The sequence below is a fragment of the Capra hircus genome, chromosome 1 (assembly GCF_001704415.2).
Source record: "Capra hircus breed San Clemente chromosome 1, ASM170441v1, whole genome shotgun sequence".
In the NCBI taxonomy this organism is placed as follows: Eukaryota; Metazoa; Chordata; class Mammalia; order Artiodactyla; family Bovidae; genus Capra; species Capra hircus.
The window spans coordinates 57294919-57367007 of record NC_030808.1 but is presented as its reverse complement, the minus strand read 5'-3'; the positions used below and the strand labels follow the sequence as shown (position 1 = coordinate 57367007).

Here is a 72089-nt window from a genome sequence, read left to right as displayed (position 1 = left end):
TTATCTATGTGAGTGTTGTGTTGTGTTCTGTTGTCAAAAAAATCTTTCAATCTTATAAAATACTTGACACTGTCAGAAGGATAAAGTGGTCATGACTGCTGACTTATATAGCTTCTTGGGGGTCTGTTCTTGCTTACTGATTCATTCAAAACCATGAGGAGAATAGTTTGGAAAGTCAGTGTGCTTTAATCTTGTTGCTTGCTGTGGTGTCCGCTGGTGGTTTCCTTGTCTCTCCTTATTCCAGTTTCTAAGCTGTTGGAATATTAAATATGAGCAATTCTAATTGGCTAAATGCCATAGTTAGATACTAGCCCAAGTGGGAGCCACCTTAGGGCAATAGAAGTGATTAGGCACTTGTGGCACCAAGTTCATGTGTTGAAACCTGTTCCTTTAAAATGATTGTATTTGGAGGTGGGGGCCTGGGAAGTGATTAGGTCATAAGGATGGAGCCTTCATGGATGGGGTTGTGCCTTTAGAAAAGAGGTCCCAGTAAACTAGCTTGTCCCCTTCACCATGTGAGAACACAATGAAAAGACTGTCCATGAGCCAGAAAGCTGGTCCTCACCAGACACCAAATCTACCAGTGCATCCATTTTGGACTTCTCAGCCTTCAGAATTGTGAAAAAACCTTTTTTTCTGTTATTTAAAAGTCACCCAGTCCGTGTTTTTTTATTTTTATTTTTATTTTATTTTATTTTTTTATAGCAGCCTGAACAGACTAAGAGAGTGAGCATAAACATTCTGACATAATAAGTAATAAATTAAAATTAAATTAAACTTTCCTGATGGTCCAATGGTTAAGAATCAGCCTTCCAACACAGGGGACACGGGTTTGATCCCTGGTCAGGGAACTACAATCCCACATGGTATGGGGCAACTAAGCCTGCATGCCACAACTAGAGAAAGTCCATGTGCCATAACTACTGGCCCACGTGCCCTGGAGCCTGTGCAGCACAGCGAGAAGTCCCCAAGAGAAGCCCGCGTGCCATGATTACAGAAAAGCCTGCATGCTGCCACAGTGACCTAGCTCAGCCAAGGTTTTTTAAAAAAATTAAATTAAATCATAGACAACACATTCCTCATTTACCAATTTTGCTTAATCTCTCTGATGCTTCTACTTACAAATGAGCTCACATTAAATGGCACCCCAACAAAAGGCTCTAATGTCTAAGTTAAAATCAATAGGTACTTCTGTGAGTGCTCTCAGAGACTTATTCATTTGCAGGTTTTAGGATTTCCTGTCATAACTCTAAAGTCTCTGGACTATGTATGATGGCCCATAAACTTCTTCTTTTTAAACTATTTATTTATTTGACTGGGTTATTTATTTATTTGACCAAGTCTTAGTGGGCAGGTGAGATCTATGATCTTCATTACGGCACATGGAATCTTTTTTTAAAAATTTTAGTTACACCATGTGGGATCTCTTTAGTTGCAGCATATGGAATCTTTTAGTTGCTGCATGAAAACTCTTAGTTGCAGCATGGGGGATCTAGTTCCCTGATAAGGGATGGAATCTGTGCCCCCTGCATTGGGAGCATGGGGTCTTACCCACTAAACCACCAGGGAAGTCCTGCCATGAACTTCTGATGCAAAATAACTGCCCCTCACTGTTTGCTTAGCCCATAATCCTGATATACTCCTTGTGCTCTGTAAAGACATAGTTCCCTACACTCTCCCTATACTCTCATGTCTAAAGGGAAATCTATCTGTGTCATTCTAAAAATTAATGGAGAACATTGCTTTCCCCAGGAGACCTCATATAGGTTCACCCCTAGGACCCCTAGGGAGGGAAATCATTCACTCCCCGGTGCCTTCTCCTGCTTCCCATCTCTAGTTTGCCACTACAACCTCCCACCCTACATCTCTGATAATGACCACCACAACTACTTCTTTCACTTGGATACAAATATCACTAATGATTACATATACCTTCCTGAACTACAAGTTCAAACCCTCCAACAATGGACTGCCACCTTGAATCAATGAATATACCAAGATAATATTGTCATAAAAATATAACATACTTTAAATATACTTTACAACTCAACATTACTTTGCCAACAAAAGTATGTCTAGTCAAAGGTATGGTTTTTCCAGTAGTTACATATGGATGTGAGAATTGGACTATAAAGAAAGCTGAGTGCCAAAGAACTGATGCTTTTGAACTGTGGTGTTGGAGAAGACTCTTGAGAGTCCCTTGGACTGCAAGGAGATCCAACCAATCCATCCTAAGGAAATTAGTCCTGAATATTCATTGGAAGGACTGATGCTGAAGCTGAAACTCCAATACTTTGACCACCTGATGCAAAGAGCTGACTCATTTGAAAAGACCCTGATGCTGGGAAAGATTGAAGGTGGGAGGAGAAGGGGATGACAGAGGATGAGATGGTTGGATGGCATCGTCGACTCAATGGACATGAGTTTGAGTGAACTCCGGGAGATGGTGATGGACAGGGAGGCCTGGCGTGCTGCATGCAGTCCATGGGGTCTCAAAGGGTTGGACACGACTGAACGACTGAACTGAATTGAAGATATTGCTATAGGTTCTTAGAATTCTAGATTTGTTTTCTTGGCTAACACTACATAATGGAGAACTTGGTTATGGACCAACCTACAAGAACTTCTTATACTTCTACTTATTTTCATAATAAAATATTTTTAAGCTGTTTAGGAAACTTAGGCATTACTCTTTAGAAGTCTCCTTTACTATTATTTGGGCCACTCAAATACTACCTACAATCAAGCTCAAAACTGATGTGAAGATCAGTGGGTCAGGTTTAATATAGTTTTCAGTTTTTTAAAAATACTGATCAGGGGCTTCCCTGTAGCTCAGTGGTAAAGAATTCACCTGTCAATGCCAGAGACACAGGTTAAATCCCTGATCTGGGAAGATCCCACATGACGCGGAGCAACTAAGCCTGGGCACCCACAACTACTGAGTCTGTGCTTTGGAGCTGGAAGCTGCAACAACTGAAGCCCATGCTCCCTAGAGCCCACGCTTGCTGCAACTAGAGGAAAGTTCATGCAATGATGAAGACCCAGCACAGCCAAAGATAACAAATAAATAAAATAAAAAAAAAAAACTGTCTAAACAAAATTTTGATGCCCTGACTAGAGGGTGATGGTGACAGAATTCAGAGTAGCATTCATTTCTGAGGAAGGATATTGACAAAGACAGAGCATGAAGGAAACTTCTTAAATAAAGGAAATGGCCTTATCTTGGTTTTGGTGTATACACGTATAAAAATTCATCATTCTGTAAATTTAAGATTTGTGCATTTTACCTATGTAATTTATACTTCCAAAAATGCTAACTTTTGAAAGAATTGCTGTGTAATTTATCTCATCGCCTCAGTACCATGAGAAAACCAATGAATAGTAAGCCTTGGTTTTTTTGGCCTTATCACTTGGCAAAATCCACAGACATTTCCTGTCAGTTGTTAACCAGCCAAAAGCATATAGAACCGAGATAAAGGTAAATTAAAATGGCTAGGAAAAATGTTGCATCATACTGTTGAACTGAGAGTAAACAAAAGTGACCGAAAGATAGAGATCTGGATGGACTTTAAGTGGATTTGTATTATAGTAAACACCGACCACCCCAAAAGCAGAAGTTTGGGAGGACTTCAGCTGAGACATAACTGATCTCCTTCATTATCACAATGTCTGGTAAATCTGATTCTATGACATTTTTAGCAAAAATTAAAGCTCTCTTTCAATAGTGATGAGGATGCTCTTGATCCATTTATAAGATGTTTTATGGTTTGCTCTAGTAGCAATGATAGATTTGTGCATTATCTAACAAACCTGCTGATTTTACTTTATTCCGATGTTGCAGTGACTAGCGAAGTCCAGAATAATACTGGGGACCCTTGAATGGAATAAAACTAAACTTCTGTATTTAGACAAATGTAGTATTTTTTCTCCTTTTTTTTGGTTTGTATTTTTATTGAGTCAATTGAATTCTTAGTTTTCGGACATTAATATTTACTGGTGTGTAGCTTTTCCTGCTTTGATATTTCTAGCCCCAAGGCTAAAAAGGAAACCTTAAATTTCTATTTGGGGTTTTGCAGTTTTTAAATAGAGGTAAGAAAATTGTAGGTACAATTTTCAGAAAATGAGGTTCAGGGACTATGAGAACATATAAATGATAAATAATTAATTTTTATTTATCTTTCAACTTCCGACCAGAATTCTTTGTACAAATGGAATCTTACTCATAAGTGCAAACATGCAGAATAAATGAGTGAAGTGATGCTGATTAGAGCATACTTGGGTAGTCAGAAACAAACCTTTGAATCCCATTTTTTTCTTGCAATGATCCCAATGATATTTCACAATATTCTGAGAAACACTGGCTGCCATGCTTCCATATTACATCTAGTCAAGGGAGAAAAGAATCTGTTCTTTGGAGAAAGAAAGAAAGCAATCTAGGGCCAGGGAAAGCAGAAAGAAATTGGGAGTGGGGAGGAACATTTTGGATGAACTCAAAAGCCAGTAGCAGATTCTGACTCATGTAAAGAGATAGAGAAATATTTAGGTGTGGCAGGAAATAAATGGCTAAAAACAAGGTAACTGTGCTGCTGTTCTAAATTGTTTCAGTTGTGTCCAACTCTTAGTGACCCGTTGAACTGTAGCCTGCCAGGCTTCTCTGTCCAAGGGATTCTCCAAGCAAAAATAATGGAGTGGGTTGCCATGCCCTCCTCCAGGGGATCTTGCTGATCCAGGGATTGAACCTGAGTCTCTTATGTTCTCTGCATTGCAGGCAGATTCTTTACCTCTGAGTCACCAGGAGGAGAGTTTAATTAAAACCTGTTAATGTAATTGACTCTATTACCTGTCCAAAGGAAGAAAATCATAACATTGCCTTATGTATTTGATAACATTAAACATTCACTAATTATAAAAAAGTGTGCACATTTTAGGATTTATTTTTTTAAGGGTAGTTTTATGTTAACAGCAATTAAGAGGAAGGTACAGAGATTTCCCAAATATCACCTAACTCTTCACTCGCATAGCCTCTCCCCCAATATCAACATGCCTCACCAGAGCATTATGTTAATTTCAAGTGATGAACTTAGATCGACGCATATCTATCACCTGAAGTCCACAGTCTACATAAAGTTCACTCTTGGGGTGGTACTGTCCATGGATTTGATCAAGTGTATAATGTCATATACTTATCATTATAGTATCATACAAAGATTCAGTGCCCTAAAAATCTTCTGTGTTTTGCCTATTTCTCTCTCTCTTCCCCTCTGAATCCTGCTAATCGCTGATTTATTTAATGTCTCCACAGTTTCACCTTTAAATAAAACCATGTAGTTGAAATTGTACAGTATGTAGCCTTTTCATATTGGCTTATTTCACTTTATATGCATTTAAGTTTCCTCAGTATTTTTTCTTGGCTTGATAACTCATTTCTTTTCAGCAGTGGATAATATTCCATTATGTGGATGTACCAATTCATTTAGCCATCCACCTACTGAAAAGCACCTTGATTGTCTCAAGATGTTGGCATTTATGAATACAGTTGCTATAAACATTTGTGTGTAGGTTTTTGCGTGGACATGAGTTGTTCAGCTCCATTGGGTAAATACCAAGGAGTACTATTGCTGGATTGTATGATAAAAGTATGTTTAGTTTTCTGAGAAACCACCAAACTATCTTCCAAAGTTGCTGTACCATTTTGGATTCTTGTCAGCAGTCATTGAGGGTCCATGTTGTTTTACATTCTGGCCAACATTCAGAATTACTAATATTCTCGACTTTGGCCATTCCTTGTATCAATGTTGTCATTCATTTCACTTATATATAAACAAATAATAATACAATTGCATAACTGAAAACAGTGTTGCTATTATTATTTTGAACACTGTTATCTATTAGATCAATTAAAAGTAAATAAAATTTTATTTTACCTTCACTTATTTATTCTCCAATACAGGTCTGAGTCTCTGACCTGTATTATTTCCTCTCTGAAGAACTTTTGACATTTCCGTATGGCAGAGCTACTGGCAATAACTTTCTCCAATTTTTATTTATATGGGAAAGTCTTTATTTATTCTTTAATTTTGAAGGATAATTTCATAAGGTACAGAACTCTAGGTGGGAGGGGTCTTTCTCTATCAATGTTTAAAATATTTTCACTCCACTCTCTTTTGTTTGCACAGTTTCTGAGGAGAATACAGATGTAACTCTCATCTATGTTTCTCTGTAAGTAAGATGCTTCGTTTCTCTGGCTCTCTTCAGGATGTTTTTCTTCATTTTTTATTTCATTTGAATATGATATGCCTGAATCTGATTGATATGCCCACTAGTAGTTGTTTGTTTGACATTTATCCAGCTTGGTGTTCTCCAAGTCTCCTTGAACTTTGGTTTGGTTTTGACATTAATTTGGGGGAAATTTCCAGTCATTATTGTTTCAAATATTTCTTCTTATCTGTTTTCTTTTCCTTTTTTTTCTTTTTCTTTCCTTCTGTGTTTCCATTAATGCGTTGCAACTTTTGTATTTGTCCCACAGTCCTTAGACACTCTATTTTTTAAAATCTTTTTTCTCTTTGCTCTTCAATTTTTGAAAGTTCTACTGATATGTCCTCTAAATCAGAGATTCTTTCCCCAGTATTAATTATTAATAACTCTTCATAAGCTCATTAAGGGTGTTTCTCATTTCTGTTCCAGTTTTTTTGATCCCTAGTGTTTCTTTATGGTCTTTTCTTAGAGTTTCTATCTATCTGTTTATGTTGCTCATTTGCCATTGTATGTTGTCTGCTTATCCATTAAAGCCCTTAGCATATTAATCATGTTGTTGTTCAGTCTTGTCTGACTCTTTGCCACCCCATGGACTGCAGCACATTAGGCTTCCCTGTTCTTCACCATCTCCTGGAGTTTGCTCAAACTTATGTCCATTGAGTTGGTGATTCCATCCAACCATCTTCTCCTCTGTCATCCCTTTCTCTTGCCTTCAATCTTTCCCAAAATCAGGATCTTTTCCAATGAATCGGCTCTTCACATCAGGTGGCCAAAGTATTGGAGCTTCTGTATCAGTCCTTCCAATGAATATTCAGGGTTGATTTCTTTTAGGATTGACTGGTTGGATCTCCTTGCAGCCCAAGGGACTCTCGAGAGTCTTCTCCAGCACCACAGTTTGAAGGCATCAGTTCTTTGGTGCTCAGCCTTTTTTATTGTTCAGCTCTCACATCTATACATGACTATTGGAAAAGCCATAGCTTTGACTATAGGGACCTTTGTTGACAAAGTAATGTTTCTGCTGTTTAATGCTGCTGTCTAGCTTTGTCATAACTTTTCTTCCAAGGAGTAAGTGTCTTTTAATTTCATGTCTGCAAGCACTGTCCACAGTGATTTTAGAGCCCAAGAAAATAAAGTTTGTCACAGTTTCCATTGTTTCCCCATCTATTTGCCATGAAGTGATGGGACCAGATGCCATGATCTTAGTTTTGTGAATGTTGATTTTTTAAAGCCAGCTTTTTCACTCTCTTCTTTCACCTTCATCAGGATGCTCTTTAATTCCTCTTCACTTTCATTAGGGTGGTGTCATCTGCATATCTGAGGTTATTGATATTTCTCCCTGAAATCTTGATTACAAATTGTGCTTTATCCAGCCCAGCATTACCCATGATGCATGAGTTAAATAAGCAGGGTGACAATATACAGCCTTGACGTACTCCTTTCCCAATTTTGAACCAGTCCGTTGTTTCATGTCTGGTTCTAACTGTTGCTTCTTGACCTGCATACAGGTTTCTCAGGAGGCAGGTAAGATGGTGTGGTATTTCCATCTCTTTAAGAATTTTCCAGTTTGTTGTGATCCACATAGTCAAAGGCTTTAGCATAGTCAATAAAGTAGAAGTAGATGTTTTTCTGGAATTCCCTTGCTTTTCCTAATAATTGTTTGAATTCCAAGTCTGATAATTCCAATGTATCTGCCATGTCTGGTTCTGATAATTGCTCTGTCTCTTCAAACTGTGTTGAAGAGTATGTCATGTAACTTTTTCTTGATACCCAGATGTGATGTACTGGTAAAAAGAACTGCTGTAAATAGACCTTCAGTAATGTGGTGAGAAAATGGAGTAGGAGGAAGCATTTTAGAGGCCTACAATTAGGTGTCTGTTTTTTAGTGAGCCAATGCCTCTGAACTGTGAACTTTACAAATGCTTCTCAGTTTTTGTTCCCACAACTCAGATTGACCAGGATGAATGAAGTAGAATATTTCCTTTCTCAAATAAGTTAGGCTCTGATTAAACCCCAGCAGGGAAGGCTTTGGTTAAATGGTTTCTTTTGAAATCAGACTTTGTTAAGAAGGACAGTGTGCCCTCATGCATTTTAAAATAGTTTCTTTCCCCCTCTCCCAGCCAGCAGCAGGACAGGATTTTCCCCAACATATATTGTGAGAATCTGGTTGATTTCCTGAAGGTAAAACTCACAAAAAATGTGAAGGTCCCTCTATGTGTCCCTGTTGAGTTTTTAACTCAGATTTGCCCAGGTTGAGCCTCCAGAAGCTCAGTTACAGTTCTGGTTTTCCTATTCTGTCATGGGTTCCCTTGAAGTTTCTGAGTTTCTGCTTTGGTAAGTATCTCCCTGTTGGTATCTCCAACTAAGAGAGTAGTTTGCCATGTATTCTTATTTTACTTATGGATATAAACACCATTGTTTATTTTTCATTTTGTTCAGATTTTGGCTTGTCATTAGGATGCAGTGATGGCCTCCAAGCTCCTTACATTGGAAGAAGTTAAAAACGGAATAGTTTTTAAATATTTGCCCATTGATTTGTTGATAAGGTTTCATTCTTTATTTGTGAATTTTCTTCTGTTATATAAACCTCAATTTTATAATTAAAGCCAGTAGAAAATTAGGATCATTTACTATCCTACAATTTACCTTTAAGCTGATTTGATAAAAATATAGATATTTCACAGATATTACATAAAAATATTCTATCAGTCATTATCATAAATGTCAAGATGACTTATTTCTTGAAAAGAAATATTTTTCCAGGTTTCTTGTTTTTGCCCCTTCCTTGAGAGTGATATTTATTAACTAAATGAGGAAAAAAAAAAACAAAACAAAAAACACTGAGATGATGAGAATCAATAGGATCCAGAGCATAAATGAAGGAACTGGATTTTGGTAGTGATGGCAAATTTAAAACCATTTAAATAACTATAACTGAATAACTATACTACAGCCATCTACAGTGGAGCTGGATGGCCACTGTGGATCTGCTTTTGGACACATTGCTGCATCATTGAGAATTTGAACTTTTCTGAACTGGATCAAGCTCAAGGGCACCACCAGCTATTTTCAAAACAATAGCTGCTAGTAACTGCTAGTGGCATCCTTGTTGTTTCAAAGTTTCCCACTCTCTTCACAACCATGTAATCTTTTCGAACACCAACCAATCCTTGTTTAACAAATACACCTTGCTTAACAAATGCCCTTACTTCTGAGGCAGCTTCAATCCTAATTCATGACAAACAATTCATGTAACTTGCATTTATAAGCTTTTCCCATTTTGTAGTCCAGTGGAATACAGTCTAAATGTTTTTGGATCTGTCTGTCCTTTGCAGCAGTCCCGGCAAGCCCCAAATAAGCACCTCTTTATTTCAATCAAGTTTTCATTTCTGAAATTTTGGTTACCATTGCAAAATCTAATCTTCCATTTTAATAAGGAGAAGAAAGATGAGATGGTATAGATGTAAGTCATTCTTGGATTGAGTGGGAAGATTGGGGTGTTCTTTCTCAAAGGGTGTGAAGCAAAGTCATAAGTTGAAAGTTAGTCAAGGAAGAAGGGAGAGCAAGATGAAGAACAAGGATAGTGAAATTACCACTATCTAGACTGGGAGAGTCCAATACTACACAAATATTGCATGACTACACTCTTTACTCCCTGGGGATCACTATTTAAAATAGACTGACAGATATGAAAGAAAGTATTTTTTTTCAAAAGTAGAAATACCAGTGCAAATTTCTCTTTATTTCAGAATGTATAAAATCAAGAGCAAGAGACCAAGATGAGTCACACAATTAACAATAGATTGCCTTCAAAAGAAAACAAAAGTGTGAGAGTCCTTGATACTCATATATTTTTCCCCCTGATCTTTCTAAATTTATTGACACTTGCTTAATTGTCCAGAACATAGTCAACCTTGGTAAATGCATCAAGAGCTCTTGAAGAGAATGTGTATTCTGTACATTGGGTGTACTATTCCATAAATATTTTATATCAAGGTAATTGATACTGTTCATATATTTTGTCTTTAAGATATTTTATTCTAATTGTCCTATTAATTTCTGGGAGAAAGATGTCAAAATCTCCAACTATGACTATGCAATAGTCTATTTCTCCCTTAAATTTTGTCAGTTTTGCTTCATGTATTTTGAAGCTCTGTTATTTGATATATATACATTTTTTCATATGTAACAAATATATATTATATAATTTTGTCTTTCTGATGAACTAATCTACATAATTTTACAAAATTTCCTTTATCTCTGGTAATAGTCTTTATCTTGAAGACTTTATTTTTATTAATATAGGTTCTCCAGCTTTTTTGTCCTGTTTGCATAGTTTATATTTTTCCAACCTTTACTTTCAACTTATCTGTATCTTTATTTTAAAGTCGATTTTTGTAGACCTCATATAATTGGAATTTGCTTTTTTATCCTTTCTGATAATCTCTGCTTTTGTCTAAATATAGAGTATAGTTGTTAATATGATAAAATTTACACCCATCATTTTACTATTTGTTTTTTCTTTGTGAAGTTGCTCAGTCGTGTCCGACTCTTTGTGTCCCCATGGACTGTAGCCTATCAGGCTGCTCTGTCCATGGGATTTTCCAGGCAAGACTACTGGAATGGGTTGCCATTTCTTTCTCCAGGGGATCTTCTCAACCCAGGGATCGAACCCCAGTCTCCCACATTACAGGCAGACGCTTTAACCTCTGCACCACCAGTGGCTTCCCTGGTCAAGCATCTGCCTGCAATGGGGGAGACTGGTGGGTTACAGTCCACAGGTCGCAAAGAGTCGGACACGACTGAGCGACTTCACTTTCACTTTTTCTCTTTGTCCCCTCTGTTTATTGCTCCTTTGTTTCTTCTTTCCTGCCTTCGAGTTAACTAATATTTTTAAGAACACCATTTTAACTAATCTATTGACTTTTTTTTTTGCCTATACTACTTTGCATTAACTGTTTTCAGTATTTGATTTAAGGATAAATTCCCCTTTGATCTCCCTACAACACCTCCTCTAGAAAACTTCAAGTATACTGCTGTTTCATATGTTTGCCTATTTTGGAAACTGTATATGTATGAAATCACATATGTGGTCTTTTGTGATTGGCTCATCAAAACACTTTCAAGGTCCTTCTATGCTATAGTGTGTATCACTACGTCACTTTTTATTGCCTGACAATATTCCATTAAGAGTATACCACATTTTATTTGGACATTTAGATTGTCTCCACTTTTGGGCTATTATGAACAACTCTCCTACAAACGTTTGGGTACAAACTTCTGTGGATGTATATTTTCAATTCTTTTGGAGATAGAGCTTAAAGTAGAATTGCTGGGTCATATGGTAACTCTACATTTTTTGAAGAACTTACAAATTATTTTCTAAAGTGACTGAACAATTTAAATTTTTCACCAAAGATTTGTTAAAGACTCAATTTCTTCATATCCTCACTAATACTTGTTATTTTCTACCTCTCTCACTATAGCTACCTGTGTGGGGATGAAACGACATCTTATTGTGGTTTTTACTTGTATTTCTTTAAAGATTAACAATATTAAGGATCTTTTCATGTGTTAATGTGATGAGGTGATGTTTTTATATCTCCTCTGGAGAACTATCTATTCAAATAGTTTTTTTTTATTTTGCTCAATTTTAAATTGGATTATTTACTTTTTATATGATTTATTCATAAAAGCCCTTTAGGGGCTTCCCTGATGCCTCAATGGTAAAGACTCTGCCTGCAATGCAGGAAATGAAGGAGACTCAAGTTCGATCCACGGGTTGGGAAGATCCCCTGGAGGAGGAATTTTTCCCAATGTTCCATTGGGAAATCCATAGACAGAAGAGCCTGTCAGGCTGCAGTCCATGGAGTCACAACAGTTGGCCACGACTGAGCATGCACGGATTTTTGTATGTCAGATATAAATCACTTATTAAGTACATGGTTTACAAATGCTTTCACCCATTTAGTGGGTTGTCTTTTCACTTTCTCAATAGTGTTCTTTAAGTACAAGACTTCTTTGTTCTGATGTACAATTTATCTACTTTTCCCTTTGCCACTTATGCTTTTCTGCATCATATCTAAGAAAACTTTACCTAACCCAAATATTTACTCCTATTTTCTTCTTCTATGAGTTTATACATTTAACTCTTACATCGAGGTCTGATTAATATTGAGTTAACTTTTTTACTCTTTTGCATGTAGATATCCAATTGCTCCAGCACCATTTGTTAAAAAGACTGTTTTCCCCCATTGAATGATCTTGACCCTTTGTTGAAAATCAGTTGACCAGAGATAATTGGTTTATGTCTAGATTTTAAATTTTATTTCATTGCTTTATATGTCTATCCTTATGTCAGTATCATAGAGTCCTAATAAATATAGCAGATTTTAAAATAAGTAAATGTGAGTCCTCCAACTTTGTCATTTTAAAAGATTATTTTGACTATTCAGGATCTTTTGCATTTTCACATGAGTTGATTCTAAACTCATATGAAATTTGAGTAGTCAGTTTTTGCAAACAAACTCAGTTGAGATTTTGATAGAAATTGTATCTAATTTGTAGATTAGTTTGAGGGGTGTTGGCATCTTAACGATATTGAGTCTTCTGATTCTTGAATATGAATGTCTTTCATTTATTTAAGTCTTATTTAATTCCTTTCAACAGCGTTTTGTATTTTCAGAATGAAAGTTTTACACTTCTCTTCTAAAATTTTTTCCAGTGCATTTTATTCTTTTTGATACTATGGTAAATGGAATTGTTTCTTAAATTTAAACTTTTTATCAAAAGTATATGAAAATATGATTTTTAGGCATTAATCTTATATTCTGCAAACTTTCTGAAATTATTAGTTGAAATGTTTTTTTAATGGATTCCTTAGTATTTTCTATGTACATAATTATGTCATCCTCAAATAGAAATAGTTTTACTTCTTTCTTTGTGTGTGTGTGTTAAGTTGCTTCAGTCATGTCCGACTCTTTGTGACCTCATGGACCGTAGCCCCCTAGGTTCCTCTGTCCTTGGGATTTTCCAGGCAAGAGGACTGGAGTGGATTAGCATGCCCTCCTCCAGAGGATTTTCCTGACCCAGGAGTCAAAACCTTGTCTCATGTCTCCTGCATTGGCAGGCAGGTTCTTTACCACTAGCGCCACGTGGGAAGCCAGCATTTTTCTTTACAATTACTATTATGCTTTTATTTTTTTCTTGTCTAATTGCCTGTATGGAAATTCCAAAATAATATTGAATAGAAGCGGCAAGAGAGGACATTCTTGTCTTGTTCCCTATTTTAAGAAGAAAGCATCTAGCCTTTGATAATTAAGACTGGTTTAGAAATGGTTTTTTTATAATGTCTCATCAGATTGATGTGTTCACTTCTATCCATAGTTTGTTGAGAGTTTTTATTTTGAAAGTGTGTTGTCAAAGACTTTTGCTGCATCAACTGAAATGATTATATGGTGTGGTTTTGTCTTTTATTGTACTGATGTGTTACAATACATTAGTTGATTTTTATATGTTGATCTGTCCTTATATTCCTGAGTAAATCCCACTTGGTTATGGTATATAATACTTTTAATATGCTACTGGATTCTAATATACATGTCTTAATCTTTTTTATATTGACCCACCAGCTGTTGAAGTTCTATTTTTTTAATTTATTTTTTAATTTTTTTAATTTTAAAATCTTTAATTCCTGCATGCGTGAAGTTCTATTTTTTTCAATCTGTTCTTTATGCTATTGGTTGGAGGACTTTCATTTGTCTAACTTTAAGTTGGGTGGTTTTTTTCCCATTTTTATTCTGATGAAATTAATCCATCCACTGAATTTTACTTTCTGATTTGGTATTTTTAAAAATTCCATTTGTTTACAAATAGTGTTTTATATCTGTGATATCTTGATGTCTTATTTAATACTGTCAAATATTTCTTTTGGTACTTCAACGGAATTAAGATGAATGGATGGATGACTGTATAGAGATGTGATACACACACATATTTATACAATGGACTATTTTACTATTGCTATTACTGAGGCATAAAAAATAAAATCTTGCCACTAGCAACAATATAGATGGACCTAGAGGATGTTATGCTAAGTGAAATAAGTCAGAGTAAGAAAAATATATCATTTTAGATATTTTTAATGAAAGTACCATATGTTTTCATTACTTAACATTTGTCTGAAGTGTTTAGTTTTTGTGTTAATGATTGATTCTCTCTCATCAAAACTTAGGCAGAGACAAAGCTTCATTTATTATTTCATTTCTATCCTGAGGAGTGTGAATTATAAGATAAATCTGACAGTCTCTATGACTGAAAGATTAGATTTAGAACACTGTCTTTGTCTTTTAATTCAGATTCTCTTTTCTCATCAGTTTGTTTCCTAGATATCAAATCTTCTGAATTAATTTTCATGACACTTAAAAAATCATCATACATATATGCTTTTTTCCTAATGATACAAGAAGAAGTTGGTTAATCATAGGACGGATTTAATATTACACTTTATATATATTTCATGAATGTTACTTCTTATGTAAGTCTAATATTTCTGGAAAAAGACTACCTGCAAAGTAAATTTCAAGAACAGTTTCATGTAATATGCTGTGAATAAATTTTAAGACATGAAGTATTTATAAAGCTTTTCTCTTATGATTGTGTTTGTGTGTTCATGTATGTATTTCCAGTTAAAACTTCATTATCAGAACTGGTGGATACAAAAGCTGTGCTCACTTGCCCTCCTGTGCAGTGGCCAAGTGTGTTGGTAACATGGGAAACAGTCCTTAGAGACAAGCTTCCCTGCTTCAGAGCCTACAGACGTGATACAAATCAGACCACAGGAGGAAACTGTACTGACAAGAGAATAACCTGGGCCTCTGGACCTGACGGGAATCCTGCCCTTCAGATCGGCCCAGTGGCCATCACTCATGATGGGAATTACACGTGCCAAATAGCAACAAGTGATGGGAATTTCCATCATGAGTATCACCTCCAAGTGTTAGGTAAGGAACATCATATATTGAGGTGTTTCAGATAAACAGATTTTGGACTGAAACAAGTCTCTGGCTAAATTCCATGTCGCATGTGCTAAGACTGAAGCATTTCCCCTACAATTCTGCAGGGGCCCCTGAGGTGTTCCTGGTTCTAATTGAAAAGGGAACTGCAGTGTGCAAGGAAGTTTCAGAGAAGCTTCCTGCACAGACCTCCCAAACCCCAGAGGGAGATTTTGTCACTGAGCAAGAACCTTACTGGGGCAAAGGCACAGCGACCGTTCAGAGTACATGCCCTGGCAGGGCTGCTTCCTGTGTCCTGCTTTGTCTCCCACTTGACTGGCAGCAAGAGTCTGTCCATGGAATTGGATCAAGGCAAGTACCTATTTCTTTATAGTAGTGAACTTGATGCTCAATATTTTCTTTCACAGAAGACTGTGAATAACCAAGCAGAAAATAAGAAAGCTTATGCTCCTAATTTGAAGATACTCTTTAACATGTAATTGGACAATGTATTAGTATGCTAGAGAAATTGTCTTCCTTTATCAGATTGAGTACTGACTTTGTACTAGGCACCATATTAAGTACATATATTAGTTTACTTAACACTGTTGTTGTTTAGTCACTAAAGCATGTCCCACTCTTTGTGACCCCATGGATTGCAGCATGCTCCTCTGTCCTTCACTATCTCCCAGAATTTGCTCAAACTCATGTGCACTGAGTTGGCGGTGCTATCTAACCATCTCATCCTCTGCCACACTTTTCTCCTTTTGCCTTCAGTCTTTCCCAGCATCAGGGTTTTTTCCAATGAGTCAGCTCTTTGCATCAGGTGGCCAAAATATTGAATTTCAGCCTCAGTCCTTCCAATGAATATTCAGGGTTGATTTTGTTTAGAATTGACTGGTTTGACCTCTTAGCTGTCCAAGGGAATCTCAAGAGTCTTCTCCAGCACCATGATTTGAAAGCATCAGTTCTTCAGCACTCAGCTTTCTTTAGGGATCCAGCTTTCACATTCGTACATGACTAATGGGAAAAAAGAAAAAACATAGCATTGATTATACGGACCTCTGTTAGCAAAGTGATGTCTCTGCTCTTTAATATGCTGTCTAGGTTTGTGATAGCTTTCCTTCCAAGAAGCAAGCATCTTTTAATTTCATGGCTGCAGTCAACTTATGCAGTGATTTTGGAGCCTAAGAAAATAAAATATGTCACAGCTTCCATGTTTTCCTTCTACTTGCTATAAAGTGATGGGACTTGATGCCGTGATCTTTTTTTTTTTTTTTTTAATTTTTGTTGAGTTTCAAGCCAGATTTTTCACTTTCCTTTTCACCCTCATCAGGAGGCAGAAGAGATTAAATAGAAGTAACAGGAATACACAGAACTATGCAAAAAAGGTCTTATGATCCAGATGACCAAGATTGTCAGGTCATTCACCTAGAGCCAGACATCCTGGAGTGTGGAGTCAAGCAGGCCATAGGAAGCATCACTACTAACAAAGCTATAGGAGGTGATGGAATTCCAGCTGAGCTCTTTCAAATCCTAAAAGATGATGCTGTTAAAGTGCTGCACTCAGTATGTCAGCAAATTTGGAAAACTCAGTAGTGGTCACAGACTGGAAAATTTCAGTTTTCATTCCAATCCCAAAGAAGATCAATGCCAAAGAACGTTCAGACTACCAGAGTATTGGACTCATTTCGCATGCTAGCAAGGTTATGCTCAAAATCTTTCAGGCTAGGCTTCAGCAGTACATGAGCCAAAAACTTCCACATGTACAAGCTGGTTTCAAAGAGATCAAATTGCCAACATTCATGGGATCATGCAGAAAGCAAGGGAGTTCCGGAAAAAACCATCTACTTATGCTTCACTGACTATGCTAAAGCCTTTGACTGTGTGGATGACAACAAACTGTGGAAAATTCTTTAGAAAGACGTGGGAATACCAGACCCCTTTACCTGCCTGCTGAGAAACATGTATGCAGGTCATGAAGCAGTAGTAGAACCGGACATGAAACAACTGACAGGTTCAAAACTGAGAAAGGAGTATGTCAAGGCTATATATTGTCACCCTGATTATTCAACTTATATGCAGAGTGAAAGTGAAACTATTAGCTACTCAGTTGTGTTGACCTAGCCCACTAGATCCTCTGTCCATGGAATTCTCCAGGCAAGAAGACTGGATTGGGTAGCCATTCTCTTCTTCAGGGGACCTTCCCAACCCAGGGATCGAGCCTGGGTCTCTTGCATTGCAGGCGTATTCTTTACTGTCTGAGCCACCAGGGAAGCCCCTGGATGCAGAGTACATCAAGTGAAATGCTGGGCTGGATGAATCCAAACTTAGAATCATGGTTGCCATGAGAAATATCAACAACCTCAGACAGGCAGATGAAACCACTCTAATTAATACATTAACTCCTTTCTAATACATTCTGTAAATATTTTTTATTCTGGCAGCCATAAAAATATCATTTGCTATTATTTGCTATTTTATTATTGATAAAGTATCACTACTTTTATATAATTTAATAATATTTATTCAGTAGATAGTCAAGGACAAAAGTCCATGCCTTCACATTGTTCTAGGAAATATTATCTGTTGATTAGCAGTAATGTCTTTGGCAACATATGGCTTCTCATTTACCAACTGTGTGACTTTGTACAGTACTTCTCTGTCTCATGATTTTTTTAATTGATGCATAACACTATATTAGCTTCAGGTGTACAATGTATTTGATGCTTGTAAATATTGTGAATTGATCACCAAAATAGATCTAGTTAATGTCTCATCATTTCTTCATCTGTTAAGCAGAATGAAAATACCCACCTCACAGAGTTACTCTGTTAATTAAATAAAATAGTATATGTACTTAGTCATATTGAACAAAGTCAATACTCAGTAAATATTGGCTATTGTATTTATTATATTGACAAGTATTAGTTCTTATATTAATCATACCAGTATATATTAGCTATTATAGTTGTTATTTATCACATTATCAAAATAATCATCTATTAATTATTCATCATAACATCTTTCATATTTGTCTTTTTGCAACAGCTTTAGTGAAATCTTATTTATATACCATACAATTTACCCATTTAAAGTGCATTATTCAATCATATTTGAATATAGCTGTGCAACCATCACCAATCAATTTTAGAACATATTCAACACTCCTAAATGAAACCCTCTACCCTTTCATTATCAATGCCGAATTCTAACATCCCTCTAGTTTTAGTTAATCATTAATCTATTTTCCGTCATGATTTTCCTATTTGGACAATTTCATATAAATGGGGCCATATAATATGTGGCCTTTATGACTAGCTTCTTTTACTTAACATAATTTTTTCAAGAATTACCCATGTTGTAGCATGTAGCAGTAGTGCACTTCTAATCTTTGTTTTCCAGTGTCCATCTTCCACCAACTCTAGGCTCTAATTTTATACTTCCTGTCTCTAGACCCATGCATTTATCTCCAGTCCCACCTGACCTTCTCTTATGTAGACCAAACATCCAACTTATACTCTATTTTCCTCTTTCATGTTTTCAGAAGCTTTGCTTCATTTATTATCCTTTTGTTTAGTTTTTTCTGCTTCACAAATCCTTTCCCTAAGATTGATCATATAAACATGCCTATTTTCCTCCTATTTTTAAAACTAGATGCTATGACTTCCTCAAACTTTAGCTCTTGCCTTTTACTCATAACCAAGATTTGAAAAAGAGGATTCTAACTAGGGATTAATTTCCAAAATGTACAAATAGCTCATACAGCTCAATATGAAAAGAAAAAAAATACAATAAAAAAGTGTGCAGAAAACCTAAATTCTTCTTTGGACCTACTTCTCCAAAGAAGGGGGCTTCCCAGCTGACACTAGTGGTAAAGAACCTTCCTGCCAGTGAAGTAGACATAAGAGGTATTGGTTCAATCCCTGAGTTGGGAAGATCTCCTGGAAAAGAAAATGGCAACCCACTCCAGTATTCTTGCCTGGAGAATTCCATGGACAGAGGAGGTCTATGCGACCTCCATAGGGTCACAAAGAGTCAGACATGACTGAAGCACCTTAGCATGCAAGCACTCCAAAGAAGATGTACAGATGGCCAATAGGCACATGAAAAGGCACTCATCAGTGCTAATCATCAGGAAATGCAAATAAAAACTACAGTGAGGAATCACCTCACAACAGTTAGAATGGCTATCATCAAAAACATATACAAACAATCAATGCTGGAGAGGGTATGAAGAAAAGGTATGAAAGAAAGGGTATGAAAAACCCTCCTACTCTGTTGGTGGGAATGTAAATTGGTATAGCCACTGTCCCAAACAGTATGGAGTTTCCTTGACAAACAAAAAACACACCTGCCATATGGTCTAGCAATCCCACTCTTGGGCATATATGCAGAGAAAAACATAGTTCAAAATGATACATGCACCCCAGCATTCATTGCAGCACTGTTTATAACAGCCAAGATATTGAGGAAACCTAAATGTCCATCAACAGATGAATGGATAAAGAAGATGTGGTATGGGGTCTTCCTTGGCAGTCTAGTGGTTAAGACACAATGCTTCCACATCAGGGGGCATGGATTCAATCCCTGGTTGGGGAACCAAAATCCTGCATGCTGTGCAGCATGGCCAAAAAAAAAAAAAAAAAAAAATTGTTAAACATATATACGGTGGAATACTACCCAGCAATGAAAAAGAATGAAATAATGCTATTTGCTACAATGTGGATGGATCTGGAGATTATCATACTAAGTGAAGCAAATCACACAGAGAAAGACAAATGTCAAATGATATAGCTTATATGCAGAATATAAAAAATGATACAAATGAACTTTTTTAATAAAAAGAACCAGGCTCACAGACTAGAGGATGAATTTATGGTTACCACAGGTGGGGAAGGTCGGGGATGGGGTGGATTGTGAGTTTGGGATTGATATATACACACTGCCAAATTTAAAATAAAATGCCCTTCCAAGAAAAAAAAGAAAATGGTATGCAAGGTTATGAATCCATGTTGTAATTCAGCCACTCACAGTGTAAAGTTTGATTTTTCAGAATCTTAGTCCTGCTGCTATAGAAGATAAGACTTTTTTATTTTCAGAGCAGATATAGGAACTTTCTGGTCAGAACTTGAGCTAGTAATTTGAAGCCCTAGACTAGAGATCTCTTCAAGAAAATTAGAGATACTAAGGGAACATTTTATGAAAAGATGGGATCAAACAAGGACAGAAATAGAAGGGACCTAACAGAAGCAGAAGATATTAAGAAGAGGTGACAAGAATATACAAAAGAACTGTACAAAAAAGATCTTCACGACCCAGATAATCATGATGGTGTGATCACTCACCTAGAGCCAGACATCCCGGAATGTGAAGTCAGGTGGGCCTTAGGAAGAATCACTACGAACAAAGCTAGTGAAGGCGATGGAATTCCAGTTGAGCTGTTTCAAATCCTAAAAGATGATGCCATGGAAGTGCTGCACTCAATATTCAAGCAAATTTGGAAAACTCAGCAGTGGCCACAGGACTGGAAAAGGTCAGTTTTCATTCCAATCCAAAAAAAAGGCAATGCCAAAGAATGCTCAAACTACCACACTGTTGCACTCATCTCACATCCTAGTAAAGTAATGCTGAAAATTCTCCAAGCCAGGCTTCAGCAATACATGAACCGTGAACTTCTAGATGTTCAAGCTGGTTTTAGAAAAGGCAGAGGAACCAGAGATCAAATTGCCAACATCCACTGGATCATCAAAAAAGCAGGAGAGTTCCAGAAAAACATCTATTTCTGCTTTGTTGACTATGCCAAAGCCTTTGACTGTGTGGATCACAATAAACAGTGGAAAATTCTTAAAGAGATGAGAATACCCAAACACCTGACCTGCCTCTTGAGAAATCTGTATGCAGGTTAGGAAGCAACAGTTAGAACTGGACCTGGAACAACAGACTGGTTCCAAATAGGAAAAGGAATATGTCAAAGCTGTATATTATCATCCTGCTTATTTAACTTAAATGGAGAGTACATCATGACAAATGCTGGGCTGGAGGATGCACAAGCTGGAATCAAGATTGCCAGGAGAAATATCAATAACCTCAGATATGCAGATGACACCACCTTTATGGCAGAAAGTGAAGAAGAACTAAAAAGCCTCTTGATGAAAGTGAAAGAGGAGAGTGAAAAAGTTGGCTTAAAGCTCAACATTCAGAAAACGAAGATCATGGCATCCGGTCCCATCACTTCATGGCAACTAGATGGGGAAACAGTGGAAACAGTGGCTGACTTTATTTTTCTGGGCTCCAAAATCACTGCAGATGGTGATTGCAGCCATGAAATTAAAAGACGCTTTACTCCTTGGAAAGAAAGTTATGATTAACCTAGACAGCATATTGAAAAGCAGAGACATTACTTTGCCAATAAAGGTCTGTCTAGTCAAGGATATGGTTTTTCCAGTGGTCATGTATGAATGTGAGAGTTGGAGTATAAAGAAATCTGAGCGCCAAAGAATTGATGCTTTTGAATCGTGCACTGACATTGGAGAAGACTCTTAAGAGTCCCAGTCAGTCCATCCTAAAGGAGACCAGTCCTGGGTGTTCATTGGAAGGACTGATGTTGAAGCTCAAATGCCAATACTTTGGCCACCTGATGCGAAGAGCTGACTCATTTGAAAAGACCCTGATGCTGGGCAAGATTGAGGGCAGGAGGAGGAAGGGACGACAGAGGATGAGATGGTTGGATGGCATTGCTGACTGTATGAATATGAGTTAGGGTGAGCTCAGGGAGCTGTTGAGGGACAGGAAGGCCTGGCGTGCTGTGGTTCATGGGGTCGCAAAGAGACCGACATGACTGAGTGAATGAACTGAACTGAACTCATACTTTTCCCCTTTACTTTCCAGGGCAGTGAGGAGAAACCAGCCAATCTTGCTAGGCTAAAATGTTCTAAAGTGTAAATACGTGGTCTCTCAGAACCTTTTAAAAGAATTTAATGAGAAGTATCCAATGGTGATACTTTGCATATCTCTATTACTAAAGGTTGTGGATTATTAGTACCGTCTTCATCACTAGAAATAGTCATTACAGTCTTTAAATGTAACCAGATTAGAGAGCCAATTTCAGATATCTGATATGAACAATGTAAAGCCTAATGTCTCTAAACTTAAAAGAAAATCTGGTTCCATCTGAAAAATTAAGAAAGAAGTCTCAGGACCTTTGATCATTTGTTGTAATACTTCAGTGCATGCAAAGTTTCAACCAAGACTGTAAGAAGGATGCTTTCTTCTATCAGGGAAGACATGATACTTGATATGAAATTGACATTCTATACAAACTTGCTGCCAATGGAGGTAATGAAATGGAATTACTCATATTAGCAATTAAGTTTTAAAATGAATCCACTATTATAAAAATAATCACAGGAATATATGTGAAACAAGGACAATTTTTTTTCTCTTCTACAAACAACCATTTTAGTACACTTAAGGGGTGCATTCCAAGTTGCGGGTTTTATCTCTGGCATGAGAAGTTGCAGAGATAATTTACTGATTTTCCTTCTCAGCGTATTCTTTGGAAGGTGGTATTTTGTTTACTTGTAGGAGAATTTTGTGTCTGGTTTTAAAGGCAGGATTCTCCATGGGCCTCCATTCTCTAAAATACCTTTATTAACCATAAAATCTCTTCCATTCTCCAGCAAGTAAGAGATCACTGAAATTCAATATACTTGAAGACTTACTTCAGTCAATTTTGAAGACACCACTAATGCATGACAAAGCTATTACAACAGAATCCTCTAGTATCAAGGCACCAATTTAGTTATATCTGATAAAAACAAGCATGCCAAATTGTCAATACTCTCAAACAAAATGGCTAAAATGAGTATCTACTGAAATGGCAGCAACTTAACTGATAGCTCAGTTGATAATGAATCCACTTGCAATGCAGGAGACCCCAGTTCGATCCCTGGGTTGGGAAGATCCCCTGGAGAAGGGAAAGGCTACCCACTCCAGTGTTCTGACTTGGAGAATTCTATGGACTGGATATTCCATGGGGTTGCAAAGACTCAGACACGACTGAGTGACTTTCACTTTCACTTAACAGTTCATGAATGAAAATCATGTGTTTTATCACTAAAATTAACACTGTCTATGGGGTATTTGAAATAGAATCTAGAGGATAGAAGAAAAGCCTTTGACTATCCTTTGAAAGGCATTAATCAAGGCTGGGTTCTCTGAATTTTCCACGGACAACAACCTATATCTTTAAAATAGGGAGCACAATGGGTGACGAATATGTGAAGAATTGACACTGAAGAAGAATCCTGTTTTGCAAGGACCACAGGATACCATATTTGTGAAACACTTTCTTCCAGAAGCATTGGGTCTCAAGGTGCACAGACCAAAATACCTACAAGAGAAAGCCTTCATAAGCTCCAGTAATCTTACACTATCATGGCCGTTGTCTTCTGACCACCAGACAGCTCCCCTTTAGCTGGGAATGGGCAGGCTCACTGTAGTTTTATTATTCACTGGGATCCCATCAGATGCCCTCAATACTTGTCACACTTAGGCTAAGAAAAGAGGGAAGGAAGGAAAAGAAGGAGGGATGGAGAAAAAGAGGAAGAAAGGGAAGGAAGGAAGAAGGAAAGAAATTATATGTCAAAAACAAAACAGGAAGTTAATTTGAGGAAGAACTTGGGGTTGTCACTGGAGATTTAGTTTACTTTTAAAAGGCAAAGAAAGCAGAAGAAAATAGAACAGGCAGTAGATGTTCATTGCTTATTTTTAATTGTGATAAATGCAAGAAATGGCATTAGGGCAAGTGAAATACTATACTTTAAATCGAGGCAGCAAATTGTGGCCCGTGGATAAAATCTAGTCATATTTTTACAAATAAATTTTTTTTTGGACAAAGCCATGCACATTTGTCCCCTTGTTATATGTGGCTTCTTTCTTGCTGCAAGAGCAGAGTTGAGTACTTGCAACAGTGACCATATAGAATACAAAGGCTCAAAAGTTCACTCATTAGCCAGCCCTTTGGTAAAGCTACAAAGTAATCCCTCTGAGGTCAGCTCTCATCTCTTATCTGTTTCTGGAATAGATATTTGAGCCTAATATGAACTAAATTCAATAGTTAGAATCTCATCCTTTGTCTTACTTCCAGCCCCAAACAGTAATATTTAGCTGTCTAGAAAAGTCAAATTATTTCAGAGACTTGTTTACTGCTTATTTTTAAGAACTTTATTGAATCTATTTATCTATTTTTCTTATGTCAACATATTTTTAAAAATTATTTTTATTCAAGTATAGTTGATACATAATATTATTTAAGTTACATGTGTGCAAAATAGTTATTCAGAATTTTTAAATGTTATGCTCAAAATATTGGCTATATTCCCTATTTTACAATGTATCCTTGTAGCTTATTCTATAGATAATACTTTGCACCTCTTACTCCCCTACTCCTGTATTGCCCCTCCCCACGTTCCCTCTACCCACTAGTAACCAGCAGTTTCTTCTCTGTATCTGTGACAGGCTCTTTGTTTATTTTTTTAATGTGGTGAAAATGGATATAAAATTAGAGTGGGGAGTAAAATGTGTATTTTTGTAAGCTTAGGATTCACGAATGTTTATTTTCTATAATTTTATTTATTTATTAGCTGTGCTGGGTCTTCGCTGCTTGCTGCCTTTTCTCTAGTTTCTGAGAGCAGGGGCTGCTTTCTAGGAGGGTGAGCTTCTCGTTGTGGTGGCCTCTTTTGTGGCTGAGCACAGGCTCCAGGCACACAGGCGTCAGCAGTTGCGGCATGTAGGCTCAGGAGCTGTGGTTCCTGGGCTCTAGGGCACAGGAGCAATAGTTGTGGAGCACGGGCTTAGTTGCTCCGCAGCCTGTGGGGCCAGCAATTGAACCCATGTCCCCTGCATTGGCAGGTGGATTCTTTGCCAGTGAGCCACCAGGGAAGCCCCCAAATGCTTATTGAATTGTGGTCATATATAAGAAGTACTTTTTAAATCATTGTTGTTCAGAAAAATACTATAAAAATATTTAAAATACTAAATACTAAAAATACTATAAAACAGAGGGTTTTCAAAAACCAAATTTGAAGTAGATTAAGACTATTTTGACTCTCAGACACTGCAAAATTCAAGAGAAGGAATGCATATAGGTCTCAAAAACTATGAAACTGAGAACTTGAACAAAGTAAAGACTGTTACCTCTCTCTCTGTACCTCCCTCTGTACCTCTGTCTACTGGATGTATGTCCAACACACATATACACATCCTGTTCTGTTTCCCTGAGGAACCCTGACAAATAGACCTATTTTAGGAAGAATGAAGCAAAAGCAAGGTGGGGGTGTAGAGGGGAGATTAATTTACTTTAAGAAATTCTTTCACATGATTGCAGAGACTTGGCAAGTTCAAAATATGCAGAGTAGGCCATAACGCTGGAAATCCTGGGTAAGAGTTGCACTTGGCGTCTGAAGGCAGACTGCTGGCAGAGCTCCCTTGCCTACAAGCTCAGTCTTTTTCTATTAAGCCTTCAACTGATTGGATGAGGCCCACCCACATTTTGGAGGGTAATTTACTTTATTCAAAGTCTACTGACTTGAAGGGATTCTTCGGTGGCTCAGATGGTAAAGAGTCTGCCTGCAATGCGGTAGACCCAGGTTTGATCCCTGGGTCAGGAAGATCCCCTGCAGAAGGAAATGGCAACCCACTCCAGTATTCCTGCCTGGAAAATCCCATGGATGGAGGAGTCTGGCAGGCTATAGTCCATGGGGTTGCAAAGATTCATACGCCACTGAATGACTTCACTTTCTTTCACTGACTTAAAAGTTAATTTCATCTAAAAATATTTTCACAGAAATATCTAGAATAGTGTTTGACCAAATTTTGGGAGAACATGGCTAGCCAAGCTGACATGTAAAATTAACCATCACAGTAGGAAAAGGAAGGAAGGAAGGGATGAACTACTCTTCTTAATTCTGGTTTCAAAATTCTTTTAGAAAATACTGTTGTGTGCAGTGCCCACCACTGGGCCAAATAATTTTAAGCAGGGGTTGGTATGTGGTAAGAGGATTATAATCAGTCCAGCTCACATGAAGTGCCCATGATGAACCAATACATTATGGCTTGGGAGGAGGTGGGGTTACTTTGTACAAAATAGTTGTCAGGTACAAAACAAGGTGTCTCATAAATGGGAAAATCATTCATTAGTACCTTATAAAGGTACTTTTCATATGTCAGCATGTTTTTCCAAGGAAAAACCTTGAATTTCTGTCTTTTAAGGATTTTCTTATGATTTAACTATGGCTAATTGATTTTCTATCATATTGTACACAAGCTCTTATGGAGAAATAATGGTTTTCACTCCATTTATGTATCTAAAATTGATTTCATCTACTTTTCTCTGCATATTTTCTAGCTTCAACAATTACTCATCTATGGACATAAAGCAGAGCACTGTTAACACTTTATCCAGAAGGCAGTATGCTTTTTTATTTTTTGAGGCCACTACTGAAGCATGAAATGTTGAGCTTACTTAGAAACAGAGTCAATGGTCTGGACTGAGTGCCAGCCTCATGCCCAGTTGAAGAATATGGTGATCTGAACGCTGTGGGATAAGGAACCTGAATGACCCCACCTGTCCTCCCCTAAAGCAGTTCAATTCCACTGGAAGACTATGGAGTGTTCTCTATCAGGCACTGTGCTGGGCTTTGTGGGGAACATAAGATTAACAAGACTATCAAAGAGCCCCAAGGGAGCCCAGTTTTGTGGGGGAATCCAGCCATCAGGAGCTCAGCTATCAGACAGACAGAGGAGGTAAGCACTCATAGCAAGTGTATCAAGGGAGAAAGGGAGTGGTTAAGCACCAATGCTTAGGAAAGGGTTCACAGAGCATACAGCAGTAAACTGGGTCTTAAAGAAAGCTATTTAAATAGAAAAAAAGCAGTATACTGACCACCTCGGAGAGTGAAAACAATGTGAGAAATGACATAGAAATAGAATCGTACTTGGTGTTTTTTCTGGAGTATGGAGGCAATGTAGCCAAATGTAAAGTGAGTCAATGTGAAAAAGAGGGCTTTCAAAGCCAATATGAAGACGTTTAAATTTGTCCTTTAGGCCATGAGAGATGTTTGGAGGGTTTTAGAGTTGAGGGAATGACATCTGTGTTGCAGAATGATATACTGGCGGCAGTGTAAGGTATGAACGGAAGGGAGAAGAGTTTTGAGACAGCGACAGAAGTTAGGAGGCTTTTGCAGCAATCTAGGTGCACGGTGACAGGGACTTAACCTAGGGTATGGTAGTGAGAAGACAAAGGGAATGCCCCGAAGCCAACTGGAATTTGTCTGTGTGCATATTTATAGACAAGGGATGCAGAAAAGATGAGATATGACCGCTGATTTGGAAACAAAGATGAGACTCTATCCTCTATCTTCTCTGGGAAGTAGGAGGTAAAAATCACTGTAGCTGATCACAGGAATGTACAAAGAATATATTTGTAGAAGCCAAATCCATTGACTGTGGGGCTGGCTCTGGCCATTGTGTAAATTATCACAACAGGTGTGAAAATGAAAGAAGAGAACGAAGAAAGAGTGAAATACTAGCAATACCATAAGAACTATCATTATACGCGAAGGGTGATCGAAGTTCAGAGAATGGAAGAGGAAAGGACGTAAAATATCTGCCATGCTTGGAATCTTCACTGTTGAGTTACTTCTTTGGATATTGTGCCCCTGTGCAAGTGTGCTTATTTGACTAGCAAGTACGTTCCCTTAAAAAAACAGTCAGAACTTGAGGATAAATACTAGCAAAAACATTAAACTTATACTGTTTACAAGGTAAAGTTCAAACTCCTGAGAACACAAAGGACATTAACACCTTGCTATCTCATCAGTCTCTTTATCTCTCTGGTGTTATCTTCATCATCTTTCCCTTGTGTACAGATCTGTTTACTCATACCCACTCTAGTTGTTTCCCACAAAGTTTTAATACTTTATATATTTCATGTGATTTCTTATGTAATTAGAAAGTTCTTGCTTGTATCTACATCTTTGACAAGAGGTTCCCTCTGGAAAGGAATATTGCTTGGAGTAATGGGAAGAATATGACTTAACAGCCTTCACTCTGCTTTTAAAACCCTCCATCTTCCTTCATTAGTTATGTGATTTTTATTTGGCTGTAAAATGCAAGGACTTGAGTACATCTCTGAAGAGGCAGGTGACACCAGAAGATGAAAGGGAGATATTAAATGCAGAGTTTAGTACAGACAAGCTTCATCCATATAAACTTCTTGTCCACTATAGCTGATTCTATTTATGAAGAAATAGCTGACATGCACTTCTGTTAGAGGTGAGTTGTAACAGACGCACCTAATTAGAGTATCTCACCAAATGCCTACCACGCACAGAAACATTATGTGAATTTATGGGAGAGAGCGACCTTTTAAATTGGAAAATATCTGTAGCTTTGCAGGGCTGAATTTTTACTTTAAAAGATGGACAAAAGGAAACAATTTTTTAAATTTAATTCTCATAATTACATTTAATGTCCAGAAATAAAATCTGCAAGCAAAGTTCACAGTTGAACGGTCTGGCAGTATAACTGAATAGGAAAAAAGGACGGAAGGAAAGAAGGAAGAACAAGAGGGACGGAGTGAGGGAAGGAGGAAGGAAGGAAGATCTGTTGATGTTACTGACTTTGGGATTCTCCAAATGAAAAATAAACTTGAAAAGTCTCCAGCTTGTTTAAAAACTTCCCAGCTTGCTTAACCTGAATGCCACTCTACTTAAGGCTTGTCTGAAGTGCTGCTCTTAGGAATAGGCATTTAGTTCTGAGGTTGCTGATTTATTCTCTCATCAAAACTTAGGAAGAGACAAAACATCACTTATTATTCCCTTTTCTATCCTGTGGAGTATGAATTACAAGATAAATCTGCTAGTCTCTATCACCAAAAGATTAGATTTAGAACACTGTCTTATAGATTCTATTTTCTTATCTGTTTGTTTTAAAGACATCAAATCTTCTGAACTAATAACACTTGAAAAATTTTGTTGCATATATAATTCATGTTGCTTTCTTAATGATCCATAATACAGGATGAAGTTGGTTAATCTCTGGATAAGTTTAATATTTTATATATTCTCCAGGCAAGGATACTGTAGTGAGTTACAATTTCCTTCTCCAGGGTTATATATATTTAATGAAATTTCTTGTGTAAGTCTAATATTTCTGGAATATGACCACCAGCAAAGTTCAAGTACAACTTCATGTAATATACTGTGAATTAATTTTAACACATGAAGTTCTGTAAAGAGCTTTTCTCTTATTATTTTCATGTTTGTGCCTGTGTGTGTGTCCAGTTAAAACTTCACTATCAGAACTAGTGGATACAAAAGCTGTGCTCACTTGCCGTCCTGTGCTGTGGCTAAGTGTGTTGGTAACATGGGAAATAGTCCTCAGAGACAAGCCGCCCTGCTTCAGAGCCTACAGACGTGATACAAATCAGACCATAGGAGGAAACTGTACTGACAAAAGAATAACCTGGGCCTCCAGACCTGACGAGAATCCTGCCCTTCAGATCGATCCAGTGGCCATCACTCATGATGGGAATTACACGTGTCAAATGGCAACAAGTGATGGGAATTTCCATCATGAGTATCACCTCCAAGTGTTAGGTAAGGCACATCATATATTTTGGTATTTCCAATTACTAGATTTGGGACTGAAACAAATCTCTGAATTCTATGTCCCAGGTTTTAAGACTGAAGCATTTCCCCTACATTTCTGCAGTGCCCCCTGAAGTGACCCTTGTTCAAACTGAGAAGGGAACTGCAGTGTGCAAGGCTGCTGTAGGGAAGCCGGCTGCACAGATCTTCTGGACCCCAGAGGGGGATTGTGCCACTGAGCAAGAGCCTTACTGGGGCAATGGCACAGTGACCGTCCAGAGTACTTGCCGCTGGGAGGACCGCCATGTGCTGAACGTGTCCTGCTCTGTCTCCCACTTGACTGGCAACAAGAGTCTGTCCATAGAGCTGAATAAAGGTAAGTGTCTATTTCTATAGTGAACTTGATGCTCAGTCTTTTTCTCTATAGAAAAAGCGAATAACCAAGCAGAAGGTAAGACAACTTATGCTTCTAATTCGGAGATAGTCTCTAAAACTTAACTGAGTAATGCATTAGTATACTAGAGAAATTGTGTTCCTTTATTAGATAGAAGGAATTAATTCAGTAACTCCTTACTAATATATTCTCCTAATATCTTTTATTCTGACACTGTAAAAGTACTTTGAGATTAATTATTTGTTGTTGCTGTTCAGCCACTCAGTTATGTCTGACTCTTTGCAACTCCATGGACTGCAGAACTCCAGGCTTCCCTGTCCTTCACCATCTCCCTGAGTTTATGCAAACTCATGTCCATTGAGTCAGTGATGCCATCCAACCATCTCATCCTCTTCTCCTCCTGCCCTCAATCTTTCCCAGCATCAGGGTCTTTTCCAATGAGTCGGCTCTTTGCATCAGCTGATCAAAATATTGGAGCTTCAGATTCAGCATCAGTCCTTCCAATGAAGATTCAGTGTTGATTTACTTTAGGATTGACTGGTTTGATCTCCTTGCTGTTCAAGGGACTCTCAAGAGTCTTCTCCAGCACCACAGTTTCACTCAGCTTTCTTTATGGTCCAACTCTCACATCCATACATGACTACTGGAAAAACCATAGCTTTGATTATATGGAACTTTGTGGGCAAAGTGATGTCTCAGCTTTTTTATACGCTGTCTAGGTTCATCATAACTTTTCTTCCAAGGAGCAAGCGTCTTTTAATTTCATGGCTGCAGTCACCATCTGTGGTGATTTTGGAACCCAAGAAAATAAACTTTGTCACTGTTTCCATTTTTTCCCTATCTATTTGCCACGAAGTGATGGGACCAGATGCCATGATCTTCATTTTTTGAATGTTGAGTTTTAAGCCAAACTTTTCACTATCCTCTTTCACCTTCAACAAGAGGCTCTTTAGTTCCTCTTTGCTTTCTGCCATTAGGGTGTTGTCATCTGCATATCTGAGGTTATTGCTATTTCTCCCAGCAATCTTGATTTCAACTTGAGCTTCATCCAGCCCAGCATTTCACATAATGTACCCTGCATAGAAGTTAAATAAGCAGGGTGACAAAATACAGCCTTGACATACTCCTTTTGCAATTTTGAACCAGTTTGTTGTTTCATATCTGATTCTAATTGTTGCTTTTTGACCTGCTACAAGTTTCTCAGGAGTCAGGTAAGGTAGTCTGGTATTCCCATCTCTTTAAGAATTTTTCAGTTTGTTGTGATCCACACAGTCAAATGCTTTAGTGTAGTCAATGAAGCAGAAGTAGATGTTTTTTTGAAATTCTCTTGCTTTTTCTATGATCTAACTGGCATTGGCAATTTAATCTCTGGTTCAGCCACCTTTTCTAAATGCAGCTAGTAGATCTGGAAGTTCTCAGTTCACCTATTGTTGAAGCCTATCTGGAAGGATTTTGAGCATTACCTTGCTAGCATGTGAAATGAGTGCAACTCTATGGCAGTTTGAATATTCTTTGGCATTGCCTTTTTTTTGGGATTGGAATGAAAACTGACCTTTTCCAGTCCTGTGGCCACTGCTGAGGTCTCCAAATTTGCTGGAATATTGAGTGCAGCACTTTAACAGCATCATCTTTTAGGGTTTGAAATAGCTCAACTGGAATTCCATCACCTCCACTAGCTTTCTTCATAGTGATGTTTCCTAAGGCCCACTTGACTTCACAATCCAGAATGTCTGGCTCTAGGTGAGTGAGCACACCATCGTGGTTATCTGGGTCATGAAGATCTTTTTGTATAGCTCTTCAGTGTGTTCTTGCCACCTCTTCTTTATCTCCTGCTTCTGTTAGGTCCATACCTTTTATTGGTTCAAAATATCAATACTTATATATCATTTAACAATACTTATTCAGTAGATAGTCAAGAACAATAATAACTTCTTTCCTGATATTTCATTTTTTATATTACTCACCCCTTTATTGCTACTCTGAGTAACAGAGCTTTCTTTCTCCCTTGCTGTCTGAAACCAATTCATTGATCAAACATTTTTTCAGTGTTATTATGTATTTAAAGCTGGTGATACAGAGATGAAAAGACAAAATCCATTTCTTATTGTTCCAGGGAACATAATCTATTCATTAGGAGCAATGTCTTTGGTAACACATGGCTCTCATTTACCAAATGTGTAACTTTGAACAGTATTTAAATTCTCTGTCTCAACATTTTGTTTTTAACTGATATATAACATTATATTAGCTTCAGATGTACAACATAATATTTAATGCTGCTTTTGTGACATGATCATCAAAATAGATCTAGTTAATGTCTCATGGTTTCTTCATCTGTTAAATAAGATAAAAGTACCCACCTCACAGAGTTATTATAATAGTATATGTGTTTAACAAGGTGCCTAGGACAAAGTCAGTACACAATAAATATTAGCTGCTGTACTTATTATATGAAAATTATTAGCTATTATATTAATTATATCAATACATTAGATATTATACTCTTTATGACATTATTAAAAATAATATCTATTAATTATTCATCATAACATCTCTCATATTGATCTGTGTTTCTGCAACAGCTTTATATAGCATACAATTCACCCATTTAAGGTGCATTATTCAATGGTCTTTGAACATAGTTGCACAACCATCACTACAATCAATTTTAGAACATATTCATCACTTCAAAACAAAACCCTTTACCTTTTAGTTATCACTCCTTAATTCCAACATTCCTCTAGTTTTAGGCAATCACTTAATCTACTTTCTGTCACAATAGATTTTCCTATTTTGGACATTTCATATCAATGGAACTATACAGTATGTGGCCTTTGTGACTGGTTTCTTATACTTAGCATATTTTTTCAAGAATTACCCATGCTGGGATTTCCCTGGTGGTAAAGTGGTTAAGAATCCACCTGCTAATGCAGGGGACACCGGTTGGACCCATGGTCCAGGAACTAAGATCCCATATGCCTCAGGGAAACTAAGCCTGTATACTACAACTACTGAGCCCCATGCATTGTAGCTACTGAAGCCTTCACACCCTAGAGACTCTGCCTCACAAGAAAAGAAACCAATTCAATGAGAAGCCTGTGCACCACAACTAGAGAGTAGCCCCCACCTGCAGCAACTAGAGAAAGCCTCCATGCAGCAACAACAACAAAAAGAATCACCCATGTTGTAGCATGTATCAGTACATTCACTTCTTTTTTATATATATTTACATTATTTATTTTAAATTAAGCTTTTGAAATGACACAAATATATGCTTTTCTCATCATAGAACAAATTAAATACAGATAAGAAAACAGCCTGCATTTACCCTTCTGGATTTTAACATACAAATAGTCCATTATTCAGTGTAGAAAAATTAGGAAATATAGACAAGAAACAAACAAACAAACAAACATAATCCCAGCCCAAAATAACCATGGTTAACATTTTGGTGCATATCCTTTCACAAGTATATTTATACACACACACACACACACACACACACACACACATATATATATATATGTCCACATATAGATAAATATGGGCTTCCCTGGTAGCTCAGACAGTAAAGAATCTGCCTGCATTGCGGGAGACCCAGGTTCAATCCCTGGGTTGGGAAGATCCCTGGAGGAGGGCATGGCAACCCCCTCCAGTATTCTTGCCTGGAGAATTCCATGGACAGAGGAGCCTGGCAGGCTACAGTCATGGGGTCACAAAAAAGTTGGATATGACTTGGTGACCAAACAACAACAACAAATACATCCATATATTTATCTATTTCCCTCCAACCCCAGCAATTAACTTTGTGTGGGGACAGAGATTACAGGTTCTAATGGACAATACTGCTCCATGAGTTGATCTGTTGGACTAATTCCTACTAGCTCAGGCATTATTAATACAGCTTTTAATTAATTGTTCCATTAATGTTTTACAACTTCTACTCATTCTAGTAGTGCAATAAAATATATAGAAAATATTTATATGAGTACATGCACTTCTAATCTTTATTTTCCAGTATCCATCTCCTAGTGATGGACAGAGAAGCCTGGAGCGCTGCAGTTCATGGTGTGGCAAAGAGTTCGACACAACTTAGTGACTGAATGGCACCAGCAACAATCCATCTCCTACCAACTCTAGGCTCTTATTTTATACTTATTGATTCCAGACTGAATCATTTATTCCCAGGCCCACCTTACCTTCTCTTCTGTAGACCAAACACTCAGCCTGTACTCTAGTTTCCTCTTCCATGTCCTCAGAAGCTTGGCTTCATTAATCATCCTTGCTCTCCTTTGTTCAGTCTTTTCTGCTTCACAAATCCTTTCCCTAAGCCTGATTATATAAACATGCCTCTTTTCCTTTCATACTTAAAACAAGATGCTATGAATTCCTCAACCTCTTAGCTCTTGCCTTTTACTCATATCCAATATTTGAAAAAGAGGATTCTAACTAGGTATTGATTTCTGAAATATACAAATGGCTCATACAGCTCAATATCAAAATAGCAAACAACCCAATTGAAAAGTTAGCAGAAGACCTAAATAGACATTTCTCCAAAGGAGACGTACAGATGACCAGTAGGCACATGAAAAGACACTCAACATTGCTAATTATTAGAGAAATGCAAATTAAAACTACAATGAGTTATTACCTCACACCAGTCAGAATGGCCATTATAAAAAAATCTGCAAATAATAAACACTGGAGAGGGTATGGAGAAAAGGGAACCCTCCTACACTGCTGGTGGTAATGTAACTTGGTACAGCCACTAAGAACAGTGTAGAGATTCTGGTGGTAATGTAACTTGGTACAGCCACTAAGAACAGTGTGGAGATTCATTAAAATTCACAATCCCACTCCTAGGCATATATCTGGAAACAATGGAAACTCTATCTTTGAAAAGATACATGTACTCCAATATTTATAGCACTATTTACAATAGCCAACATGGAAGCAATTTAACTACATATATACAATGGATTATTATTCAACCACAAAAAAGAATGAAATAATGCTATCTGCAGCAACGTGGGTGGACTTAAGAGATTATCATACTAAGTGAAGTAAGTTGGGCAGAGAAAGACAAATATATGGTATCACTTATGTGTAGAATCTTTAAAAAATGATATAAATGAACTTATTTACAAAATAGGAATAGACTCATAGACATAGAAAACAAATTTATGGTTCAGTCAGTTCAGTCGCTCAGTCATATCCGACTCTTTACGACCCCATGAACTGTAGCACGCCAGGCCTCCCTGTCCATCACCAACTCCCCAAGTTCACCCAAACTCATTTCCATTGAGTCTGTGATGCCATCCAGCCATCTCATCCTCTGTCGTCCCCTTCTCCTCCTGCCCTCAATCTTTCACAGCATCAGGGTCTTTTCAAATGAGTCAGCTCTCCGCATCAGGTGGCCAAAGTATTGGAGTTTCAGCTTTAACATCAGTCCCTCCAGTGAACACCCAGGACTGATCTCCTTTAGGATGGACTAGTTGGATCTCCTTGTAGTCCAAGGGACTCTCAAGAGTCTTCTCCAACACCACAGTTCAAAAGCATCAATTCTTCGGCACTCAGCTTTCTTTATAGTCCAACTCTCACATCCATACATGACTACTGGAAAAACCATAGCCTTGACTAGACAGACCTTTGTTGTCAAAGTAATGTCTCTGCCTTTTAATATGCTGTCTAGATTGGTCATAACTTTCCTTCCAAGGAGTAAGCATCTTTTAATTTTATGGCTGCAGTCACCATCTGCAGTGATTTTGGAGCCCCAAAAAACAAAGTCAGCCACTCTTTACACTGTTTCCCCATCTATTTGCCATGAAGTGATAGGACCAGATTTCATGATCTTAGTTTTCTGAACGTTGAGCATTAAGCCAACTTTTTCACTCTCCTCTTTCACTTTCATCAAGAAGCTCTTTAGTTCTTCTTCACTTTCTGCCATAAGGGTGGTGTCATCTGCATATCTGTGGTTATTGATATTTCTCCCGGCAATCTTGATTCCAGCTTGTGCTTCCTCTAGCCCAGCATTTCTCATGATGTACTCTGCATATAAGTTAAATAAGCAGGGTGACAATATACAGCTCTGACGCACTCCTTTTCCTATTTGGAACCAGTGTGTTGTTCCATGTCCAGTTCTAACTGTTGCTTCCTGACCTGTTTACAGGTTTCTCAAGAGGCAAGTCAGGTGGTCTGGCAATTAAGTTAATTTATGGTTACCAAATGGGAAAGCATGGGGAAGGGATAAGTTAGGAGTTTGAGATTAAGAGATACAGACTACTATATATAAAACAGGGAAACAAGAAGGAACCACTGTATATAATAGGGAACTATGTTCAGTATCTTGTAATAATGTATAGTGGAAAAGAGTCTCAAGAAGTATATACATAAATCTGAATCACTTTGCTGTATACCTGAAACTAAAATGACATTGTAAATCAACTACATTTCAATTTAAAAAATCTAAAAAAGGAGAATTTTATATTCACTGTCTTTTCTATGCCACCTCACATCTGCTCCTTAAATCACATACATCTCTTTGCACACAAAATGTTCTAACAGAAGGTACTAAAGTTCTCTCAGACGCCAAATAAAACAGAAAATTTTTATTCCTTTTTATTAATTAGCTTCTTTATGATATTTGATGTGGTCTCACCTCCCTTTTCATCTGTTTTCCTTCCATATTCACTTTGTTCTCTTATTAACTTATAGCCAACTTATTAGTCTTCTTTAATAGATACATTTTCAACTACTCATTCCAAGAAGGAAGGTATTTCAATGCATTCCATCACTAATTCTCTTCTGTCTTCATTTTTACATCTTTTCCTTGAGGGATCTCATCGGGACCCATGACTTCAGCCACATCTAATTCTTGACTCTTAAATCTGTATTTTGAGCCCAGATTTCTTTCCTTGGCTCATTGTTGTCATTTTCGTCACTAAGTTGTGTCTGATTCTTTTGCAGCTCCATGGACTGTAGACTGCCAGGCTCCTCTATCCATGGGATTTCCCAGGCAAGAATACTTGAGTGGGTTCTCATTTCCTTCTCCAGGGGATCTTCCTGACTGAGGGATCGAGCCCAGGACTCCTATATTGCCAGTGGATTCTTTACCATTGAGCCACCAGGGAAGCCCCTCTCCTTAGCTACCCATGATCAAAATCAATTTCTAATTGACCAGCTTCACCCAAATGCATCAGAGGCACCTCAACGTGTATATATTCTGAACCATTCCTCTACTCTAGTTCAGATGGTAAAGAATCTGCCGGCAATGCTGGAGACCCAGGTTCAATCCCTGGTTTGAGAAGATCCCCTGGAGACAGGAATGGCACCACCCACTGCAGCATTCTTGCCTGGAGAATTCCATGGACAGAGGAGCCTGGTACAGTCCATGGTGTCACAAAGTCAGACAGGACTGAGGGACTAACACCCCTTCTGAAGCTCCACACCTATATTTTATGTCTTGATAAATGAATCAAGCCAGAAAATTAAAGACATCATCCTACAATAGCACTCTTATTTCTTATAATGAAAATCAGTTCCTATCTTTCACAGATTCTGCTTTAAATTTTTTCTTAAATCCAGACCTTTCTCTTTCTTCTGACTGCACTAATTGAGCACATGATCATCTCTTTCCAGGGTTATTTCATTGCCCTTGTAACAGGTCTTCTGGCCCTAACTTACCTTCCTCCATTCTCCTACACTGTGGCCAGTGACTTCCAAGATGAAAAACAGGCTGCTCCCCTACTTAAATGTGCCCAGGGCCTTCTCTTTGCCACTTGGAAAGTTAAACCCCTTCGGCCTGGTGCTCTGCTTTCTTCATATCTTGTTAGTCTCCAGCATGTACCCTAAGCATGTGGGCCTCTTTGGGCTCCTCAAAAGTGTTATCCTCTTTTAGTCCTCTCCTCTTTACAAGCAATTTCTACCTCTTCACAGTGTACTTCTTTCCCCAACTCTCTTTCTATTCCATTCAATCAATTCCTATTGAAGTTTTAAGACAATTTGATATAATTCTTCTGCAATAACTTCTTTTGCCCTGCAGTTTGATTAACTGTTCCTTCTCTGTGCTCACATAATGCCTCATGCATTCAGAAAATATTTATTAAAAAGATACATGTACAAAAGCAAAGATACCATTGCTAAATTCAGTCCTGAAAGAATGATACACTAGCAGAATTCAAATTGTAGTGTTATGCCCAGAGTCCGAGTCCCCAAAACTGAGAGAATAAGACATCCACAGCAATGCAAAAGCATAAAGGGGTTTATTACTAGCTTGAGCCAGGGCCCAGGTTTCATCCAGCACAGTGGAATCCGACAAGGGCCCCCAGTTCTGAATCACATATACTTTTATACAGATGGTTCTTTGTTTCTGTAACAGCATAGCTGATTGGTTAAACCTTACGTGCGTGTGAGACTTTTAAACCTCGCATCCCTATCTGGATTGGCTCGGGTCTGGTGCGGGCGGGGGGCTACGGGGATTTTTCTGATTGGTCTAGCTACACTGCCTGCGGGCCTGCCCCTTAGAGCCTGTCCTGGCTTCAGTTTAGTCCTAACATTCCCCCCTGTCTTCAGCTACATAGAGGAATCTTCCTCTTTATTTTGGGGCAGGGCCTGATACTGTTGCCTCAGTACCATCAGTTGGACGGTATTGACGCAGTCTTTTATAAAGGCAACAAGCTTAGTTATTATGCATGGACCAAAAGTAAGTATTAATAGTAGCACTATTAGAGGGCCCACCAGGGTAGAAATTAGCATTGTTAACCACAGGGACTGTTGGAACCAGAACTCAAATTAAGTTTGAGACATTTTTTTTCTTTTATTGATTTAGCTCTTTTTTTTATCTTGGCCAGGGACTCCCTGATTATCCCTGAGTGATTTACCTAAAAACAACATTTTCCCCTTAACACAGCACATAGGCCCCCTGAGAGACTTCATACTCAAGATACTTTTTGGGAATTGGGGCGGCGGTCTCTTTCTTCTGTAATTTCTTCCTGCTGTGCATGGGCATAGGCCTGCCTAGCAGAGCAGAAGTCTCTCTACCTGATCTAAGTTGGGGTTTTTCACATCTGAAACCAGCTTTTATCCTTGTAGTTGCAGCAATTTAGTTGGTCCCTCTCAGAGATGAAATAGACAAGGGCCAAACAAGAGACCTAACAGGATGGTCATCTCTGGTCCCTGGAAACAGAAGGCAACATTTGGGGTGAGGGTTACAGGGTTTGTGACCCTTTCTGATTGGTTGGTGGTGAGGCAACAGAGCTGTGCTCCAGGAATCTTGTGTTCAGTCTTAAGTCTTTTACCTGGGTGGGGGCTCAAAGACATTGTTATGCATATTTCTTTGAGTAGGAACCAGGACTCTGTCTGGAGGCTGTACCAACCTTTGATGGTTTCTGTTTTTGTATCCCCTCCCTTCCCTGATTAGCAATTGTTTGAATCTATGCTTTGGAATTCAGGGAAGGCCAAGGAGGCTGAACAAAGTCTATATCCTACAGATAAGAAATGGAGAACACAGAGCAGATCTGTACTCCAGAGCCCCACAGAGTCCCGCTCAGTTTTAATTTTAGGGAACTAGGCAACAATGACTATGATAACTTTCTGTCAAAATGGGGCACAGGACTGCCCCAGCTTGGAGTATAGACACTGAATTGGAAGCATTTCTGAGTTACAAGTTCTAGATCTGAGTCTTGTATGATTAAAATCCTAATCTCATTTCTTTTTAGAAGAATAGGTCTGAAACCCAGTCTGGACCTGGCACTTCAGGGAGACTTGTAGCCGTGTAGCCAGTTGCCTAGTTTTATAAAAAGTAAGGTTAGTAGCTTCCAGCAGACATTGTTTTGAAAATGGTGGCATCCAAGCCTGACACGACTCAGAAAACTCAAGCGTTTAGCAATACAAGGTCTAATCTGAAAGTACACCCATAGCATCACCTAGTTATTTCCCAGGATATCTGAACCATAGCTACTCCATTTTGACTTTTAATTGTAAACTATTTTTTAATAGCCAAAGCAGATTTTACCGTTAATGACAGTGTTTTTCTAGATATGAGAAGATGCAAGAATTGAGACTCATAAAATCTTTTCCTGAAAAGATCTAACTATCTGATGGCCTGTTTTGCCAGTTTTTCTCAGAGCACAGAGTGCCTCATTTCTGATTTTTACCCTGAACTCCTTTCAGGGATGTTGAAAGTCAGCAGTTGCAGCGGCCATGATTTAATCTTTGTAGATGCAGATGGCGAGTGTCAGTCTTCAGTTGGCAGAGCCCCTTTTTGCTCATAAACTTGACCATGATTATGAGGGGGGCACATCATGACCATTTTATCCCAGGGTGCTGAGAGTGTCCATTCTCAGGTAAACAGGCCACTCAATGTGCTGTTACTGGACTAGGCCATGAAACAGTATCTATAATTCTCTGGACCACCTGTCTTACTAGCTTTTTGGTCCAGGAGAATATTTCCTCTTGTTGCTTCTTGCCATATCTAGAGTTACACTGTTACCATTATTGATCTCATACGGGACTATATATTATTCTATTAGAGGCCTCACACACATACAGTGTAAGAAACAGCAATTTTGTAAAACAGGTGAAATACAAATAACATAGCCAGCAGTATTAGTAAAGCCACAAGTAAGACTTATGTTAAGAACTTCCATTAGATGTAGCCCAGTATATCTTCAGGTCATCTGCCTTAGTCTGCCCTGTAGAATCTTTATCTTCCAGGGAAATTATATATTGGCACCATCTATAAGGCACATAGCCCAGTTTTCTAGTGTCACTAGACTGATTATCTTTGGTATGATTTAATTTTTTAAGTAAATTTTCTCAGGGCCAACCAGTTAGAGTCTGGTAATAGAGAAATTTACCAAGATAACCCAGAACTAGACACAGGTTATTGGCCACAAACCCAACAATTGGATTGATTTTGAAACTAGCACAGGGTCAGGCCTATGACAGAAAAGCATTTGACTTATATGCAAAGGTCTAAGAAGTCAAGAAAACATAAGTGATCATACGAATCAGGTCCAGCATCTCGGGGAAGCTGTCTACCTTGATGTCGTCGTCTTCTCATCCTGGTGTAGTGTAGTTTCTCCCGATACAAAAGTCCTTCCATCCAGGTTGGAGACAGTCCCTTAAATTATGTCTTTTTTCAGTCCTGGTTGCAGGTCATGAGGCATCTGATCTTCATCCAAAGATAGATTACTGAGATAAGCTTCAGAAACAAACTTAGGGTGTTCTTCAAGAATTCAATTCAATTTTATATTAACATCTCATAACAGCAAAGAACTATCTAAGAGATGAGTCTTACTAGATGCAGACCTCCATTAACAAACTGGTATTTAACACTTTGAAATATCTTTTTTCTCCTTAAAGTTACTCTTATTTTTATTAAATATAACCAAATTAAGGCTAGTTTGTTTGCAAAATAGGTCTGTTCTCACTGATTTTGGTCTGATGATTTCTATAACCATAATTGATTATAGGCTTTTTGTTGAAACATTTATAGAGTCTCAGACTGAACTTTTAAAATAAAACAGGGCTGGGAATCTCACACCAAGGGCTTATCACAGATATTGCCTAACAAATCTAGGTGAATTTTTCTCTTTTTAAGGTTTTAAAAAATTTCTTGAGATTTTTGTATCCGTGAGATAACCTTCCTACCTCATTTGTTAAACTCACTGGGAACCTAAGAACTTCCAATTTTTGGAGGCGTCAGATAGAAAATATAATTGTTTTGTTTATAACGTTTAATTTTACCAAAGTATTGTCATAATTAGTTTGAGAGGAAGATCTCCCCTACTCCCTGAAAACATAAGATTCAACCCCATAATTTTTCAGATAAAAACCATAAAAGTTATAAGCATATTCACTGGTTCATTCAGTCCTTTTGTTAACTTTTGTGAAGTCATCAGGTTTTTCGCTAAAATACCAGGACATATCAGAATGTTAAAAACTCCATATAATTTTTAGGATATCTATATTAGTAATTTTACCCTACATTATAATATGAGCAGATGTATTACTCATTTGATAATCTTTTTTATGTAATTTAACCAACCGAATAAACACAGTTTAATATCTCTCTTTGGGATGCTTCAGGGGCCCTCTGAAGCACCCCAAAGTTAGCTAGAAGCCAAAAGTGCTTCATAGAATAATTTAGGAAGTTTTGTCAACAAATATCAGAAAGGTTTTGAGCACTCAGTCAGATGGGACTATAGGTCACTGTGAAACAATAGCTATTCACTCAGCCAAAGTAACAATATGGGATTTCAGAGGCGAATACAGAACAGACCATTTAAGAAGTAAATGAACTTATAACAAATGCAATTCAACATCTGAAGAAAGTGTGTCCTTTTAACAGAGAGAAAAGCCAAATTCAAGGTTTTGTGCCAGCTTATTTTTAGTCATTAACAGTCCCAAATTTTTTTAGCTTCTTTGCAAGAGGAAACTAATGTTCAGTAATAAATGTTATAAAATTTTACTCTATTTAGAAATGAGCTAGCTAATCAGTGAACTTCCATCACTTAGTTTAGCACAACCCAATTTAAGTTACCCCAATTTGGACAGACTATTTCAGACAGACATTCCTAAAGCATAATTATTCTTAATAAAGTCTATCTAAAAGCTCATATCTCATTTACATTTTTTTTGAAGTTTTTTACTTGAGGTAATTAATTTTTTTTGTTGACAAACTTGTAACAGATATAATATTTAACATATTAAACCTAGGTACAATGAAAATATTTTTTTAACGTTAAGTACTCTAAGACATGTCTATATTATTAAACAGGTCAACAAACAAACATTAATATCAGGTATTTAACACTGAATATTTCCCAGTTCACATAAACCTGGAATTTATTGTTTAATTTAGAATTACTTGATTTGTAAGCGCTTATCTTTTTTAAGCCAAATAAATAGATCTCATATATAAATTAACGTTAAAAATATTACCCAGAGACAGAGACATACCAAGACATATTTAGACAGACACAGTGCGAGATCTAGCTTCAAGTCTTTTTTTTTTTTTTTTCCTTTTCAGTGTCAGGAGTTAGAGATAGTCTAGATAAGTGTTTTTAAGAGCCCTGGTCTCAAGGCACAGGTAAAGAAAATCGAGTTCTAACAAATGGCGGCAGGTCTAAACCACATGGTGGCCAGACAAAGCAAAATGGCCATCAAAAATCACTACACAGATCACAGAGTTAAAACACACACATATAAACCTGGCAGTCCTCATCAAAGTGAAGGTGAAGTCGTTCAGTCGTATCAGACTGTTTGCGACCTGTGGACCGTAGCCCACCAAGCCTTTCCGTAACATCAAAGATTTTAAGGGAGGAAAGGAAGCCAGGTTGAAAGAAGAAGGGGGAGGAGGCGGGAGAGGGGGCAAAAGGGGTGGCCTTACAGACGTCTCCTGCCACCTACAGATACCCAGGCCTTACGGGACTTTTCCCTGGGCTTCCAGAGAAGGGAGGACTGGAACTCGGCCCTACCAGAAATCAGACCAGCATTTGAGTTTTCTGCCAAGAGGAGGTGATCAGTCTCCAATCCTCAGCTCAGGCTGAGGGCCCTTCAACCAGATTTCTGCATCTAGGACCAGGGGACTAGAAAAACAGGGAAGGATAGGAAGGGTTAAGGAGAGGAGACAGAGAGGGAAGGGGAGAGAGATTTGTTGTCCGCGTCAGGAGGAGACCAGGGACAAAAGGGTCCCAGTTGCGGCCGCTGGGTCTGGTCCATTGGCAGGCAAGCTGGCCCCTGAGTACCCAGAGTGGTCAGGATGTCAGTCTCGGCGAAGAAGAGTCCTCGCCAGAGTCGCCATTTGTTGCAGGAAGAGGGACCCCTTCCAGGGCCCGAAACTGGGCTCTTGCCTAACACTCGGAAATGAATTGTCCGAGGAGACTTATGTGCTGACAAAGCTAGAGATTTTGTTGGGAAAGGGCACCCGGGTGGAGAGCAGCAGGGTAAGGAAACCCAGGAGAACTGCTCTGCCGCGTGGCTCACAATGTACAGGCGGTGTCTTCTTTAAACCTTTCCCGAACTCTTCCGGTTGGTGGAGGCTTATTAGTTCTGTATTCTTTATCAGGATCTCCTGTCATAAAACAACTCATGCAAATGGTCACTATGGTGCCTGGCCAGGGTGGGGCGGTTTCAATCAGTGTGCTTCCCTGCCGGAAGCCAGTGTGAGGAATCCCGCCCATGACAAGGTCATGAGGAAGGAAGCTGACATACGCAAGGCGTGCTCAGACTTCAGGGACCCCTCTGGAAATTCCTAAGCATGTACCCCAACAAAAATCTGCCGGCTTTTGTGCTCTGCTTTTCCACTCTTCTGACATTTTCTGGAAAAAGTCAATTCAGGGCTTTAGTCTTCTGCATTTGAAAGAGTGTTTCAATCCAAAAACCCTCTGATGGCTTTCTAGCCTGCCTGCAGGACTCGTACAGCTGCGCTTGTGATTGTTTGAGGCCTCCTGACCGCAGGAGGCACAGGAAGCTTAAAACATCCTAGGAATGTAGGGGCTTCCGAGGAGTCAAAATCTTTAGAATAGGACTGATTAAACGTTTCATTTGTTGAGTCAATGCTTGCTGCCAAATTTTCGATATCCTTTATTTTTAGATATAGTTGGTATATAGAAAAACAAGTAGTAGACCTGGTATTAGCAACATTAGATCTTTGAGTTAAGTACCTTCTTTGTTATATCCCACTGCACCTTTGTTTTATAGAGATGTAACTTTAATGCTTTAAGGAGATGCAGATTAAAGAAAAACACTTCAGGGGAAACAAAATTAACATTCATTAAGGAAGAGAGCCAAAAAGTGTTAACAAGCCTCTTGGCCAAAAGATAATGTAAATCACCTGAGACCTTTTGTATACAAAATGATAGACGGAAAGAATCTGGGTTGCGAACGCTACATAATTTTGTGTTATCCATTGATCTCCATGTTTTATCAAAAGTAGAAAAGGCCTTCTGAACAATAAAGGATCGGACCAGTTTCTCGAACTAGTCTCTCGGCCTGGTTTCTTGGGACTCTGGCTCCCCCCGTGTCTTTCTCTCTCTTTCTTCTTCTCTCCCTTTCCCTCTCTCTGCTCTGTACTTTAACTTCAGGCTGAATCTCCACCTGGGGCGCGGAGGCTCGCCAGGTCTACTTACTTGCCCTGGCTGTTAAGACCCGCACGAAAGGGAGCTTAAGGCGAGGCACCCTTAGATATTCAAGCGGGCGCCGGTGGCCCAATGTAGATGGTGCAAATTCCTTGTCTGGAATTTTATTGGCCTTCCGCGTAAACCAAGCTATTCAGCCCTCTTCCTCCACTTAATCTTCTTACTACACTATAGTTTCCTAATCTAATCTTATATTAATAAATAAACAAGTCTTTCCACGCCAATGCCGTCCACCCTTCGAATTCCCTGGATCCACCGGGGCTGGACCCCGGCAAGTGGCGCCTGGAACAGGCTATTCGAAGGTAGGTTCCTCGGAGCAAAAGCTCCCCCCGGAGCACTCTCTGTTGCTCCCCCTGGAGCACTCTCCGTTGCTCCCCCCAGAGCACTCTGTTGGTCCCCCCGGAGTGACTTAATCACTCCCCCCGGAGTACTTTCGGGTACTCCCCCAGTGTTGAGTGTTCGGGACGGCTAGGACCCCACTCAGGGTGCCGCGGACCCCCCTGTAGGATAGACAGGGTGAGGAGGAGTGGGAAGTGTTCAAGGGTTTAAGACAAACCTGGTGCTCTAGAGGTTGAAAAGAAACCTGCTATCTTAGGGTTTAAAACAAAACCCCCCTTGGCTAAGGTAAAACCTTTTTGTCAAGGCAGACTTTTCTATAACTCTTAATTTTCTGACACGGGTAACAATGACTCAAAACAATGACACCTCTTTATACAAGTAATTTTGTAACTGTTAAACAAAAGAGACAAATTAAAGATTAAAAGGCTACTGTTACGAGAGCAATGTCCTTGGTTTCCAGAAAAGGGATTTAGATACTTGGGTGAAGCTAACAAAACAGCTAAAAACTTACTATACTTTGCATGGGCCTGTAAATGCTTTTGCTCTGTAAAATATGATTACAAATGTTCTGGACCCCTGTCATGAGGCTGTTAGATAGCCTATGGGAGAGGCTATAGCGATAAATGGTAGTGGGTCTCCACCTTCTATGCAGATCGTATTTTCTGCCATTGGCAAACAAAAGGAGAGAGACTACTCTTCCTCCCGAGGAAGGAGGGTGCTTACAGGACGCAGCGGCCGAGCGCCCTGGAGAGCCCCCTCCCCCTCTACACAAACCAAACCTTTAAAAAAGTTATCTTATTTAAGGCGACCACTGCAACCTCTGCTTGCGCCTCCCCAGGGCTTAAGAACTCCCCACTTTATATCCAAAGCCTCCCAGAACATTGCTTAAGTTTGAAAACGATAGTGACAATATTTTTGAGCAAAAGAGCTTTTAAAACAGAGCTTGCTCCTTGCATAAAATCCCCTCAGGAGGGGCCTCACCCAACAAAAAAAAAAAAAAGAAAAAGGAAGAAAAACAGAAAAAAAAAAAAAGAAAAATATTCGTAATAAAAAGGACTTTACAAATGCAAAATGTTTCTCTTGAGGCCAAATAGAACATTTTTTGCCAAAATGTCCTGCTAAACAGAGATAACAAGCCATACCAAACAACCCCAGGTAGCTCAGGCCTGGACCTCAGTTCCACCACCTCAATAATAATAACTCCTGACTCAGATTCCAGTGGCTAGTCCCCTGCCTGACTTGTGCTGGGGCATAGCTTGCTTTCTCTTCAAAAAATTTCGGTAGTGTCTTGTGTAGTAAATTCTGATTATACTGAAAAAATTGAAGTTTTGATCTCGCCACCTGCTAAAACTGTGCAATTAATAATAATAAAAAAAAATAGCACAGCTTTTGCTTTTACCTTATTACCAAACAGAAAAACCAGACAAAAAAAGCCCCAGAGGATCTAGATCTAGCTTTTTGGGTGCAAAAAATTGCAGCTTCTAGGCCTTTAAAAGATTTTTTAATTCAAAGATATAAAATGTCATGGCTGTTAGACAATAGACAAGATGTTTCTTACATTGCTGAGAGACTAGCGCAGCTCCTGGCCAACATATACTACTGAAAAGGAGTTGGTGGGATTAGAAAAAGTGGTATGCAGGATAAAAATGCTATAGAGTAAGAGGTGAGAGAGAGTTTAAAACCTTGGTGAATAGTGAGCTCCCCGTTGCTGGAAGTATTCAAGCTAAGATTAAATGGTTACTTGTCATCTAAAAGGCTATAGACCAGATTTGGGTTATAAAAAGATCATTAGAAAAGCTTATAAAGATATTGTGTAACACCTCTTTTCTTGCTTCTTATATTTAGGTCTGCCAAAAGTTTTAAAACTGATAATGTTCTTTTAAGGCTGCTGAGAGATTGTTTACTAACTTTAAATGATTTCCAAAAATTATTAGGTGATATTAATTGGATATGCCCACATTTAAAACTGACTTCTGTAGATTTAAAGCCTTTTGTTTGATTGCTTAAAAAAAAAAAAATCCTAATCCCAGTTCTAAAGAAAAGGTTGACTAGTGAGACAGAGTTGGCTTTTGTTAAAGTGAATGAGGCTTTAAATGATCAGTAATTAAGATTAATATTGCCAAAAGAGGAGATTAAATTATTCTTGCCACAAAATGTATACCTACAGGATGCTTGTGACAAGAAGGCCCATTGGTTCCATCTACCAATGACCCCAAGAAAAATAGTTTTATCTTATCCCAACTTGGTGGAACAATTAATTTTAAAAAAAAGAAAAAGAAGTGTAGAACTTTTTCGAAAATAAGTAACAATTATAGTAATTCCATTCAATAAAGATCAACTGCAATTCTTTTACAAAAATAGTGATGATTTGGCAAGTTGCTCTGATAGATTTCAGGAGTCAAATTTTGTTTTATTTGCCGTCAAGCCCCCACAGTAGTTAAAAGTGCAAAAATTTTAGATTGGCAATTTGAGGATACCTGTGGAACTTTCTAACCTTATGTCATTCCTTCGCTCCCCCTTACCCTGTGGGGGAGGGACATGCTATCTCAAATGGGAGTGTTACTTTTTAGCCCTGATGATAAAGTGACCTCTCAGATGCTGCAGATCGGCTATGATCCATCAAAAGGATTGGGTAAACAACAGACAAGAATAATTGAGCCAATTTGCCCAACTCCTCGCAAGCTATGTACTGGATTGGGATATCCAAATTTATAATGGAGGCCATTGTTTTTGCTGCCTACCCCATTACATGAAAATCTCAAGATCCGGTGTGGGTGGAACAGTGGCCTCTGCCTAAGGAAAAATTACTGACATATTAATTAAAAAGATTAATTCAAGTATACTGATTTATTAAATTATTTAATAAAGAGCCATCAAAAATTGTAATTCCATATAACAGAGAACAACTTGATGCTTTTCAAATGTTTGATGATTGGCAGATTGCTATAGGAAATTCTTGTGATCAGATCTTGCATCATTTACCCTCACATGCTTTGTTAATTCAAAAATTAAAAAAGGAGAAATTAAGTATAGTTTTCCCCCATCAGATTTTACAACATGTTCTCTTTGTAATAAGTTGAATGCTGATTCGTTTGAAACAGTAAAATAAAAAGCCATTAGTAAAGCAAAAAGATCTCCTTCAGATAACAAAAAGATCCCGACCCAAAATTTACTGCAGGTCGAGGATGTATTTATATTTTTTCCACAGGGTGCAGATTCGTCAATTTAGATCCCGGACAGACTGATTCGCCACAAAAGAAAAAGGGAACTTCTCTGCCGCCACCGCCGCGGGAAACAGCCGCACACCAAAAGCTGTGGGCGGGGCCAGCCTGACTGACGGAACCCAGTGCACCGCACTCGCAGCCCCGTAACAGCGCCAGTGTCAGAGGGCGGGGTGAAGGCCGCTGCTCCCACCTGCAGAAGAGGCAAAAGAAACATCAAGATCCCGGCGGGACTAACAGCTGCTGCAGCGCAAACTCCAACCAGAAAATGACTCTATTTACTCTATTTTGGCTTGTCTATCCTCTCCTTATGTTCTTCTTTTCACCAATGATTCCAGAAAACTTAACGTACCTAATGTAGCGACTTGTGAACCATGGATGCTTTCATCTTGTTTAACTCCTCAAAATAATGTCTGCTCTTTTGTGGTTTCAAAGATGTCCTGTAACTGTAACAACTTATTGATATGATAATTATGTTCTTGCTGCGTTACAACAACTGTATGGCAGCAATCATTGACTCAACAAGTGTAAATGCCCAATATGTGAAAAAATCAAGTTTTAGGTGTTTTGGAACAACTTAGGTATTAGTTTAGACTTAGGGAAACTGCATAACCAGATTCAGACCTTGGAACACTCCTGATTAGATTTTACCACCGCAGGAGAAGCCAATGACTTTTTCCACACTTTCTCTAACTTCATTTCTGGAAAGACTATTCTGTCTACTGTTTATAATCTTGCTCCTCGTAATCATACTTCACTGTATTGTCTAGATTCTTCGGCAGAACATTCGGAATCTCGCGACCTAACTGCACCTGATTTTAAACATAAATAATTAATTATTTAAAATTAAAAAGGGTGAGATGCTGGAAGCCAGTGTGAGGAATCCCGCCCGTGACAAGGTCATGAGGAAGGAAGCTGACATACGCAAGGCGTGCTCAGACTTCAGGGACCCCTCTGGAAATTCCTAAGCATGTACCCCAACAAAAATCTGCCGGCTTTTGTGCTCTGCTTTTCCACTCTTCTGACATTTTCTGGAAAAAGTCAATTCAGGGCTTTAGTCTTCTGCATTTGAAAGAGTGTTTCAATCCAAAAACCCTCTGATGGCTTTCTAGCCTGCCTGCAGGACTCGTACAGCTGTGCTTGTGATTGTTTGAGGCCTCCTGACCGCAGGAGGCACAGGAAGCTTAAAACATCCTAGGAATGTAGGGGCTTCCGAGGAGTCAAAATCTTTAGAATAGGACTGATTAAACGTTTCATTTGTTGAGTCAATGCTTGCTGCCAAATTTTCATATCCTTTATTTTTAGATATAGTTGGTATATAGAAAAACAAGTAGTAGACCTGGTATTAGCAACATTAGATCTTTGAGTTAAGTACCTTCTTTGTTATATCCCACTGCACCTTTGTTTTATAGAGATGTAACTTTAATGCTTTAAGGAGATGCAGATTAAAGAAAAACACTTCAGGGGAAACAAAATTAACATTCATTAAGGAAGAGAGCCAAAAAGTGTTAACAAGCCTCTTGGCCAAAAGATAATGTAAATCACCTGAGACCTTTTGATAGACGGAAAATGATAGACGGAAAGAATCTGGGTTGCGAACGCTACATAATTTTGTGTTATCCATTGATCTCCATGTTTTATCAAAAGTAGAAAAGGCCTTCTGAACAATAAAGGAGGGGGCCAGGGGCCAGGGGCCGGGGGCCAGTTTCGAAGGACCAGCTTCTAGTCAACTAGTCTCTCGGCCTGGTTTCTTAGGACTCTGGCTCCCCCTGTGTCTTTCTCTCTCTTTCTTCTTCTCTCCCTTTCCCTCTCTCTGCTCTTTACTTTAACTTCAGGCTGAATCTCCACCTGGGGCGCGGAGGCTCGCCAGGTCTACTTACTTGCCCTGGCTGTTAAGACCCGCACGAAAGGGAGCTTAAGGCGAGGCACCCTTAGATATTCAAGCGGGCGCCGGTGGCCCAATGTAGATGGTGCAAATTCCTTGTCTGGAATTTTATTGGCCTTCCGCGTAAACTAAGCTATTCAGCCCTCTTCCTCCACTTAATCTTCTTACTACACTATAGTTTCCTAATCTAATCTTATATTAATAAATAAACAAGTCTTTCCATGCCAATGTCGTCCACCCTTCGAATTCCCTGGATCCACCGGGGCTGGACCCTGGCACTTCCCCTAACAATTCCTCCTGCAAGATGGGGTATATAGTGGTGCCGTTGGTTCAGGCTCCTTGAGATTCTTTGGGTTCTTTCTTACATGTGTCGCCAACACCTGAGGGGTAGAAAATCCCTGTTGAGGCAAAAAAGGTTTTACCCAAGGAGGGTGGGGGGGCTTGGTCAGGGTGTCCGACCCGCAGTCAGAAGATGATATCTCGGACTTGGTGTACAGTTCCCAAGTCAAAGGTGCCTTCTGAGGGCCAGCCTACATGGAAGGTCGGCCATTCTGCGCTGCAAAAGGTTATTAATTTGTTCTTCTTCACCAGCACCAATAGATTCTGTGCTCTAGACTTAAAATCAGAAAAATGGTCAGTCCTAAGGGACAACGGAGTGGAAGTCTCTTGCCCCATGATTACAGGATAGAACACAGGAGACAAGACGAACACACAGAGAGCAGTGACAATGCCGGCACACACAAAGATGCGACGAACAGAGGAGACAAACCTCGGCCGAGAACACAGTACTAGGTCTTCCTGGGCCCCCTGAACCCTCCTATCCCTCTAGGTTATCTTACCAACAAGGTGTTCACAGAGCCAGCGCCTTCCCAGCACGATGCTGGGCCTCGGCCTTACGCTGGCTAAGACGACTAATTCGCCCCTGGTTAAGCCTGACAAGAGCTCTCTTCTCACCAGAACCAGCTGCCTTCTAGCGCGTAAGCTGGGCCTCAGTCTTACACTGGCTAACCAAACTTAACACCGGTGTTCAGATAGCTTTCCTCCAAGTGAGGAAACCCCTTCTACCGGGAGAGTGTTATTCTTCCCAGTTAAAGGGATCCTGGACGAGCCCCCAAATATTATGCCCAGAGTCCGAGTCCCCAAAACTGAGAGAATAAGACATCCACAGCAATGCAAAAGCATAAAGGGGTTTATTACTAGATTGAGCCAGGGCCCAGGTTTCATCCAGCACAGTGGAATCCGACAAGGGCCCCCAGTTCTGAATCACATATACTTTTATACAGACGGTTCTTTGTAACAGCATAGCTGATTGGTTAAACTGTACACATGCGCGGGACTTTTAAACCTCGCATCCCTATCTGGATTTGCTTGGGTCTGGTGCGGGCGGGGGGCTACGGGATTTTTCTGATTGGTCTAGCTACACTGCTTGTGGGCCTGTCCCTTAGAGCCTGTCCTGGCTTCAGTTTGGTCCTAACAGTAGTTTAGGTGTTTTGATTCTGATGATCTGTGAACTTTCAAGAATTATTTTAAAACGTTCTTTTAAACTATAGACTCTGATTTGTTTATTAGAAGGATTTTTGAAATGGCTCTTCACCTCTGCCTGTGTTATCTATGTTTAAAGGTGTCAGAACCCTGGGATTTCCAGGATCAGACTTACTGATCATTCTCTGTGTGAAATCCTCTCTTTTGTTGGTTATCCTGGTCTTCGTGGGATTCATCCACTTCCAGAGAACAAATGATTGCAGGTAGGAAATGAAAAGTGAAAATTGTAGCTCCATTAGAAAGAAAACATTATCATAAGACTTTGAGTTTACAAAGTCCTGGGAAAAGCCTGACCCATTTCTTTTTCGGCAGGGGGGAGGGGGATGGGGTGGGGGTGGGGGACATTGTTTGTACCCTGACTCATTCTTTGATGTAAAAGCCTTGTTAACAGTTGAGAGCCCAGGCAGAAGTGCCCGCAGCACTGGGGCAAGACAATGAAAAACTACTACTTCATTGTAGTTTTTTCCTGAGAGAGATTTGCCTAGTCCATGCTTTGAGAACTCTGTGGGGGAAATGAAGTTTAACTGGGGCTTCTTCAGTGTTTGCTTCCCAGTTTCTATACTTCTGAAGGCTTGTATTCATTTCTGCTTAATTATATACTTAATGTTTTTTCCTAGATCAAGAAAATGAAAAAAATCTGTATGTCAATTTAGACTTGATGAGTTATCACAGAAAAGCAGCCAGCTGAGATCAACCTTCATTTCAACATCTAGCTCAACTGCTCTTTTACTACTGGAAATCTTTGTGTTTAGAATCTGTGTGATAGGTGTCAGGCTGGTTTCAAATTCTTAGTCTACATATATATACACATGCAAAAGCTTGTCACTTGCCGTTATAATTGCCTAGGATGATTCATCTATTTTCCCCTTTGCCCTAGTGAGTTCTTATTTGCAAATGAGAAACCACCCTGCTTCTCAGCCTAGAGAGAAAGATGGCTCAGTAAAAGGCAAATAACAATGCTGTGCAGTTTTTCTATACCTGTTGGATTACTGGGTGGTGCTTTCATCCTGTCTATTAATAGTTGTTTCCTCTACCCACTTGAGATGCTAATTAACACTGCAATAGCAGGACCCACCACAAACACTGCCTTCAAGTCAGCCTATCGCTAACCTTACATTGTTGCTTGCTCGCTAGTAATTACTGAGACATTTGTATTGAATGTTTGACCTGATCATTAAATAAATGTCCAGGAGCTGTTTTTTAGTAGTACCTGTATTTTTGAAGAAACTATTAGTTGATTCCACATAGGAAACTGCTAGTCAATGGAGAGAGAGCTAAATGTCGCCGCACCTTTTAGAGCTGCAGTGTCTGGATTTCTTGTCTGCACTACACAATGTGTTAATTGTGGTAAGAGTAAGAGTACTTGGTGGAATTCTAACAACTTCTAGGGCCACTGTAAACTGGAACCTTATCTTCATTGATATTTATGGTAAACTTGTATTAAAAAAGTATCCTTTTATATAAAGGAAAAATTTATTGTGTAAAGTGGCAGGTGATTTGGGCTATTACTTTTATTTTAAGCAAAACTCTAAGGGTGAAGATGAATGCTTACTACCTGGAGAATACTAATATAAGTAGAATAGTCTAGTGGTTGGAACAAACAACTCCCAAATCTCAGTGTATTCATGCACAAAAGTTTAATTTTTGCTCACTTCACATACCAAGGCAGGCTAGTGGGGCTAGGGCAGGTGGTAGGAGGAATTTTATCCTATGCTTCTGCCTTTCTCAGAGTATTTTCTGTTCAGCAAGTGAATAGGAGAAATATGGAGAGATACAGAGATAGAGGACAGAGAGAGACAGAGATAGATACAGGATTTTAGTGGAAATCGCTTTTGCTCACATTCCGTTGACTAGTGCTTGTCACGTAGCCACACTAACTGCTATGGAAGCTCAAGAATGTAGTGTAGCTGCCTTGGAATAAATAAAATCAGGTTTGGGGTACATATACCCAATCTCTGCCTACAGTGAATAATAAGACAAATGCAAATTTAATACCCTGTTAGTAACCAAACATGAGTCAAGAATTAGTCAACAATGTCATGTATAACTTATATTGGTTCTTTTCTCTCTCTTTTTAAATCATAATTCCCTCACTTTTAAGATAGGGCATAAAATGGAAGAAAGTCTAATACTACAATTCAATTACAGCCTCAAAACTACTGTTGCACATATTGCTAGCTGCCTGGTGCAATGTTCATTTCCCCTTTCATCTCATAGTAGATGATTGTATTCATGATTCCAAATTTTCTCCCCTCCCTCTATCCATGTCATTTGTCAATAACCTTAGACTTCTTTCCATAAAATGTCTTTATGGAAAATTCTTTCCATAAAGAATTTTATTTGCATTAGCCAATAAAATGAGGCAGAAGTGGCAGTGTACCATTTCTGAGCCTAGATCTAAGAAGTCCTGAAAATTTCTATTGCTACTCCATTGGTACATGACTGAGCTAGTATTCTGCAGGATGAGAAAGATGTAGAAAGCTGAGACACCCCAGGATCATCCCCCACTTTCTGTCAAGGCCATCCTACACAATTCAATAGCTGTCAGTCATCTCCCCCAGAAGTGTGAAGAAGTTCAGTCAAGGTCAGAAGAGCTGCCCACCTGACCTTCAGTTGATCTCAGACATTTGAGCAATTGCCACAGAGGTTTTTGTGGTTGTTTGATACCCAGCATTGTCACATTAGGTTTCTGACACATGCCTAGTAATGAAACTCCACTTTTATTTAGTGTGGAGACATACTTAGCTAAAAGACATTTCTCAGTTTCTCTTGCAACTCAGTATGACCACCCATAAAAGTTTTCACAAGTGTAAACACACATCTTGTGTGATATTTTTGGAATCGTTCTTTAATTAAAGAGAAAAAAGAAGCCTTTTTTTGCTTTTTATTCTTAGCTCCTAGATTGCAGCTCTGGTGTGATGACTGGAAGTCCACCAGCCAAAGTGGGTCTTAGGTAACTTTGAGGATGGAACCTAACTTACTGAGGGTGAAAATGAAAGATAGAAGGATCCTGGCGCCTCATGACCATGAGGTAGCCATAGACTACCTACCTCTAAATCTTTGCGTGAGAGAGAATAAACTATTTTGTTCATGGCACTGTTGTTTCCAGTTTTACTCCATGTGCAGTTGAACTTAATCTGATCGATATAAATATCTAGCTTACCGACCGTAAGATTTGCTCTCGGTCTTGCAACATGGATTATGCTCTATTCATGTGCATCTTCGGGAAAAGGCAATGGCACCTCACTCCAGTACTCTTACCTGGAAAATCCCATGGACAGAGGAGCCTGGTAGGCTGCAGTCCATGGGGTCGCTAAGAGTTGGACATGACTGAGCAACTTCAGTTTCACTTTTCACTTTCATGCATTGGAGAAGGAAATGGCAACCCACTCCAGAGTTCTTGGCTGGACAATCCCAGGGATGGGGGAGCCTGACAGGCTGCTGTCTATGGGGTCGCACAGAGTCGGACATGACTGAAGTGAATTAGCAGCATGTGCGTCTTCATGGACTATTTTTGTTTTCCTGGATTATGAAGCAAGTTATATTCTATTCACTTGCATTATCATGGTCTATTTTCATTCTTCCCTTAGAGGTAATCAATCAGATGTAACTTCAGAAGATAATAATCATAAGCAAGAAAGCCATCTCTATGATAGTTGCGAAAGCATTGCTAGTTGTATAAACTCAAGGAACGCTGTGGCCTTATGATAGGAAAGGGTGTGGGAAGCTGGGGGTGGGCAAAGATGACCTAATAGTCAGCCAATCCCTAGACATGTGAGGGCATGTCTGCATTTTAAGATTGGGAAGATAAAGACACTGTTGTGGGCTTTTAGAGAGGATGTGAGCAGAAAAACAGAGGAACTGAAATCTATGGGATTTTATTATGTTCTTTTTCCATAGAAGAGACTCCATCGCTGCCTGAAGAGATTTACCCAAGTTCATGTTTGTCTATTCCACTCTCACTGCCCTGATTTTCTGGGAAGAGTAAAAAGCTAAACTATTTCCTCTCAACATCCAACCCACATATAAAGATTAAAAAAAAAAAAAAAAACCAGGATTATTTTCTTTTCTGAACATACATGTAATATACATGCACAACAGATTAATTGTGGTCCTAAATTGAGGGAAATTGGAGGCAACTTTTATCAAAGCACAATTGAGAGCCACTAGATGGTGCTTCAACTTAATTTTTTTTTTAACATTTCTAAGCAAGCTAAAATCTTACCTCAGACAGTAATCTTGAATTTTTTTCTTTAATTTTTCTACAAAACTGTCCCTCTCTAAGACCAATTCTTGCATCTTCTTGGGTAGTTCTGAAACAATTATAGAAGAAAAGGAAAATGGTTTAAATTAAAACTAAGGAGAAAAATTTTTTTCATACTTGAATTGTTTTACCCCTTCACTTAATTGTAGCTGAAACATTTTGTTTATCAAATGTTAGTGTTAATGGCAGCCGATGGTCAGAGCTACAAATAAGATTAGCTGGCTTTTTCCACTTCTTGGGTCCAACCCCTTATCTCCTCCCCCATCATCTTTAAGAGGCATACATGATTTCTAAAGCTGGAAGGAAGCTACAGAAAAAGTAGGCCAACTTCCTCATTTTACAAAAGAGGAAACTAAGACTCTCAGAGTAAAGAGACCATTGGGTGTTACTCAGAAGCCAGCTGGAATGTGGACTTGCTTTGCTTGCTGATGAGAGCACTCACAAAGTGGACTTTACAGTTTGTTTTGTTTGGATTTAGAGTTAGGGTTCAAGAGAGAATTTATGGTGGTGGTGGTTTAGTCACAAAGTCGTGTCTGACCCCATGGTCTGTAGCCCACCAGGCTCCTCTATCCATGGGATTTTCCAGGCAAGAATACTAGAGTGGGTTGCCATTTCCCTCTCCAGAGAATTTATGGGAGTCCTTAAAAGGATCACAGGATGAAAAAGGAAAACAACACATGAAATATTCATGAGTTTAATTGCTATCTTCAAAGAGTGAATATTACTGTTGTTAAGGATTGAGTTTCACCACGTGCCAAGGACCTCACATGCCAGGTACAGCACATCTAAACTGAGAAACAAGTGTGATGTAGAGATTTTTAAAATTGCTCTTTTAAGTCTTACTTTAGTCTTTTTTACAATCTGTATGCGAAAAAAAGAGACATGAGAGGAAAATTTCCCTGTTTAGGGAAATACACCAATAGTTCAGACAGGGAAAGTAGGGCTCAGGCTGTAGCTTGCATTGGAATTATGAAAACAAAGGGAACTAAAATGATCAGCATAATTTGAAAGTGTTTTTTTCTGGGATCCAGAAATAGGAATTTATGAATCTCGTGAGGAATCAGGTAAGAGAAGAAATAGAAAAGGCCTTAGCTACAAAAGGGGCTTCCCTAGGGGCTTGATGGTAAAGAATTTGCTTGCCATGCAGAAGACCCAGGTTCAATACCTGGGTTGGAAAGATCCCCAGGAGGAGAGAACAACAACCCACTCCAGTATCCTTGAATGGAGAATTCTATGGACAGAGGAGCCTGGCAGTCTACAGTCCCTGGGGTCACAAAGAGTCAGACACGACTGAGCAACTAATACTTTACTTACAAAAAGAGAATTGGCTGGTCATAAATTCTTTCTGAAGGGATAGCTAAAGAATTTTAGAATTAAAGATGCCTCTCTGTTAATATTTAGTTAAAATCTATTATACACAATAGACTTCATGATTATTGGCGCTTTAGAAATGAAGGAAGAGGGAACTCTGCCCACATTCTGGGGGAAACAGAACAAAGAGGGCAGCAGCTGGCAGGCCTTGTGATAAGACCAAGGATGACTACAAATTAGGTGGGAGAGAGATGACAAGAAGCCATAGAGGAAGGCAATGCCTGATTAGGCATTTTCAAAATGCAGGGGAGGGTATTGTACTTCCCCAAACTACACTGGCTACAGCTTGAGTTATTTTATTTGGACATTAAAGGAAAAGATTTTTCCAGAAGATTGGAACTCTTAGGCACGACTGGGAACTGCAAAGATGATTAGAAGTTCACATCTACCAATAGTTATTACTTGAACTCTGAACACTTAAGATATATTATGTCCTAATAATAAGGAGAGGAACTCTATAATCTTTGAAGGTTCCAGCTAGATGTAGAGTGTGGCATTTTCCTGCCTTCTTCCCAGTGGCTTATACCTTGTAATTTTCTGAATGAGAAGAAAGAAACAGGGAATCAATTAGAAATGTTCAGAAATCCTTAGATTTGTAGAGAGTGTTTTCTTCTTAGGAATCTGCAGACTTTCTCCATTACTAAATAGCCATAAAAGGCCAGAAATGCAATTCAGCAATTGAGCTCACTGAGAATCCACATATGTCCCACAGTGTGTGCCCAGTGGGAGTCCCACAGTGTGTGCCCAGTGAGAGTCCCATAGATGTCCCACCGTGTGCGCCCAGTGAGAGTCCCACAGATGTCCCACAGCATGTGACCAGTGAGACTCCCACAGATGTCCCACCATGTGTGCCCAGTGAGAGTCCCACAGATGTCCCACAGCATGTGCCCAGTGGAGTTCCACCATGTGTGCCTAGCGAGAGTCCCATAGATGTCCCACCATGTGTGTCCAGTGGGAGTACCACAGTGTGTGCCCAGGGAGACTCCCAGAGATGTCCCACACTGTGAGCCCAAGGAGAGTCCACAGATGTCCCACAGCATGTGCCCAGTGAGAGTCCCACAGATGTCCCACCATGTGTGCCCAAGGAGAGTCCCACAGTGTGTGCCCTGTGGGAGTCCCACAGATGTCCCACAGCGTGCGCCCAGGGAGAGTCCCACAGATGTCCCACGGCGTGCGTCCAGGGAGAGTCCCACAGATGTCCCACCGTGTGTGCCCAGGGAGAGTCCCACAGTGTGTGCCCAGTGGGAGTCCCACAGATGTCCCACAGTGTGTGCCCAGTGGGAGTTCCACAGATGTCCCACGATGTGTGCCCAGGGAGAGTCCTACCGTGTGTGCCCAGGGAGAGTCCCACAGATGTCCCACAGGGTGTGCCCAGTGGGAGTCCCACAGATGTCCCACAGCATGTGCCCAGGGAGAGTCCCACAGATGTCCCATGGCGTGTGCCCAGGGAGAGTCTCACAGATGTCCCACACTGTGTGGTCAGTGGGAGTCCGACAGTGTGTGCCCAGGGAGAGTCCCACAGATGTCCCAGTGTGCCCAGGGAGAGTCCACAGATGTCCCACAGTGTGCGCCCAGGGAGAGTCCAACAGATGTCCCACAGCATGCACCCAGGGAGAGTCCCACAGATGTCCCAAGCGCCCAGGGAGAGTCCCACAGATGTCCCATGGTGTGCGCCCAGGGAGAGTCCCACAGATGTCCCACAGCGTGTGCCCAGGGAGAGTCTCACAGAAGTCCCACACTGTGTGGTCAGTGCAAGTCCCGCTGTGTGTGCTCAGGGAGAGTCCCACAGATGTCCCACCGTGTGTGCCCAGGGAGAGTCCCACCGTGTGTGCCCTGTGGGAGTCCCACAGATGTCCCATGGTGTGTGCTCAGTGGGAGTCCCACTGTGTGTGCCCTGTGGGAGTCCCAAAGATGTCCCACGGCATGTGCCCAGGGAGAGTCGCACAGATGTCCCAGTGCACCCAGGGAGAGTCCCACAGATGTCCCACGGCGTGTGACCAGGGAGAGTGTCACAGATGTCCCACACTGTGTGGTCAGTGGGAGTCCCGCAGTGTGTGCCCAGGGAGAGTCCCACATGTCCCAGTGCGCCCAGGGTGAGTGCCACAGATGTCCCACGGTGTGCGCCCAGGGAGAGTCCCACAGATGTCCCACAGCAGCGCCCAGGGAGAGTCCCACAGATGTCCGATGGCATGTGCCCAGGGAGAGTCCGACAGATGTCCCATGGTGTGCGCCCAGGGAGAGTCCCACAGATGTCCCAGTGTGCCCAGGGAGAGTCCACAGATGTCCCACAATGTGCGCCCAGGGAGAATACCACAGATGTCCCATGGCATGCGCCCAGGGAGAGTCCCACAAATGTCCCACGGTGTGCACCCAGGGAGAGTCTCACAGAAGCCCCACACTGTGTGGTCAGTGCGAGTCCCACTGTGTGTGCCCAGGGAGAGTCCCACAGATGTCCCACAGCGTGCGCCCAGGGAGAGTCCCACAGATGTCCCAGTGCGCCCAGGGTGAGTCCCACAGATGTCCACGGTGTGCGCCCAGGGAGAGTCCCACAGATGTCCCACGGCGTGCGCCCAGGGAGAGTCCCACAGATGTCCCACGGTGTGCGCCCAGGGAGAGTCTCACAGAAGTCCCACACTGTGTGGTCAGTGCGAGTCCCGCTGTGTGTGCCCAGGGAGAGTCCCACAGATGTCCCACAGCGAGCGCCCAGGGAGAGTCCCACAGATGTCCCAGTGCGCCCAGGGAGAGTCCCACAGATGTCCCACGGTGTGCGCCCAGGGAGAGTCCAACAGATGTCCCAGTGCGCCCAGGGTGAGTCCCAGAGATGTCCCACGGTGTGCGCCCAGGGAGAGTCTCACAGAAGTCCCACACTGTGTGGTCAGTGCGAGTCCCGCTGTGTGTGCCAAGGGAGAGTCCCACAGATGTCCCACAGCGTGCGCCCAGGGAGAGTCCCACAGATGTCCAAGTGGGCCCAGGGAGAGTCCCACAGATGTCTCAGTGTGCCCAGGGAGAGTCCACAGATGTCCCACAGTGTGCGCCCAGGGAGAGTCCCACAGATGTCCCACAGCATGTGCCCAGGGAGAGTCCCACAGATGTCTCACGGTGTGCGCCCAGGGAGAGTCTCACAGAAGTCCCACACTGTGTGGTCAGTGCGAATCCCGCTGTGTGTGCCCAGGGAGAGTCCCACAGATGTCCCACCGTGTGTGCTCAGGGTGAGTCCCACCGTGTGTGCCCGATGGGAGTCCCACTGATGTCCCACAGCGTGTGCCCAGAGAGAGTTCCACAGATGTCCCACAGCGTGCGCCAAGGGTGAGTCCCACAGATGTCCCATGGCGTGCGTCCAGGGAGAGTCTCACAGAAGTCCCACACTGTGTGGTCAGTGGGAGTCCCACTGTCTGTGCCCAGGGAGAGTCCCACAGATGTTCCACGGTATGTGCCCAGGGAGAGTCCCACAGAAGTCCCACAGTGTGTGCCCAGGGAGAGTCGCACAGATGTCCCACGGCGTGCGCCCCGGGAGAGGCCCACAGATGTCCCACGGCATGCGCCCAGGGAGCATACCACAGATGTCCCACGGCGTGCTCCCAGGGAGAGTCCCATAGATGTCCCAGTGTGCCCAGGGAGAGTCCACAGATGTCCCACAGTGTGCGCCCAGGGAGAGTCCCACAGATGTCCCACAGCATGCGCACACGGAGAGTCCCACAGATGTCCCACGGCGTGCGCCCAGGGAGAGTCCCACAGATGTCCCACATTGTGTGGTCGGTGCGAGTCCCACTGTGTGTGCCCAGGGAGAGTCCTACAGATGTCCCACCGTGTGTGCTAAGGGTCAGTCCCACCGAGTGTGCCCTGTGGGAGTCCCACAGATGTCCCATGGTGTGTGCTCAGTGGGAGTCCCACTGTGTCTGCCCTGTGGGAGTCCCACAGATGTCCCAGTGCGCCCAGGGAGAGTCCCACAGATGTCCCAGTGTGCCCAGGGAGAGTCCACAGATGTCCCACAGTGTGCACCCAGGGAGAGTCCCACAGATGTCCCACAGTGCGCCCAGGGAGAGTCCCACAGATGTCCCAGAGCATGCGCCCAGGGAGAGTCCCACAGATGTCCCATGGTGTGCACCCAGGGAGAGTCTCACAGAAGTCCCACACTGTGTGGTCAGTGGGAGTCCCGCTGTGTGCCCAGGGAGAGTCCCACAGATGTCCCACAGCGTGCTCCCAGGGAGAGTCCCACAGATGTCCCAGTGCGCCCAGGGTGAGTCCCACAGATGTCCCATGGTGTGCGCCCAGGGAGAGTCCCACACATGTCCCACGGTGTGTGCCCAGGGAGAGTCCCACAGATGTCCCAGTGTGCCCAGGGAGTGTCCACAGATGTCCCACAGTGTGCGCCCAGGGAGACTCCCACAGATGTCCCACAGCATGCGCCCAGGGAGAGTCCCACAGATGTCCCATGGTGTGCGCCCAGGGAGAGTCCCACAGATGTCCCATGGCGTGCACCCAGGGAGAGTCTCACAGAAGTCCCACACTGTGTGGTCAGTGGCAGTCCCACAGTGTGTGCCCAGGAAGGGTCCCACAGATGTCCCATGGCATGCGCCCAGGGAGAGTCCCACAGATGTCCCACAGTGTGTGCCCAGGGAGAGTCCCACAGATGTCCCATGGTGTGTGCTCAGTGGGAGTCCCACAGTGTGTGCCCAGGAAGAGTCCCACAGATGTCCCATGGCATGCGCCCAGGGAGAGTCCCACCGATGTCCCACAGTGTGTTCCCAGGGAGAGTCCCACAGATGTCCCATGGTGTGTGCTCAGTGGGAGTCCCACTGTGTGTGCCCTGTGGGAGTCCCACAGATGTCCCACGGTGTGCGCCCAGGGAGAGTCCCACAGATGTCCCAGTGCACCCAGGGAGAGTCCCACAGACGTCCCACGGCGTGCGCCCAGGGAGAGTCCCACAGATGTCCCACTGTCTGTGCCCAGGGAGAGTCCCACAGATGTTCCAGTGTGCCCAAGGAGAGTCCCACAGATGTCCCACAGTGTGCACCCTGGGAGAGTCCCACAGATATCCCAGTGTGCCCAGAAAGAGTCCACAGATGTCCCATGGCGTGTGCCCAGGGAGAGTCCATAGATGTCCCAAGGCATGTGCCCAGGAAGAGTCCCACAGTGTGTGCCCCGGGAGAGCCCACAGATGTCCCACAGTGCTCAGATGGGCAGCAGCACCCTCTGCTGTTCTGTCTTTGATATGTGTTCACCTGTCTTCCTGAACAGATCACTGAGCATTTTCTTGTCAGTGCTAGCCTATATGTTTACACTGAGAGCACTATTTCTATCCATTGCCATCTTCCCACATATCCCCAGACAGCATTTATATCTGAAATGGTATCAAAGGGGCAGAGGGCTCCCAATTTACATTGTGGAGGGCAGAATGGAATCTATGCCAGTATAGGACAGTGTATGTCTCTGAATTCCTAGAGGTTGGCATGGTGCCTGGCCTTTCTGTGGATTGGATGGCTGGATGAACAGGTGATAGAAAAAATAGTCAGTTCTAGAAGCAGGGTGTAAAGGGCTAGGATCTCAAGGAGTTATTTAAATTGATTACATCCAAGGCTGCCTATGTGCACTCACTTGCCATATTCTGAGTAAATTTGTTCCTCCATTCATCAAATATTCATTAATTACTTGATATGTGTCAGCCATAACACTAAATTTTAAAAATAAATAAGTAAAATGTGAATCAAATATTAAGTAAAATAAGATCCTTGAAGATTTCACAGTAAAGAAGACAGACATAGGAGTGGATCATTAAAATCCAGAATTGATGTACTAATACAGGTATATACACAGCGCTACAGCAATCAAAGGAAGGAATACTCAGTTCTGACTGAAGGTGTGGCTTGTAGTTAAGCAAAATCACTGGACACATTAGGAGGCTCTCAGCTGCTGCATGAAACAGAAACTAGGGCTCTGACAGGTAATAAGGCCACTAACTATCTTATATGACCTAAATCAAATCCCTTATGACTCTACAGTGGAAGTGAGAAATAGGTTTAGGGGCTAGATCTGATAGACAGAGTGCCTGATGAACTATAGATGGAAGTTCATGACATTGTACAGGAGACAGGGAGCAAGACCATCCCCAAGAAAAAGAAATGCAAAAAAGCAAAACGGCTGTCTGAGGAGGCCTTACAAATAGCTGTGAAAAGAACAGAGGCGAAAGGCAAAGGAGAAAAGGAAAGATATACCCATTTGAATGCAGAGTTCCAAAGAAAAGCATGGAGAGATAAGAAAGCCTTCCTCAGTGATCAATGCAAAGAAATAGAGGAAAACAACAGAATGGGAAAGGCTAGAGATCTCTTCAAGAAAATTAAAGATACCAAGGGAACATTTCATGCAAAAATGGGCTCAATAAAGGACCAAAGTGGTATGGACCTAACAGAAGCCCAAGATATTAAGAGGAAGTGGCAGGAATACACAGAAGAACTTACAAAAAAGGTCTTCATGACCCAGATAATCACGAAGGTGTGATTCATCTAGAGCTGGACATCCTGGAATGTGAAGTCAAGTGGGACTTAGGAAGCATCACTATGAACAAAGCTAGCAGAGGTGATGGAATTCCAGTTGAGCTATTTCAAATCCTGAAAGATGATGCTGTGAAAGTGCTGCACTCAATATTCAAGCAAATTTGGAAAACTCAGCAGTGGCCACAGGACTGGAAAAGGTCAGTTTTCATTCCAATCCCAAAGAAAGGCAATGCCAAAGAAGGCTCAAACTACCACACAATTGCACTCATCTCACACGCTAGTAAAGTAATGCTCGAAATTCTCCAAGCCAGGCTTCAGCAATACGTGAACCGTGAACTTCCAGATGTTCAAGCTGGTATTAGAAAAGTCAGAGGAACCAGAGATCAAATTGCCAACATCTGCTGGATCATCGAAAAAGCAAGAGAATTAAAAAAAAAAAGTCTATTTCTGCTTTATTGACTATGCCAAAGCCTTTGACTGTGTGGATCACAATAAACTGTGGAAAATTCTTCAAGAGATAGGAATACTGGACTACCTGACCTGCCTCTTGAGAAACCTGTATGCAGGTCAGGAAGCAACAGTTAGAACTGGACATGGAACAACAGACTGGTTCCAAACAGGAAAAGGAGTACGTCAAGGCTGTATATTGTCACCCTGCTTATTTAAATTACATGCAGAGTACATCATGAGAGATGCTGGGCTGGAGGAAGCACAAGCTGGAATCAAGATTGCCAGGAGAAATATCAATAACCTCAGTTATGCAGATGATACCACCCTTATGGCAGAAAGTGAAGAAGAACTAAAGAGCCTCTTGATGAAAGTGAAAGAGGAGAGTGAAAAAGTTGGCTTAAAGCTCAACATTCAGAAAACGAAGATCATGGCATCTGGTCCCATCACTTCATGTGAAATAGATGGGGAAATGGTGGAAACAGTGTCAGACTTTATTTTTGGGGGGCTCCAAAATCACTGCAGATGGTGACTGCAGCCATAAAATTAAAAGACTTCTTGCTCCCTGGAAGGAAAGTTATGACCAATCTAGACAGCACATTAAAAAGCAGAGACATTACTTTGCCAACAAAGGTCTGTCTAATCAAGGTATGGTTTTTCCAGTAGTCATGTATGGATGTGAGAGTTGGACTGTGAAGAAGGCCGAGCGTCGAAGAATTGATACTTTTGAACTGTGGTGTTGGAGAAGACTCTTGACAATCCCTTGGCCTGCAAGGAGATCCAACCAGTCCATCCTAAAGGAGATCAGTCCTCGGTGTTCATTGTTGTTGAAGTTGAAACTCCAATACATTGGCCATCTGACGCAGAGAGTTGACTCATTCGAAAAGACCCTGATGCTGGGAAAGACTGAGGGAAGGAGGAGAAGGGGTCGACAGAGGATGAGATGGTTGGATGGCATCACCGACACAATGGACATGGGTTTGGGTGGACTCCGGGAGTTGATGACGGATAGGGAGGCCTGGTGTGCTGTGGTTCATGGGGTCGCAAACAGTCAGACACGACTGAGTGACTGAACTGAACTGAACTATCTTATATAAGAAGGCATCCAGAAGTAGGGCCAACCTCAAGTCTGGTTATTTCAATGGCTCTTCAAAGCCTTGAAGAACTTGGATTTTATCTTTTTCTCTGCTCTGTTATCATCAGTGTTTGCTTCATCCTCAGGCTGGAAGTGAGACAATGGCAACCATCTAAAGGCCACAACCAGACATAGCATGTCCAGAGGAAGAGGGCCAAGCATTTCTTCCTCAAACCCCATCTTATTCACAAGGACCTAGAGCCCTCAGAAGCTTCGTCTCTTGTCTGATTGGTCAAAGCTACAGGTCCAATCTCTGGCAAAGGGGCCAGAGATCATGTTACATTGGTGAGGTCTTCCATGGAATTGGGCTAAAGTCAGTGCCTTTCTCTAGGCACTCATCGTAGTAAACAAAATTGGGACTTTGTTAAAAAAGCAGAACTTAAGAGTTCATGTGAAGCCTTGATGAGGGAGAGGATAGCAATCAGATTGAGTTCTAAAAGATGCATAGGAATGCTACAAGTGGACGGCAGGGAAGAGAGGACGCCGTCGATAAAAAGACAGGGAGCTGTGACAGGGTGTGTCTCTTTCAGGGCAATGGAAACTGTCTGTATCATCTCCTCACACAAGTCCCACATTTCTTTCTTGAAGTCATCTGGGGACAGAAGATTGCTATTCTATTGAGAATGCCAGGAGAGTTTTGCAGATCCAGCATTTCTTGATGAATTTATAACGTTTTCTGAACAGAATGTCCAAATCTTCTGACTGATTCACCCAACACTGATTCTAAGATCAAACAAGGAGCCAAGAACTTTGGTTATACACAGTGAAACACCAAAGAGAGGCACGGGGCCTCAGGTTGGAGCAGCAGTGGGTCAGCTGGTTGATGTCACTCATCTAACAGGGTGGGACTTGGTGTCTGAGCTGGGTAAAGCTGGCAGAGTTGAGGTACTTCTCCTTATTCTGGTGCCCCCTCATGAAATATGAAAATAATTCTTGCTCTTAATACAGTTGAAGAGAAGGTTTTGAGGCCAGTCCTTCTATACTTACAAATGTCCTTGTAAGGAAAGGTGCTATAGAAACAAAAGGTCTTGTTATTCATTCTGTTGGCTTTTGAAAGGCCCTTATGCACACATTGGTATGTAGAAAAAACTGAATGAAGTATCCTTCCCTGAAACATTTCTTCTAAGACACAGAGGCGCCACACAGGTACACCTCGGACATAGATTTCCACTTCCCATCATGTCTGTTCTATTCTAAACCTCCCACACATGGAGGAGAGAGCTCCTCACAGGTATGGTAATCACCAGAGAGGAAAGAAATGATCACCTCTCCACAAGCAGAAGAAGGCTAGGGGAATCAAAAGAAATTGCAAATTTAACGAGAAAGAGCAAAATACATAGACTCAAAATCAGAGAAAAAAAATTGAACAAGATTCACTAAAAAAAAATGTTAAGATTCTTAAGGGAGAAGAAAAGAATCATCTTCTAAATTGCTATTATGATGTGCTTGTTGTTCAGAATGCAATCCTCCTGGGAAAACTGTTGTGTACGATTATGAGATTAATCATTTACCTTCTTCCTTAAGATGATGAAAATGCACATCTTTTCAGCTTCTCCCCTATGTTATCTTTATGAAAACAGAGACCTATCGAGCAGGGTGGTTTGTGGCTAACAGAAGAGTTTTACTTTGTTTCTTAAGGGCATCTTGTCTACTGTGCAGCTTCCTGGGGTTCAATGGGAGCCACAGAACCTGGACAGGAAGCAGGTCTCCTCCTCTGTGGGTGCTGTGTGCACATGTCACACTACTAGAAAGATGAACTTTGTATGCTGCTGCTGACCCTTGGAAAGGACGAGAGTGTCTCTGTAGACTTGATGTGCTATGGGAGATAGGAGATGGACCAAGCTGTGTATTTGTGTCTGAATACAGCTTGCTTATGGTTCATGCACTCCCAATTGAAGGCTTTGACCCAAGGACACCATCTGCTACATAACACCTTTAAACAAACAAACAAACAAACAAACAAACAAACAAAAAAACCTCACCCACAGACTTTCTCATTTTCCATGCGATGGAAAATCACAACACAACACATTTACAAGATATTGAAAACCAAGGAACGGCACAAGATGTTAGCTCCAAGAAACTACAGTAACTGTCTTGGGACTAGAAAGAATGATTAAACAACCAGCATTCCAGCAAGAAGCATCTGTCTTTTGTCATTCTCCCCAAAGCAACATAAAAAGTGCAGAGGAAGGCAGCCATTTCAGCAGGGGCAAAGGAGGTCAGCTGTTTGCAACATTTTCCACCATTCCCTTAGAACTAAAACCCAAATCCCATTACTTTCCAACTGCCTATCAAAGCGGAGTGTTTGCTGATGCAGCTCAAGGAGACCTAATCACTCCCCGCAGCAGTTCCCCGTGGCAGCCTCTGCATCCTGGAGGATGACTAAATGGCCGAGTCCAGAGAGGAGCTGGATGTGAAATCTCACCCCTATGCCAAATTCGTCTTGGGTGTTTAAATTTTTTTTTTACTTTTTCTTTTTTAAGATTTCTATCCAAAACATGCTTTCGTTGGCAGCTTCTCCAGAGGACTGTGAGGTCATAATGCACAAATGGTCCAACTCTTACCTCCGCAGGATGGTAAAACAGACATAAGACTTGCAAATTGTAGCTGTTGTCAGGCAAGGGCTCTGGCCAGCAGAAACCAGAAGACACACTGGCAGGGCTCACACACATGCCAAAGGGTCATGGTTGATGTCACTCGTCTAACAGGGTGGGACTTGGTGTCTGAGCTGGGTAAAGCTGGCAGAGTTGAGGTACTTCTCCTTATTCTGGTGCCCTCCATCTGCAAGCTGTCATCAAGCCAGAGGGCAAGGCTATCTATGTTCATCCAATCACTCCAAATCTTCACTTCTCAGGGTCACTAGTCTTCTTTCAGTTAATGGCTACTTTTCAAGGGAACTAGGAAGTGTAGAACTTATTACTCTATTTCTTATTTATGGGTAAAAGATTCAGATAGTCCCACCTTACCTTTTCAATCTGGTCTTCCGCTATGTTTACGTCTTTTATTCCTACCCATATACCCACTATCCAGCTTCCCAGAAATTCCTCCCCAGCCCTTTCTGCTGTCTTTTCTGCCTGGCTTTTGCTGTTTCTCCTTCATTGCCATCTCTGCCTTTCAAAAGGCTACCCACTCTCCAATGCCACTGTCTCTGTGAAAGCTTTCCTGGTGCCTTGTTCTGAGCTAGGCATTGCTCCACTGAAGTGCTTCTTTTCATAGGACTTGGCAGATTTGTGCACATGTATTTCCAATACCAAACTGTGAGACCCATGATGGCCTGTCTCTTATTTTTATATCTTCTAAATTGCCTAGCACAGTGTCTTACACATACTGCTGCTGCTAAGTCGCTTCAGTCGTGTCTGACTCTGTGTGACCCCATAGACGGCAGCCCACAGGCTCCTCTGTCCCTGGGATTCTCCAGGCAAGAATACTGGAGTGGGTTGCCATTTCCTTCTCCATACATATACTGAATACTCAAGAAATGTATCCTGAATTTAAATTTACAAACTCAAAATCAAAAAGGCTGATGGAGGTATGATTATTATAAGGATATACAGATACATTTGACTATATAAATAAAAGCAGCTTTATATGACAAAGATAAGAACAAATAATGGGAGAAAATATTTGCTACATAGATAAGGTAAAATACTATTACCCTGAACACATCAGCTCCAAAAAATCAAAGGGAAAAGACCAAAGATCCTGTAGATACATGGACACTGGATACAAAAAGCCATTCTACAAGACAGGAAATTTAAATGTCTAGTAAACATATGAAATGATATTCAACCTAAGTAAGAATCAGGGAAGTGCCAATTACTAAAAAAATCAAGGTATCATTTTTTTCCCCACATATCAGATTGTCAAAATTAGCAATTTTGATAGAATTAACTAAGAGAGTTACAGTGAATAAGCAGTTTGTGATGGGAGTATAAATTGTATGGTTATTTCAGAGAGCAGTTTGCGAGTATGACCAAGTAATTCTAGTTTTCAGTATCTATTCAAAGACCATACATGTGCACAAGGAGGTAAATAGTACAACATGCTTTGTGGCAATAAAAATGGGAAACAAACCTCACTATCTTCTTTGCATGCATGCTTAGTTACTCAGTTGTCCAACTCTTTGTGAACCCATGGGTTTTAGCCCTCCAGGTTCCTCTGTCCATGGGATTCTCCAGGTAAGAATACTGGAGTGGGTTGCCATTCCCTTCTCCAGGGGAAATTCCCAAGCCAGGGATCTAACCTGGGTCTCCTGCATTACAGGCAGATACTTTACCATCTGAGCCACCAGGGACACCTTGGGGGATGCAATATCATGAAGCAGCTGAAAAAAAAAAGAATGAAGTTGCCTCTGCAGAGAAGTCCTCTCTGTCTAAAAAGCCACCCCTTTCTCTGTCCTTTCATCCCATTTTCTTTGTAATTCCCATCATTTCATGTTATATTTCTCATGTACATGTACATTTAATTGTTATCTTTCTCCCTAACAAGTAAGACTAACAAGAATGAGACTTCACTTGTTTTTCCATGCAATATACACAGTCCCTGGCACACAACAAAGGCTCAATAAATGACCACTGAATGAATAATGTACAGCTATATAGAAACATGGAAATATCTTTAAGGCATACTGAATAAGAAAAGGCAAGTTATGGAATAATACACATAGGATGACATAACTTTCATAAAGTATGTACAAAATGATTTTGTTTACTCTCTCCTTTTTTTTTTTTTTTTTTGCAATATCCTTCTAATAATTTCAGTCTGTCCTCATCCCTTCCTATATCAAGCTTGACCATCCCAGGCTCATTACCCTAGTAGAAAGAAATATTTTGGCAGAAGGTAGAAACGTCACATACATATTTCTTCCTAAGGCTGGTTTTCAAAAGTGTAAGTTCTCATAAGGGAATAGAGAGAATTCTGTCTTCTCCCACCTTACTCCACAGCTTAAAAAAAAAACAAAACAACAATAAAACTCCACCTTGAACTGAGAAGAAGGGCTAATGAGGCAAGTAGAACTGGACATGGAACAACACACTGGTTCCAAATAGGAAAAGGAGTATGTCAGGGCTGTATATTGTCACCCTGCTTATTTAACTTACATGCAGAGTACATCATGAGAGACGCTGGACTGGAAGAAACACAAGCTGGAATCAAGATTGCCAGGAGAAATATCAATAACCTCAGATATGCAGATGACACCACCCTTTTGGCAGAAAGTGAAGAGGAACTAGAAAGCCTGTTGATGACAGTGAAAGAGGAGAGTGAAAAAGTTGGCTTAAAGCTCAACATTCAGAAAACGAAGATCATGGCATCCAGTCCCATCACTTCATGAGAAATTGATGGGGAAACAGTGGAAACAGTGTCAGACTTTATTTTTTTGGACTCCAAAATCACTGCAGATGGTGACTGCAGCCATGAAATTAAGAGACGCTTACTCCTTGGAAGAAAAGTTATGACCAACCTAGATAGCATATTCAAAAGCAGAGACATTACTTTGCCGACTAAGGTCCGTCTAGTCAAGGCTATGGTTTTTCCTGTGGTCATGTATGGATGTGAGAGTTGGACTGTGAAGAAGGCTGAGTGCCGAAGAATTGATGCTTTTGAACTGTGGTGTTGGAGAAGACTCTTGAGAGTCCCTTGGACTGCAAGGAGATCCAACCAGTCCATTCTGAAGGAGATCAGCCCTGGGATTTCTTTGGAAGGAATGATACTAAAGCTGAAACTCCAGTACTTTGGCCACCTCATGCGAAGAGTTGACTCATTGGAAAAGACTCTGATGCTGGGAGGGATTGGGGGCAGGAGGAGACGGGGACGACAGAGGATGAGATGGCTGGATGGCATCACCGACTCGATGGATGTAAGTCGGAGTGAACTCCGGGAGTTGGTGATGGACAGGGAGGCCTGGCGTGCTGCGATTCATGGGGTCGCAAAGAGTTGGACATGACTGAGCAACTG

General features: G+C 40.6%; 1 protein-coding gene, 1 non-coding gene and 1 pseudogene across 2 annotated transcripts; 2 read left to right on the top strand and 1 right to left on the bottom strand.

Annotated features, from left to right (window-relative positions):
- Positions 14924-15745, top strand: LOC102174431 (annotated as a pseudogene).
- LOC102174159 (cell surface glycoprotein CD200 receptor 1) lies at positions 28418-59065 on the top strand. Its single transcript, XM_018050078.1, has 5 exons — positions 28418-28451; positions 29594-29908; positions 30024-30275; positions 52470-52626; positions 58771-59065. The coding sequence occupies exons 1-5, from the start codon at positions 28418-28420 to the stop codon at positions 59063-59065; spliced, it is 1053 nt and encodes a 350-aa protein (XP_017905567.1).
- TRNAY-GUA lies at positions 70357-70428 on the bottom strand. The gene has a single exon. It is a non-coding gene; the product is annotated as a tRNA-Tyr (tRNA).

Coding starts and splice junctions, on each gene's coding strand:
- LOC102174159 (XM_018050078.1), top strand. CDS start 28,418: ATGCAAGGACTTGAGTACATCTCTGAAGAGGCAG. Junction 28,452..29,593: donor GTACATCTCTGAAGAGGCAG/GTGACACCAGAA, acceptor GTGTGTGTCCAG/TTAAAACTTCACTATCAGAA. Junction 30,276..52,469: donor GTCCATAGAGCTGAATAAAG/GTAAGTGTCTAT, acceptor TTTGAAATGGCT/CTTCACCTCTGCCTGTGTTA.